This window comes from Arachis ipaensis, chromosome B5, assembly GCF_059453495.1.
Source record: "Arachis ipaensis isolate K30076 ecotype BB chromosome B5, ASM5945349v1, whole genome shotgun sequence".
In the NCBI taxonomy this organism is placed as follows: Eukaryota; Viridiplantae; Streptophyta; class Magnoliopsida; order Fabales; family Fabaceae; genus Arachis; species Arachis ipaensis.
In genome coordinates this window covers 137372740-137444828 of record NC_142440.1, presented here as the reverse complement: position 1 = coordinate 137444828, position 72089 = coordinate 137372740, and the positions used below count along the sequence as shown (strand labels likewise).

Genomic DNA, 72089 nt, shown 5'->3' with positions numbered 1-72089 from the left:
GCGACGCTCACGCGTCACTCTACTTTCTCAGCCTTCCACGCATGCGCATGGGCGACGCACACGCGTGACCCCATTTTCACCAAAAACTAATTTTTGAGTTTTCAAAGCCGAATTTTAGACTTCTAAGCCTTCGTTCTCACCCTTTATGTCCTAAATCCTTATGGTATGCCTAGCGATGGGAAGAAGCTAGGAAATGTGGTAACTTATGGATGAATTATGACTAAAGATAATTGTATGGGGTGTTGATGATGATGGTGGAAGTGCTTTATATGCCATGAGTCGAAGGGCTGTGATTGTTAATAAATTGGCTGGTTATGGATTGTATTATGAGGCGAAGGGCTGAGTTATTGCCGAATTATGGCTGAGCTACTATTGAATTATGGCTGAGTATGATTGCATATATGCTTATTGAATGAAATGTGAATGTTTCACTTCCACTATCTGAGATACGAGTTTTCTTGGGTGAAAGTAGTGGCTAGCCACCACGTGCTCCAGGTGGAGACTCGATACTCTGCTGATCCTATGTCATAAGTGTGGCCAGACACTGTGAAAGTTCTGGATGAGCTCGCCCCCGTGATAAACACCAGTGTGGGTGTTGTGTATATGTATTGATAATTATGATTGAGAATAACTCGAGTTGGGGTTGCACGACAAAGGGACAGTCCAATGGTTAGCTACCAGGACTTGTCGGGTTGGCTTTATAACCGATAGATGAGACTCATCAGCCACTAGGACAGGTATACATCATATGCATTATATGTGAATTGTTTGGAATGCCTAATTGATTGCATAATACTTGCTAATTGTCTAATTGTCGTATCTGCTTCCTATTTGTGCATTTCCTTGTTGATATAATTGTGTTTGCGATATCAAATTATTGATGGCGGTTGGGAGGTTCGAAGGATTTGAAAAGGGGAGGTTAGTTAGACTGAAGATCTTTATCTAGCTGCCTGTTCCATTTAGGGTTTAGTCTATTTATAAGCTTTGATTATCTGTTGGAAGTTCTAGGATTGCCTTCGGCTTTTCCAGGATATTACATGTTAGATATGTGGGCACTGTTACCATACTGAGAACTTCCGTTTCTTACCCATGCGGATTTTGTGGTTTTCAGATGCAGGTCGTGAGGCTCCTCGCTGAGGCATGCTGGAGACTTCTGGATTAGCGAAGATCCTTAGTTCTCGAGACTTTATTTTGGTTTTATGTACTTACTTAGATACTTATTATCTCCACTATATACATATATACTGTTTTGACTCCTCTTAGAGGTTGTTTTGGAGAACAGGTTCTGTAACTTGTCTTTCGGGTTTCTTTTGGGTTCCTTACTATATATATATATATATATATATATATATATATATATATATATGTGTGTGTGTGTGTATGTATGTATACTTCTATGCTTGGGTCGGTTATCTTCGCAAACCGAGTCTTGAGTTTTGATATCCGTATTTTTGGTACTCTCTTGTTTATATACTCGCGTTAGTTTATCCCTTATCTGTTTCGTTATATTATCGATCAGAGTGTTGCGCTTTTCAATTTAACGATTTTGTTTTACCTCCTTTTTCTTCAAAGGCTCCTAGTTATAAACATTTTTCACACTATATATACTAAATTTTATTTTTAGAGGTCGTAATACCTCGCCACCTCTGTTTTTATGACTTAACCATAAGGCTCTATGTGGTAGGGTGTTACATCTCTACCCGTCTCTATAATTATTAAAATTTAACAAATAAAATTAAATTTTAAAATTTAAATAACTATAATCACATACATAACATAAATTAAAATAAAAATTAAAAAATAATCAATATTATTAATCAATTTGCTAATTATTTTACATATATTACATATAATATATAAGAAAATTTTTACACAAATAAATTATTTGCGGATCAAAATTACACTAATTTTTTAAAGTGAATTAGCTTACATGCATGTCCTAAAGTAAATCTATGCAAATTGAAACAATTAAACTCGATTTGCACATTTTCAATGTTTGATTCGATTTACGCTATAATGGAAACACATGGTAAATCGAATCAACTTGATTTGATTTACTATATATCTGTTATATCAATGATAAATCGAATTAACTTGATTTGATGTACTACTTCTGCAACATATACATGTAAATCGAATATAGTTGATTCGATTTACTACTTGTACAGATTATTGATATAATTGTTTATTTATTTTATATTAACTTTAAAATATAAATGTAAATAAGAAAATACCTCCATTTGAATTCAAATAAAATATCAAAAAAATCAAAACGAATAAGAATAGAAATCCAATTTTTGTGTTTTAGTTCAAATTCCAGAAAATCTGCATTTTTATAAACTTATAAATTTAAAATAGAACAATAAACATTTTTTAAAAATTCATTAAAAATCATCCTTTAATTCATTAACATATAAAAAATCATTATTGAGACTTTTTTATGTTGAAAATATTAATATAAAGTATAGTCCTACAACTCTACAAGGTGGTAATTTAATTTATATAGTATTTTAATTATTTCTCAAATTACATATTATATAAATATAGTTAGTCATTTATATTGTATAACTATCTGTTACTTCTAACTCTGAAAAAATTCAATTTTTAACTCCTATAGTCCTATGTCACCTTGGAAGATTATGCTTTATATTAATTTTTTCAATATCAAAAGTTTCGGTAATGATTTTTTAGATGCTAATGAGTCAAAGATTAATTTTTAATGAATTTTTAGAAATCGTTTATTGTTCCATTTTAAATTCTTAAGTTTATAAAAATATAAAATTTTTGGAATTTGAACAAAAATAAAAAAATTAGATTTCTATTTTTATTCGTTTTGATTTTTTTATATTTTATTTAAATCCAAATAAGAGTATTTTTTTATTGACATTTATGTTTTAAAGTTAATATATAATAAATAAACAATTCCAATAATCTGTACAAGTAGTAATATGCTGCAGAAGCAGTAAATCGAATCAGCTAGAATCGATTTATATGTAATTAGTGCATTAGTAGTAATTGATTCGATTTATATAGAGTTAGTGTAAATCGAGCTTTATAACTTCGATTTACATAAAATTAGTGTGAAAAATGGACATCCATATAAGCTTTTTCATTTTAGGATATTGGTGTAATATTGCTCTTCATTTGATTTATTTGTGTGAATTACCCTATTATATATATATATATATATATATATATATATATATATATATATATATATATATATATATATATATATATATCGGGATTGACCCTGACCCTGACCCCGTCCCATCCAATATCTCATCCCACTAAAAACTCATCCCAATATCTCATCCCACTAAAAACTCATCCCGCATTGGATAAAGTGGGGTTAGGTATCTGCAGATTTTAGTAGTGTTATCATCCTTAATCTTAGTGAATCCTTACTTTTGCAGTTTCAATAATTATAAGAATTTCCTTGTTAAAAACTCAGGATAACTACTAGTAACACAGAATATTAAAAGCCTCAACAATACCCGCCACAATAAGACTCACAACCACAATGACAATATGACATATTAGACAAGCATGGTATATAAAGAATGATTAATACTCGTATTGGTATCTAAAGTTGCACTCGCGCCTCAAACTTATTCTCAAAATTTTAATTTACTCATTTTAGTCCTCAAAGTTGACATTCATGATTCTTGTTAGTCCCTAAACTATTTCTTATTAATGGCATGCTGACGTGACATATTGATGTAGACTGTTAGTTCTACGTGTCTGAACATGTTAAGACCTACATGTAGTCGTATTCAAAAAAATCAGTTTAACCAAGTTGAACTGAAAATGAACTAAAACTGCTTTAAATAAACCAATTTAAAAAAAAAAACTAAATTGAAACTACACTTTTTTTTTTTATAAAAATCAATTTGTTAAAAATCGATTTTTATGGTTCAGTTTGATTATAAAAGAAATAAAATTGGTACCAAATTTCACTGTAATAATATCAAAATTAAGCTCTTTTTCGATTGTTGATAGCATAAAATTAGAGCCGATTAAAAAATAAAGAGAAAAGGACAAATAGGTCCCTGATTTTTTGCCCCGTGGACATTTTCGCCCCTAACCATTGAAAAATACTTTTAAGTCCCTGACCTTCACAAAACTTGGACGGATCAGTCCCTCCGTCTAAATGCCTCCGTTAGACCCAACGGAAAAGTCTGACGTGGCTCCCATAATGCTTGTCACGCATACGCGTCGCCTGGCAGACTTCCCTCTCGCGCGTACGCGTCGCCATGAATTTAGCAAATCCTCATTTCTTCATAAATTCATTACTTTGCATGTTTTTTTTCCATTTCTTTCAAGCCATTCTTGTCTTCAAAACTTTAAATCACTCAAACAAACATATCAAGGCATCGAATGGGAGAAAAGTAAATTAAATTTAGCCCTAACCCCATTACAACCCTTGAAAAGACCTCTTGATATGTGTATCCATGCATTGAATATATGTTGATTGGTAGAAGAAAAGCAAGCCTTAGAAAGCAAGATTAGTAGAGAATTGAGAGAATCGATCCTCAAACACTAAAGAGATTAGAGTGCAAACACTTCCGGTGAGGGTTCGATGCTCAATCCCTTATTCCATACTTTCACGAGCTTTCTTCTTGCAAGTATATTTATACTTCATTTTGAGATTTGAATTAGTGGAATTCATAAATCATCATACTATCTTAGCCCTACTTGTTCATATATGTTCTTGGAGATTGATTCATTTGTAATCAAGTAGGTAGACACATTTTGTATATTAGTTGATGAACCATAATTTTATGGTTTATATTGTAGTAAATTTGGTGGATTTTATCAATTTTTTTCACATTTATTTACTAAAATAGCATGATTTTTTGAATTTCTCCTAAGTGTGCTTAATGATTGAAAACATATTTTCTAGGTTATTAAATTGCTAAATTTAATTTATTTTCCTCCCATTCGATACCTTGATATGTTTGTTTGAATGATTTAAATTTTTGAAGGCAAGAATGGCTTGAAAGAAATGAAAAAAAATCATGCAAAGTGGAGAATTCATAAAGAAATGAGGATTTGTTGAATTCATAGCGACGCGTACGCGTGACAAGCATTATGGGAGCCACGTCAGACTTTTCCGTTAGGTCTGACGGAGGCATTTGGACGGAGGGACTGATCCGTCCAAATTTTGTGAAGGTCAGGGACTTAAAAATATTTTTTAATGGTCAGCAACAAAAATGTCCACAGGCAAAAGATCAGGACCTATTTGTCTTTTTCTCAAATAAATTTAAATTAATATCTTTGATAAAATTTAATTAAATTGATAAATAAAAATTAAATAAATATTATTTAAATCATAACAAATTATAATACTTTTTTTATTTTGGGTTTAAATTTTTTTATACCTAATATACTATTATATCGACGTATCAAGAGGTTTTGCACATATTATTTTTTAATTTAAAAAAATTAAATCGTTATTCTAGGGGGAATAAGTCGAATATTTAATTAATCATACGAGTCGAATAATACAAGTACATAATATTAATACACGTATCCAGGGGACTGAGTACTCGAGATATGTGTTTAATGTGCCTTGCGTCACAATATCAAAAATGTATAAAGTTACATATATCAGTAAATATTCTGTGCGTTATAAATTTCAATAAATAATATATTTAATTAATTTAAATAAAAAATTTTAGAAAAAAAAGAGATGGAAGAAAGAGAGAAATTAAAATTAATTTTTTATATGTTAAAAATTAATTTTAGCATATAAACTAGTTTAAAGTGATATTATAAAATTGGTTTAAAACCAATTTCTATGTAAAAAAGCAGTTTAGTTCAATTTCTAAACCATTTAAAATAATTTGGTATAGTGATACCATGGCCTCAACACAACTTGAAAACTGGAGTTGAGAAGAATTATTTCGGAAGCGAATTCTACTTTTGCTATTCATATGTTGGCCAGGATAAAATAGTACTCCCTATCTCCAGAAAATTTGGTGAGAAAATTCAAAGACATGAGGAGAGAATGAATTATCAAGATCCCCCATATTTCTAGAGAAGGGAATAGAAGGCCGGATTAATTAGCTAAAAAGAGTTTAAATGTCAATTCTGTTGTGATAAGGATGGATGACGGCTCAATTTTTCTATGATGAAAGATACAAGTTCTCAAGATGAAACAAATTTAATGAAGTTTGAAAAAGTAAAATTTGTACGCATATAAAAGAACACGGTCTGAGGCAAAAGAAAGACACACAACAAACACTCCTCTCTCTCTCTATTTATACACTGCAACATATACTTAGTGAATATATATGAATCATTTATATTATATTGATATAATAATATTGGTGAATATTAATACTAGAATCATCTACTATACTTTTTTATTTTATATTTATTTCCCCTTTATTTATTTATTTCACAACACATTATTAGTACGAAACTCTGATAAAAATTTAAGAAGACTCAGGTAATAAATTTTCATTATGTCAACTCTCTCATCTTGAATTTAATGCTCTTAATATATCTAGAAACAACTATTTATCATAGATATTAGATACCGAAATTCATCTTGATTTAATGGATCTTGGAAATACCATTAAGGCTAAAAATAAAGCATCGCAAAAGGTTAAAGTCAAAGCCATGATCTTCCTTAGTCGTCATCTTGATGAAAGATTGAAAAATGAATATCTCACAATAAAAGATCCTGTAGATCGGTGGAAGAATATTGAAGAAATGTATAATCATCAAAAGACTGATACTTCCTCAAGCCCCATATGAATGGACATACTTACGTCTACAAGATTTTAAATCCATAAATGAAAATAATTCAGCAATGTTCCGAATTATCTCACGAATAAAATTATGTAGAAAAATAAAATTATGTAGAAAAAAGATAATTGATAATGACATATTAGAAAAAAAATATTGACCTTCTATATCTCAAATATGCTCCTAAAAGAATTTAAAAAATATTCTGAACTAATTTCTTACTAATTTCTTGCCTTCTTATTGAACGTAACAATGAATTACTTTTAAGAATTATGAAGAGAGCCCCGTTAGCGCCACTCCATTTTCTGAAGCAAATGTTACAAATTATAACCCCAAAATAGATAAATGACAAAGTTTTGATAACAAAAAAAATTATGTTAACAAAAAAAGATCTCACTAAAAGTGAGATTAAAAAAAAATAATAAGCAAAATAAATCAACAGAGGATAAATATTTTTATTTTCGTTATGGTACAAAAGGCCACTATATACAGGCACGATATTTAGATACCTTACCCGAGGATGACCTCTAAAAATCTTGCATCGCCATAGAGCAATTTTTACAATTTGCATCAGAATTTACAAGTTATGACCTTGAAGCATCAATTGCTGCTCATTAAAGCAACAATTCACAATATCTGGGTTCTGCACATTTTGCAAACCCCCACAAATCTTAACGCAACTCTCATAAGATCCAGGCACAAACATAGAAAAAAATGTCATGATTCCTGTAGAAGGATCTCATATATGTCAGTTCTCAGATTCAACTCCTTGTCACGCATAACTTCCTGCAGATCAGATAGCTCTTTCGCAGTAAGGACAGAGTTCAGTCTGAGAAAGCCATCCAACCATAGTCTCTTTGACCTGGTATGCATATTGAAATAAATATATAAATATCACAGGAGTAGATACAAAACAGGTACCAGGCATGCTTGCCCACAACACATTTCAGTAAAAGGTAAGCTTCAAGATATTTGAAAAGTTCATATTTCTAGGTCTGAATTCTAAATTAAAAACATTTGGGTTAAGGATGAGAGTCTAGTGATATGCTTATACACACAACATTTTTGGGGGTAAAGCCCTAAGTTCATTAACACTCAACTCTAAAAACTAATTATTTCTACATCATCTAAGGCAACAGTTTATATCATTCGCACATCTAAAACACAAGTTCTCACCAGGGGCACGCATGGATAGCACGGAAGAAAACACGTCGAGCTGCAGAAGGATCCTTTACAATGTCCATTTCATATGCAATGTAGCATCGCCATAGTACCACAGAAGTACTAAGTTTATCAGAACCCAACGCCCTTTCAAACAACCCACGGATTCTATGCCGTGAACCACCTCTAGACATCTCATACGACAATGCAAAAAGCCAGAGAACAACAGATGGTTTCCTGAAGATTTACATTTAAAAAAAAAAATGAGTGCTTTAAAAACTCATAGCAAAGTTTGAAAGTATAATACACAGAAAACTGAATAAGGATGTTACTTGTAACAATAGCCATCAAGCACCCGCCGCACTTTATTAGATGTTGTGTACAGATGGCCAACCTCCACTACACCTTTAAGAAGTTCTGGGCTGAAGGGATACATCTGGAGTCCCTTGGAGATGGACTCCCAAACTTTAGCCAGACTTGATTGGCTCTGATGTCTCTGAAGCATCCTTATGTAATAGTTAAACAAAAATTCAAGTTGATAGCTATGGCTTCTCGTTTCTGCAGGTAGCAACAAAACAGACAAACAACATAAGCAACAAAGTCAACATGTATTAAGGAATATACAATGTCAGTTCCGGTAACAAGACAAACTGCTTCTGTATGATATGTTTTCCTGACAAGAAACTAGCTACTAAAGATGCATAACCTGGAAGCACAACTGCAAAAGCTTGATCCATAACATCAATGCCTGCATCCCACCCAGAGGTGAGCTCCTCAAACAGTGCAGCGGAACATATTAGAGCGACAGACTGATCATTTATTATACCACGAACCCAAGATGATCGTACAGTTCTCAGTTTTTCCTTAAACCCTTGACGTGCTCTAAGTTGATGCAAACTTGTTGCTTGACTTTTAAATGGGCTATATTTTGTATCACTACCCAAGCATGACAATATATGTATTGCTCTATGTGAAGATTCACGATCATTATCAGATTTATTTGCAAGCTCCATCTCAGCATACCAGAAATATAAAAGAGGAGCATTGGACTGTCGTTCCTACTCCATAAAGTAAACAAAAGCAATTACAAAAGAATAAAGTCTTAGGCATAATACCTGTGTAATACACAGAAGCTGCATTTAATTTGTTATATTATAAGACAAACAGGGTCATGATCAGAGGATAAGATATCATCATTAAATCCAAAAACATACAAAAATAACAACAAAAAGCAAAGTAGGATAAATACAAATACATACCACAGGAAGCCCTTCCACAGATAATAACGCCATGTCAAACACTTTTCTTGCATGATCAATGTTACCATAACTTGCCTCTCTTTGAGCATATATACCACATAATAGAACATCCTACATTAACCAAAAATAAGTACAGATAGTAAGAAACAGGCAGAGTAAGAAATACTGTCCTACATAAAATTTGAAAAGCAAGGGCCTCTAAGATATTGTGAAGAAAAGAAAATGAAATAAAAAAGGATTTTATTATTTTTATGATTTTCACTTTTTACTTCACAAAACCTTGAAAAGAAAAACACTGAAAATGAAAACTAAACAAGCCCTAACATCACTCTATTTTTATTTTCGCTTTTCTTCTTCTTGTGGTATGCTCTTCAGTGTAACAAACAAAAACATAATGTTGATTCATCATAACAAGTATATCATCATATCAACAATGATAGTTGTAATATAATTCTAGTAGATACTAACTCTTCTGTTTAGGAAGACACTTATTCATGTTACAAAAAAGAGAAATTGAGAGGAGAGGAAAAATGAGTACCTGCCTATCACTTTTTAAGAGGGACTTTGCTAAAGCTCGACATGGTGTAACCATGCAACTAGAAGGATTAATTTTTGTTACAAATAGCTCTTCAGAAATAAGGACAGCTTCTTCCAATATGTGATTACGTGGAAAAACAGTCAAGAAAAGTAAGACAGTATTGCGTAGAAATTTCATCATATCAGCATTCCTTGAGATACTGCCTGATAGAAAACCAAAACTGAAATCAGTAGGACTGCTTTCTTCTTTTGTCAACACTTCATGGGTGCTTTTCAACTTCTCTAACATAGATTCTGGCAGATCCTCAAAGCTAAGGACATTCTCTGTCCAAGTTGGACTGTTTGACGAAACCCTACAAAAGCAAGACAGGCAAAATGAGTTGCATTCAACTGGTTAAAATACAAATAAGACCAAGCCACATCAAAGCAAGGAAGGACCCATCATACTATGCAAATCCTAGGTTTTGAAAACTGATCCCACAACCAACTGTGATGCAACCTAGGGAGTAGGAAAGGATATATAAGACCAAGAAGATTACAATTGAGATATCTTCCCACCATAGAAGTCAATGAACTGGGATACCAAAGATAATCGAGCCTCTGCTGTGCTCAAGGAGAATAGGTACTCGTTCACATCTTCATATAAGACAGTTCTCAACAGTTGTTCATCGGCTTCTGCTTTGGGTGTTCCAATAGCAGTAGAGGTCATATCTGTTCATGGTTAATCAACATGCTAAAATCAGCACAATGTACACATTGCATGGAGAGAATCAAGAAAAATCCAAGCATAGAAAACATGTCGTGTGTGCACACACTATGTAGCAATACTGTATAGGAGGGACAAGTGAATAAAGAAGGAGAACTCTACCAGATTTCGTATGCAGAGGCATCCACTGATCACAATCTCTGGAAGATTCTACTTCTGACCATTTGATCCAAGTTGAAGCATCATTCACTTCACCACCATCCCCAGCATTGACATCAATTCCTAGCATTTTCATTAAAGTTTCATTATCAACTTCTGGCTCAACATCTTCATCTTCATCTTCATCCTCATTATCCTCCATAACCAAATCATCGTTGACTTCATCTTCAACTTTGGCAGCAACCTCCTTATCTTTAGACAACGGTTCTGACCAACCAGTCCAGCCACCACCCTCATTTTCACGTGAAAGCTCCTCTTTGACAATCCGCTGCCTAGTTTCCTCCTCTTTCTCCAACCAGGTGGACCAACCAAGAGCTCCTTCTTCTCCAACTCTAGCACCACCACTATTCCAAAAATATTCAAACAATCTTTGCTTACTCTGCTCTGTGAAAAGCAAAGGTGGACAAAACAAACTAAACTCAATTTCAGCCTGAAATAAAGCAGTGGCCAACTCCCTGTAACCAGCCTGCCATTCAAATCTGCAAAGACTGAGAAATATATCCACAAGACCAAGTTCTAGCTCAACAATTACAGGATCTGGCAAAGAGGGATCAGCACCTCGGTGAACCTGCTTAAAACAAAGTATTCACATGACATGAAATTACTTGGTGAAAACAGTCAGGTAAAGTGTGTAAAATCAACTACAAGACCTCAGACATACAAAGCTCATTAACAAAATATCTTTCTTTAAAGACATATATGCTGACGGGACCAACTTTTTAACTCTTGTAGTCCATAGATAAAAGAAAATGGCACTACATGAGATTTCACTATAACCAATTATGGCTCACATTACAACCACTCCCAGAGTTAATAAAAAATAAAGAAAAAGGGGTTGCTCAGTGAACAGTATCTCTCAATTTATTTTCCTACCCTGTTTCATTATCATAAATCCAAATAAGGGATCTGATCATTGTTTTCTATGGAATATGGCACTACCTATGCAATTAAGATAAATAACTCAACAGATAGGCAATGTGCAGTTTCAAGCACAAAATAGAAGAGAGGGTAAAGAATAAAATATTAAGAACCTGCCTAGAGTGCTTGCTGCATGAAGCAGATAGAGCTTCAATTGCATGTGCATACATCTTCCTAACCTCTGAAACCTTAAATCTGGAGAAATCTCTCTGAACAACATGCAAGAATTCTCTCCATAACTTATAGCTTCCAGAGTGTTGCACAAGTATCTTCTGCCATCTCCCAATTAGCACATCAGAGCTGTCTCTTGTTTGATATGTTTTCAAAAGGTAAAGCAATAGCACTTCATTGTCTGGGTTAAGCTCAACTGACTTTTCCAGAATGCTAATCTTCTTTTCAAGAGTCTGCAAGCGAGCACCTTTTTGTCGTTGCATCCCTGCAACCTTATCTTGGAACTCAGCAAAAGCTAACCAAACTTTCTCATCATGGGGGTGCTCCCTTGTGAGTTTGTTAAACTCCCGAGTTTTGTTTAACATTTCATCTTCCCAAGATTCTTCAACCACTGATGCAGTTTTAGAGACAGAATCACTATCCACAGCTCGATGAGATGTCCCAATATCAGACAAAGGTATAAACTCGTCATCCGCCAAAACGGAAGACAATTTTGGTGCAACAAGACGTAGACGCTTAAAACTTTTGTGCCGTTCCAGAGCTATATACTTCCCAGACCAGTAACGACCAGCAGACTTCATTGTACCATCCAATGTATCCACATCGCTCTCTTTTTCCAAGAGAGAAACACTATGGTTCCGCCAATATAATCTTCTAACATTTAGCCCAGATAGTTTCGAAGGATTGTAAGGTTTGTACCGTGCAATATCCATTCTGCATGGTAGTTATAAAATCCTTCAGCATTCATTACTCATACTTCGAATAGCTCAGGTAGAAAGAAAGAACTCTTCAGGTGAATAAAAGTCAAAGGTTCAACACGCACTAAACTAAAATTCCCTACAGGGCTACACATCAATGTAGTTGTTACTGTTAAATTTATTAAATCTGACAGAAGAAAAGTGAAACTCAGATCACCTCCCCATTTCTTTCTCTACTTCAACAAGTGATTTTATTTTCCCTTTATGGGGTATATTAGCCCCAACCTGATTTATGGGCATACACAAACAAACAAACAATAGTTGCAACTCTATGGTTCATACTTCCTAGTTGGCTAGTTCTATGAGTTTTGACCATGAAAACGCATATAGAGTACTACATTTGATTCTCGAATCCCAGTAAGTGAATCACCAATATGCCTAACATGACCAAATTTGCACCACACAATCTCCGTCATTCAACCAAAAAACACTAAGCACTCAAAACCTCAACAAAAGTCACTTGAAACAAACCACCAATGCAAGCTTACTCTAACTATTCAATTTAAAGTATGAAATTATAAAAAAAAAAAAAAGTACCTATAGATGCAACCAAATGCAAGATTATCACGATCACCGTGAGAATCGAAATAATAGTCTTTGGCGGCGGTGGACGACTCTGAATCGGCCCAAGCTCGAACGCCCGACTTCCTCGAATTATAACTGTCGAGTCCGCCTCTCTCACGTGACCTATCGCGCTTCCGCTTCTTCCTCTTCTTCTTACTCCTCTTCTCCTTCTTATCTCTTCCCTCAGACTCGGAAGATTCTAGAATCTCGTAGGAAGAACGAGGAACAGCCTTCTCCTGAGCTCGATTTCCGCCATCTTCTTCGTGTTCCTCATCGTCGTCGGAGCGGTGGCGCTGTGGTGGCGATAGGGCGGTTTCGCTGCGGAGTTGGGAGGCAACGGCGTCGTTTATGAGAGACACGTCGGCGGTGAAGCTGGAGTTGGAGAGCCATTGAGGGACCGTACTAGTGGCCAGCGTAGAGGAGGAGCTTGCTGTGAGAGGGAACAGAGGGAAAATAGAAGTTGTTTCGTCGGTGGCTGCTGCGGTGACTTCCTCCTCCGTCGATGTCGGCGTCAGTTGCTCTGGCGGTTTGTTGTCCATCGGAAAGTTGGAAAGGGGAAACAGTGGCTACGGCTAATGCCTAATGAACGCACCGGTTGCGAAGGGTATAATCATTTTATTTAGGTGGAGATCGATTTCTGTGAAGTCGTTAGCTCCTACTAGCGAGATCATTTCACAATTTTAATTAAACTGTCATTGACTCTCGGTTTATCTTTTATTTGTTGATATGAATATTTTGATTTGAAAGAATTAATTAAAGAAAAAGTATAGGTAAATAATTTTTAATCAACCAACTTTAAATAATTATAATTAAAAATTATTAATTTTATATTTTTAAAAAATAAAATCTAAATATCATTAATAAATGATAATTAATTAGTATGAAATATAGTTTAAAAATATTTGTTGGTTTATTATTGATTAAAATGGTTAGTTATTTAACGAAATTGTTAATTAAATTGTTAATAATAATATTAATATACTTTTTTTTGTTAGAAACAAGTAAGGTAAATAATAATGTTTTGAAATTTAAATTAAAAAATTTTTTTTAATATAAACATGATTTTTAAAATAAGATATCTTTTGATTATATTAAATACAAAAATATCAAATGATTTTAATTTTAAATTTTTTGTAGAATAATTTCTAGTAAATAAATTTATTATTATTTGAGGTAATGACCAAATCAGTACCCGAAAGATTCAAACGCTGACATTTTGGTACCTCACTATTGTTATTGACAAAATGGTCCTTAAAAGATTTTAAAATTTGACAAGCGTATCCACGAGTTCACCGGAGCACATTTCCGGCAAGCACAGTGCTGACATGGCCACTGCGTTTTGATGACATGGCAAATACTCCCCCTCCCCAAACCCTAATTCTTCTCCTTCTCCTTCCCCCTCCCCAACGCACTCCCCCCTTTCCCTTCCTGAATGCATTCTCCCCCTTCCCCAACCCTAATCCTTCCCTCCCCCTCTCTAACCCTAATTCTTCTCCTTTTCCTTCCCCCCTTCCCAACGCACTCCCCCCTTCCCCTTCCTGAATGCATTCTCCCCCCTCCCCAGCCCTAATTCTTCCCTCCTCCTCTCTAACCCTAATTCCCCATCTCCAACGCACTTCCCCTCCCCCCCCGTCCAAAATCCCCCTTTCTAAACCCTAATCCCCTTCCCTTACCTCTTTGAATTCTAATCCCCTTCCCAACACAGTGTCTCACACTCTCAACTCACTCTCCCTCAAAATAGCAGTAGAGCTCAACCTTCTCAGTCTTACAGAGCCAGTGTCATCGACACCGCACTGTTGCCATCTCGTTGTCGGGTCTTCTGCGTCCGCCAGTGTCTCCTTCGTAGCATTGCATTGTCTGCACGCCTTCACCGTTGTCACCTTCACTGTTTGTATCTGCTTGCTGCTAGCCCCCAGTCGTTGCATGCCTCCTCTGTCTGGGTTCCATCTTGGCTCTATCGTGTCCTGTCCCCTCTGTGTCTGGTGTTCTTCTTCTATTCTTGCTTTGGTGGTGTCTGTATTAATTTTTATTTTATTTTATTTTATTTTATTTTGATTATTGTATATGAATTTGTTTCTGAGTTTTATTGTGATTAATCTTTTTGAATGATAATTTAACCTAAAAATTTGGGACAATTCATGATTTGGGGCAACTCTGTTGATGTTGAGGTTGTTGTTGCTGTGAATGGTGGTGTTGAGGGAGGGAGAGGGAAGTGTGTGTTGGGGAAGGGGGAGTGGTGGAGAGAGAGAGAGAGAGTGATGAAGGTTGTTGTTGCTGTTGATGTTAAAGTGGTTGTTGCTGTGAATGGTGGTGTTGAGGGAGGAAGGAAAAGTGTACGTTAGGGAGGGGCTTGTGATGCGGCGAGGACTGCGATTAGGGAGAAGTGTGCGTTGGGGATGGGGGCTGCGACAGGGAGGGAGAGGGAAGGGGAGGGAGTGTGCGTTGGGGAGGGAACTTTGGGGGTGGTTTGCCAAGTCACCAAAACACGGTGGCCACATCAGCACTGTGCTTGCCGGAAATGTGCTCCGGTGAACTCGTGGGTACGCTTGTCAAATTTTAAAACCTTTTAAGGACCATTTTGTCAATAACAATAGTGAGGTACCAAAATGTCAGCGTTTGAATCTTTCGGGTACTGATTTGGTCATTACCTCTTATTATTTTTGTTCAAAAAATATAAAAAATATGGTACAATATTATTATTCAATTAATTATTATTATTATTATTATTATTTTATTTTATATTTTTTTGGATAAAGGACTGTTATGTCTAACGGAAAAAAACATTGGAGATTGATCTGTGTATTAACTTTTTTTGGGACTAAAATATTCGTTTTTAAAATATTTGAAGACTGATTTGGTAATTACTCTGCCGAAAAATAAATTAGGGACTGATTTGTCTGTCGAAGTAAAATCTTGGAAATTGATTTGTATATTAATTTTTTTTAAGGACTAAAATGCCTTCTTCAAAAAATTTTTGAAACTAATTTGGATAATTACTCTTATGAATATAAATATTTATTCAAATTAATTTTAAAAAATTTTAAATTAGACTAGTACGATAAATTTTAATAGTTTTGAGTCTCTTAATAATTATTATTGTTTGTCAATTTGGTTCTCCCATCAACTTGACTTGTCAAATCCTAATGACAATATCTCACATGGCCTATTAACCAATTGAGTTAGACGGACATGTGATTTCGAGAATAAATTGATCCATACCTACAAAACGTAAAAGGGTCCATCTAGTGTACAGATGTATTTTGGTACAGATTTACAGATTTTTGTTTTTATTTGGTTTAAAAGCGTATCACTAAAAGTGTTGCTTAAAGAGAAAGTGTTACCCTTAATCGTTAACTTGGCTCTGATACCAATTTTTACCATTTCTACTATATGATACCAATTTTTTACTAGTTCTTGATGTATATTGTAATTTCATTTTTATAGTTTTCAATCTTGTTTTAGTTTATAATATTCTTTTTTGCATGGATTATTGTATATAAAATCTTTTATCTGTTTGTCTTTTTCTTTAATATAATTTCTCAAATCCTCAAAAACTTCTTTTATTTCTACACTTTCTGTTGTTTCTAAATACCTTCTTAATTTTTCGACTTCATTCTCCATTTTTTTTCTTTCAATAGCTTTAGTTCTTTTAAGTCATAATATGGTTTTCCAGGCATTTATAAATTTTTTTAAATTTAATTCCAACTTGTTTATATTTATTCTTATTTCTATCCTTTTTATTATAAGGTCATCAATTTCGATCTGAAGGTTATTTAATTCCCTTTTATACTCTTTTATTTTACTTTTTAATTTTTCCGCCCTTTTTCTTTTTATTTTATTTTCTGGTTTTTCAATCTTTTTATGCTTCATTATTTATTTTAGAATTTCTGCAAATTCTATCATTGCTTCATCACTTTTTTCTAGAGATTCTATTTGTAACACCCTACCATACAGAGTCTTATGCTTAAGTCATAATTCAGAGATGGTAAGGTATTACGACCTCTAAAACAAAAATTTAGTACGTATAGTAGTATGAATAATTGATTATAGCTAGGAGCCTTTGAAGAAAAAGGGGTAAACAAAAACCGTAACTCGAAAACGCAACACCCCGAATGATAACGTAACGAGCAAAGGGTAAGCTAACGCAAGATCATATATATAAGGAGTGTCAAAAACGGGAATATCAAGACTCAAAATCCGGCTGCGAAGATAACCGGTCCGAGCATAATAATATATACATATAATAAAATAAGGAAACCCCAAAGGAAACCCAAAGGGACACAAATACATACAACCTATTCTCCAAAATCCCCTCTAGAAGGAGTCATCACAGTTTGTATTATTTAATGGAGATAAAAGTATCTAAACAAGATATATAAACCAAAACAGAGTCCCAAGAACAAAGGATCTTCGCTAATCCAGAAGTCTCCAACATGCCTCAACGAGAAGCCTCGCGTCCTGCATCTGAAAACCACAAAATCCGCATGGGTGAGAACCAGAGGTCCCCAGCACGGTAACAGCTTCCACATATATAATACATAATAATAGAGGAAAGCCAAAGGCAATCCTAGAACTTCCTCCAGATAATATCAAAGCTTATAAACAAGCTAAACCATATAAGGGTATCTGACTAAAGATTCTTTAGTCTAACTAATACTTCCCTTTCCAATTCCTTCAAACCTCCCAACCACTAGCAGGAGTATATTATAGCAAACACAGTTATATCAGACAAAGAATATACAAATAGGAGCAGTTAAGACATTTAGACAATTAGCAAGTAATATGCAGTCAAATAGGCAATCTCAAACAATTCACATAGTATGCATATGATGAATGCCTGTCCCTAGTGGCTGATGATATCATCTGTCGGTTATAGAGCCAACCCGACAAGTCCTGGTAGCTAACCATTGGACTGTCCCTCTGTCGCGCATCCCCAACTCGAGTTATACTCGTTATAAACTTGATCATAAACATGATCCATATCCATCACCCTCACTGGTGAATATTTCGGGGGCGAGCTCATCCGGGTCTTTCACAGTGCCCGGCCACACTTACGACATAGGGTCAACAGAGTCTCGAGCCTCCACCTGGAGCACGTGGTGGCTAGCCACTGCTTCCTCCCAGGGATCTCGTGCCTCTGATAGTGGAAGTGCAAATCTCAATCATCAATAATTCAGCATAAGCATGCATGAATTCTCATCCATGGATCAACATCCATATCAGCCATCCGGCTCACGGTTCAGTCCAGAACCAGCCAATATTCATATTATACACAGCCTTTTCGGCTCACGGTTAAATCCATAACCAGCCGTTTCATTAGCAATTATAGCCTTTCGGCCCATGGCTTAACAAGCACTTCCACCACCATCCTCCGCATCTCACATAATCATCTTGATCCTCATTGATCATTCATTTTTCCCTTGCTTCACTCGCAAGTTACCTCATTCACTAGCCCCTTTTTAATAGCTAGGCATGTCATAATGATTTAAGACATAAATGGTGAGATCGGAGGCTTAGAAGTATGAGATTTGGCTTTTAAAACTCAAAAATCAACTTTGGGATGAAAACAGGGCCACGCATACGCGCACTCCACGCGCACGCGTGGATGGCCTCAAAAACTCATCGACGCGCACGCGCCAACCACGCGTACGCGCGGGTGTTCTCGTGCCCCAGGCACAACACTGGCACAGTTCTGGCATAACTCTCTGGAAAATGGCTGGGCATTGGGTGCAGCACAATCGGCGCGCCCGCGCACATCACGCGCACGCGTGGATGGCGCTTTCTGGAAGATCGGCGCGTACGCGCCAGGTGCGCCCACGCGCAAGGGGTCATTCTGCTAAAAATTTTTTAAGTTAAAAGCTACAGAATTCACAGATTTAAACCCCAATCTTCCAACGGACATAACTTCCTCATTTTAAATCGTTTTTCACCCGTTCTTTGAACGGCATGAACATCCCGGATCCAATTTCATTTCTAAACAGATTTGGTACAAAACGGAGATCCGTAGTCCAAGTTATGTCCCGCCAAAGTGTGCCCAAAAACCATATTTTCATACAAAACCACAAAGTGCCAATTTCAAAACAAGCCATTTCCAACTCTTTTCAAAACCAATCAAAACATGCCAAGTTCATCCCTTTTCTTTGAAATCAATCAAAATATATCAAATTCAACATCAAGCCTCCTCAACTCACACATTGACACATTACCACAAATTACCAAAATCACTATCTCATCATTTTACCCCACTTCACCCAAGTGGCTCAAACTCAAACACATTGACATATCATATGCTATTCCTCATGCCAATTCTCAACAACACCAATTCCAATAAATTATTATTGTACACAATCAACATCATACTCACCATCAACATGGTTCAACCCACAATTCAACCATAACCAATCATCAAGTATATATCACAACATGCATATTTCTCATACATCATACCACTAAGGCATTAATAATCATCATCACATATATGACCACATCATATATCTCAATCATTCAACAACATCAACAATTTAATGCCTATCTTAGGGCCTCTAGCCTAAGTATTTCCTACCACATTACATATTAGATACGGGAAACCGAAACCATACCTTAGCCGATTTTCCCAAACTCCCCCGGAGCACTTCCAAACCACTTATCCACAAGCTCTCAAGGCCTCAACACCTCCAAGAACAGATTTTTCACCACCAAACCCTTTCTAAGCTTTTCAAAGTCACCAATCAAGCTCCAATACCCACACATACACAACCTAAGCCACAACCATCATACCCATACACAACATCTCAAAACCCAAACATCATAGAACAACAAAATCACACTAGGGTTGAGAATCTTACCACATCCAAGGTCCAAGGAGACAAGATTAACCTTCTCCTTCAAGAGAGTTGGGTCCTATAACATCAAAGAACCCAAAGTCTCAACATTTTACCCATGAAACTCGAAAATAAGGGCTGGAATTTCGAACAGAAACACGTGGCTTACCTCAAGATTAGTTGTATGGGTTTTGTAGAGCTCTCCGCGGTGAACGCGTGGCCACAAACGGAGCGGCAATCGGAGCTCTAGATCAAAAGTTATGGTGGTTTGAAGATCAAGTGAGAGAAAGAACTTGAGAGAGTGTTCTTCCTCCCCTCTCTTCAATTTCAGCGTGTTTGAGTGTGTTGTGAGGAGAGAGAGTGCTGAAAACTAGGGTTTTGGTTTAGTTTAGTTGGGCCAAGGGCCCACTTTGGGTCCGGTTGGACCGGTTTGGCCCGTTCGGTCCAATCTTGGTCCGATTTCCATAAAATTGGTACCGAAATTCTCGTCTCAATTTCCTCTATCATATTAAGCCATAAAAATATCATTTTTGGCTTTCTAGAATAAATTCTCATATATGGGTTAATTAGCCGTTAATTAACCGGGTCTTACACTATTAATTTTTCTAACTCTTCAACTTCTCTTTTTAACTTGTCATAGATTATTTTTAGAGCTTTAAATGCTCTTTGATTTATTTCAGAGAACTGCAAATAATTCAAACGATTTTCTTTTTCAAAGAGCTCTTGTTTCTTATCTTGATAAGTTACATATATTTCTTCTTTATTTATTGTCATAATTTAGTATTTAGGGTTTCATTTAATTTTTCGACCTTTTTTGTTAATTCTTTTATTTCAGAATCTTCTTCTTTAATCTTTAACTTAGATAAACTTAAGGAACTATTAATTTTAGATTCTCTTATTTGAAAATTTGATGAAACCAATTTTCCTTATGGTTCTTTTAGTAATAGAACTGAATTTTCAATAGCTTTATATTTTGGTATTTCTGTTTTTACAATTTTCTGAAATAATTCATCGACATAAATTCTTTCTCTGTTTTTAAATATTATACTATGATGGCTATTTGTTAAAGCATAATTTATTGCATATGTAATTGAAAATGGTTCATCATCTTGTTCCATTAGATTCTTTCTATGAAATTTATAAGCCAAACTTACAGATCTTCCAAGATTTTCAGTTGATAAAGGTATAGCATAACCAAGATGGGCATTAAATTTAACATTTACGTTTGCCAAATTTCCATGAACAATTCCAATTATTTGATCTATTGGGTCATCAGTAATTCTTTTGTCACAGATTGCTAAACTTATTGGTGAATTAATTCCTTTCATATATGTAGATTTAATTAAGACTTGTATAGTACTAATATGAATCCATCCAATTTTAGATCTTTTTTGTTGATCCTTAATTTTCTCAATCTGTTTACTCAATTCTTCATTATTTATCAAAGCTATTTCAAGTTCTCCATTGGCAGATTTTATTTTTATAGGAGCTTCAAGTTGAATTTTTCCATAGTATATTATATTTTTTCTGTTAAAAACTTCTTTTAAAAGATTTTGTTTATTAAAATTTTCATTTGATTTGAGATTTAATTCTGTTTTTAGAACAGCCTGCTTTTCATTATCTAATAAAGCAGTTAATCTATAATAATCAGATTCTTCTGTTAATTCTAAACTTTCTAAATAATTCATAATTGAAAGACTAGAATGAAGATGTACCTTTCTGGAGAAAAACTTCCTTTATTCAGTATATTTTACATAAGGGGTTTTTATCTCCAGAGGGGAGATTGTAGCTACTTAACTCCAGAGGGGAGTTTAGAACTATTTTTCCCTAAGGGGATTCTTCCTCAGACTATAGAATCGCCTCGGCAGCTTCCTCCTTGCTCTCCTAGCATATGAGTACTCTTAGCCTCCTGCTTCCTATTGTCTGATGCCTTCTACAATTGCCTAAGCAACCTATTTATAATGGTTGGGTCTGATGGACAATTCTCATCCTTACCCTTCTTATGACGTCATTGCTTACGTCATTGTTTATTATCTTGCACCAGCTACATTGTTGGTGCTCTATGACCTAAGCGCTTACGTCACTATGCAATAATGTTGAGAGATGCTTCAGATGTGCTGTCTTCCTCTTTCATTATGTGACCTTCAGATGCGTTGTCTTCTTCCTTTATCATGTGGGTTGATTCCGTTTCATTATTGCTTTCTTCAGATAACTCTGAGACACATAGCTGGCACTTGTGGTCTTCTCTGTCTTTTATCAAATAGCAGAGATTCCTCTTTATCCCTTCGGGAAGCTTTTCTAAGAGTCCAGTTAAGTTGTAGAATGCTGATTCAAATTCCACTAAGAGTCTCATCTCTCTTTCTTCAATTTCATTCCTTTTACTAGACACAAGCAAAGTATTTCTGCTTTTATAATTAATTCTTGTGTGAGATTCCCTTGTTATCTTTTGAGTTCTTTCGAAGACCCTTGCTAGTGTGCTGGCTAGCCTTCCTTCATGACTGTAGATTGTTAAATCTTGAACTTGATCAATTGGTTGAAAATTTCCTGGGAAGACGGACATGAATATTACTTGGTATGCTGGAACCAAGCATTCTTCTTCTTCATTAAAAATAGGTTGACTGTTCGTAAATTTTAGGGATATATCCCTTGGATTTACGTTGTCAATCATATTTTTAAATCTCTTCACTGCATCAACGAATCCTGTAGGGAACTCACTAATAATTTTTAGATCATTAAAAATTAAGATTGTATCAATTAATCCATACTGGAAAAACTGATAGGTGTCAGATGGGGAAGCATCTGGAAATATAACCAGCTTTGTTAGCTGTTCTTTGGCAACAGGATAATATCCCAAAATTGCCCTTTTTTCTTCAGTAATTCAGGACTATGTTAAGGGTTTCTCTGAGATTAGATCTACAGACCCTTTTCTTTTCCTTGATTTCAGCCCTTGTAGGAATGTTTCTTATTATCCCTGTTCTCTGGGTTTGAATTGGAGCTTTATCTGCTCTTTTTAGGGTTTGCTCTGGATGAAGAGCTTCATATTCCTTGAAGGATTTCTTTGCCTCTTCCAGTGTTAGGAATCCTCCTTTATGAATTATCTTTGACTGGTGTGTGAATGGTGCTGCTTTTTCCCAGGCATCATATACTCCTTTCATGGGGCCATTATAAATTACATAATATTTTTTATCTTGGGTGGATTTTTTGATAATTTCAGCAATTGTTTTATTTTCTGGAATTTTTTCTTCACCTGATTTGTCCACCACGCTTAGCTGGCTGAGCTCTGATGGTTTTGGTTGTTGTGTTGATTTCATTGCTTCGATGGCCTTCTTGAGGGATTGGATCTGTGTCCTTATTTGCTGACAATGCTTGCATTTTTCGAGTTCTTGTTCATATTTCTGAATTTCTTGATCTAATGCGTTGTAGACGAACTCCATTCTCTTGTTAATGTATCTGTAATAACATTTTTGTCACCTTTAATATATTCAATTTTTATTGGATATTATAACAAAAATAATTGCCATCTTACCAATCGTCCATGATTATAATCAACTTTTAAATTATATCGTATGAAACCTGTTAGGTAACTTGAATCTGTCCTTAATGTAAATTCTCTGGGTAGTAAATCAATTTTCCATTTCTTAAGAGATTTAATTGCTGCTAGAGTTTCCTTTTCATGAGTAGTATATCTCTGTTCTGTTGGAGTAAAAGTCCCTGAAATATACCTGCAAAGTAATTCCTTTGGGGAATATTTAGAATCTAGTGATTCTTTTTCTTGTTCCAAACTTTTTATAGCCTTCTTAGCTTTTAGACATCCTGACCAGGTTATGTCTGAAGCATCTGTTTCTACTATTAAGTAGTCATTTTCTTCTGGAATATAAAGTTCTGGAAGTTTTTCACATAATTCTTTAATCCTTTGAATTTGCATACTATCTTTTTCATCCCATTTCCATTCTTTTTTAGTACTTATTTTTGGAAATAAGCTTTTAGTGTATTCTGTTATATTCTTTAAAAATCCTTGATCAGAAATATAATTTATACACCCTAAAAATCTTTGTAATTGTTTTCTATCTTCTATTTTATTAGGAAATAAATTTACCTTTTCTAGGACATTTGGCTGTAGTTTTAGCTTTCCTTGAGTGGATAGAATTAATCCAAGAAACTCTATTTCTTGTTTTGCTATTCTTGCTTTCTTTTTGCTAAGAACTAATCCTTTATCTTTACATCTTTCTAAAACTATTAATAATTTTTGAAGATGATCTTCTTTATCCTGTTTTGTAAAAATTAGTATATCATCAATGTACACTAAAACAAATTCATTTAACTCTTTTAGATTTTCTTCCATAAATCTTTGATAAATACCTGGGGCTTGTTTTAATCCGAATGGTAATACATTCCATTCATAGAGCAATACACTTGTTGATTCTTTTGTTGGGCAAGTAAAAGCAGTTAATTTCTTTGTTTCTTCGTCTAAACGAAGTTGCCAATATCCTGATTTTGCATCAAGAGATGAAAACCAAGTTGCTCCTTTGATTTTTTCTAAAATAGAATCTTTTCTTGGAAGTTTATGAGCATCACCAATAGTTGCTTCATTCATCTTCTTATAGTTAATAACCATTCTTCGTTTTCCCCTTTTAATTTCATTATTGTTTTCGACATAAAAGGCTGGAGCCGCATGAGGACTTTTACTTAATCTTATAATTCCTTTTTCCAAAAGATCTTTACATTCTAATGAAAACTCTTCTCTATCTCTTGCGGAATAAGGAATTTTGTTTGGAACATTTATCTCTTTTGTAGGATCTTTTAATTTAATACTTACTAATTCGTTATTTGTATTTTTAATATCTAAAGGATTTTCAGCACAGATTTCATCCAAAAATTCTTCTATCTTTATTTCAAGATTATTTTTTGGGATATTTATCTGAAAGTATAAATTTAAATAACATGTCTCTAATATAGAAAATATTTTAAATTTTAAGATCTTATCTATAGTAGTAGTTGGTATTTTTATACGTTTTGATTTTTGATTTATTGAAGAATCGTGTGGAGCTTTTAAAACTATATATGTTAATTCTTGAATGAATGGATGATATAACTTTAAAAAATTATTTCCTATGATAAAATCCATGCCAGAGTCTAACATATATATAGATGGAACAATGAACCTATAATTTTGAATAAAAATTTCAACCATCTCTGCTTTTTGATTAATTTTATGTATTGATTTGTCAGCTATTCTAACTCTTAATGGTTTCTTTAATTTTTTCCAATCAAGTTTTATGTTTGAACTAGCAAAGCATTGTGTTGCTCCAGAATCTATGAAAGCATTTATAAACTTTTCTGTTATTTTTATAGTAATAAATGTAGCATTATTACTCAGTCTCTGAGTCTGTTTCCGAGACATATTCAAAAATATAGTCTAAGTTATCATCAGATTCTTCTAATGGTTCCATAAAACAGGACTTAGCAATTTCTATTTGTTTAGTAAGATCCTTTTTATCCTTCTTTTTCGGACATTCATTTGCATAGTGTCCTTCTTCTTGGCAATACCAACACTTACAATTTTCTTTTTTATTCGGGCAATAATCACTTTTTTGTCTTTTGTTTTTATTGTTATTTCTTTTTCTAAAATACCTCTTTTTTCTCCAGTTTGGATAGTATTTTCTTTTTCTTTGAAAATTTTTATTAAGACCATATTTTTGAGATATCTCTTCATTATCCTGACAGCAAATTCTAATTATATTTGCAAATCTTTTTTGAGTTGCTTCTTGCATACAACGTTCTTTTATTTCCTCTCTTATTGCAGAGGTTGCTCCACCAAAATTATTTTCAATTGTTCCTCTATTTATTTCTCTTATAAATCTTCCCATAATAAATTCATTAGTAGGATATGGAAGTTTTGTTATATACATACTAAGATAATGATTTTTATCTTCTTCTTTTAATTTGTAATAATGTATTCTATATTCACATATATAAGACTCCACATTACATAGATCATATATCTGAATGTTAGCTAAATGATTTTTTTGCTTCTTGATATTCTTTATTATAGACTTCTTGTTTATGATCTATAATATTTTTTCCAAAAAATTCTTTATATAGAATCATCATTATATATAATATCTTATCATAAGCTGTTGTTTTTGTTGCTAATTCTTCTATTATTTGGTTTTCTATTGATGTCATATAATCTCTTATAGCTCCTTTAGTATGAAACCCTATGTAATTCCAAATATCTCTTCCAGATAATTCATTAAGTTTTGGATTAGTAAAGGCTTCTAATAAGAAGGAATTCAACCAGTTTTCGAAAATTTCTTTTTCATTCTTTTTACAGTCTAAATCGAGCATCCTTTCTCCTTCCATTTCCTGGATTTTAGGAACGTATTTTGATGGTGTTTTTGTATATTTTGAATCTTTATTTATAAATCCTTTTTTAAAAGCATAATTATCAAAACCTATTTCCCATTTAAATTGAGATTGATTATCCCTAGATGTTCCAGCTTCATTTTTTACTTGTATTGGAATTGCTGGTTCTTCGTCACTTGAATAATCTAGGATGTGTTCTTCATTTTCTATATTTTCAGAATTTACTAATTCTTCTTCTATCTGAAATCCCTGTTCCATAATATTATTTTCTTGAGCCATTTTTAATTGTTTAAAAAGCATTGTAACTTCTTCTAATTTTTCTTCAATATTCATAATTTTAGTGGTGGTTTTACTTTTAAATCTATTATGTTGATTATATTTTGAAATTTTTCTTCTTTGGGATTTTCTTTTTCCTTATTTCTTTGAAATTTTATAGATACTAATATTTCCTCAAGCATATCTACTATAGAATTTAATTGTGGGTTAAAAGTATGATAAAGATGTGGGGAATCATTTCCATGGTAACATTTCTTAGAAATTCCGTGTGAAAAATAAGTTTTTTCAGGTTTTTGAAGTCCTTCAATAAAACTTATAGTAAAATAAAGATTTTGAGAAAAATCATTTTGTATTGATTTTAAGAATTCGGTGTCATTACAGTTAACATTAGTTAAAATCATTAATTTTTGATCTATTAATTTCGATAACTTAATTATTTCTTCTCTTAAATCTTCTAATTTACTTTTTTTCATTAGGTGACGTTTTTCTTTGTGAAGAGCTACGGTTTTAAGTAAAAAGTGTGACTTTAGAAAGTGTGGTTTAAGGAAACAAATCTTTAAATCTGTACAGATTTAGATCTGTAACATATAATTTTCTAACGTAAAAACATCATTTTTTAAGGGTTAATCTAACTAATAATATCATTTGGTGCGACTAATATGTCTGACTATATTCATTTTCTATGATATTATGTCTTGCTCTATGTGATTGCTGAGTATCATTAGGATTTGACGGATGGAGTAGACAGAATGACCAATTAGACGAATGTAAATAATTATTTGAAATTCACAAATCTATTAAAATTTGTTGGAGACTGATACGTCTAGGAATATCTTGAAAACTAATTTAGATAAAAACAGTTTGTCATTTTTTTCATTAATTAAAATTAGAAAATTCTCTTCATATGAAATTAATAATTAAGAACTATTAAATAATTTGATAAATTTAATTAAATTATTATTTAACGGTAAGAGGACATGGAGTTTAAAATTGTTATTTTCATTTTTTTTTTTTTAGAAAGGAAGAGCTCAACACAACAAGTGAATCATAGGAAAAATGAAAAAAATACAACTAGAAAAAGTACATTATAAAAAACTAAATGATGCCCACTTTCATCTTCGGCAACAGAGGTTCCCTACTCAGGCTCACTTTGACCAGCAATTCCAACAAAACAATGGTATGGTACCCATGCATCACCAACAGAGGTTCCCTACTCCAATTCCATGCCTTCACCACCCTCTCCATCTTTTCATCAACCGTGAGCTTACTACACAGTGCCTACTTCTACAAATAATACTGCATGGTTTCCTGATTCTGGTGCTAGTCACCATGTTACAGCTGATCCATCAAATTTACTATCCTCCACACCAAGCATTGCAGACTCGGACAGGCTCTATGGAGGTAATCGTACAGGTATCAAAATTCGTAACTCTGGCTCATCTTACCTAGTTGAAAAATTGAATAATGTGAGTTATGAATTGCTCAATTTATTATATGTCCCTCAAATCACTCAAAATCTGCTCAGTGTGTCTAAGTTTGCTGCTGACAACAATGTATTTTTTTAATTTTGATCTCATACTGTGCTTGTACGTGATCAGTTTTTAATTAAGAATCTGCTTCTCAAGGGCCAAACTAAAGGGCGCATATATGTGTTTGACAATCTGCTTGTTCCTAAAAATCTTTCTTTGAATAAAGAATCTCTCAGTAGTAAAGATCAAAGAGTCTGTAATAACATAGCTATACCTAGTATGCCTTTCAATTCAAATTCATCTTCTTGTAACTCTATACTTTCTTCTAGTTCCAGTACTGAAAGTCCATTTTTTCTGAATTCCACTTGCAATATATCCACTAATGACCGTAGTTTTACCTTTGGTAACAATCAAAATAAAAAAAATAACAATGCTTGCTAGCTCAAATAAATATGACATATATGAACTATGGCACAAACATTTAGGCCATACTGACATAGCCACTGTTATTAAGGTTCTTAAGCAATGTGGCTTGACTCTAACACCTAAATATGTGCCAAATAGAATGCGTGAGACTTGTACCAAATCAAAAATGCACTCTATTCCCTTTTACTCCATTGACACACAATATACTACTCCCTTAGAATTGTTTCTGCAGATATTTAGGGACCTTCTCCCATCGCTTCTCGAAATGGATATAGGTTCTATGTTTGCTTTGTTGATGCTTATACCAAATATTCTTACTTGTTCCTTCTAACAAACAAATCTCAAGCTCTAACAGCCTTTGAAGTGTATAAAAATTTGATGGAGACACAAACAAGCTGCAAAATCAAATCTATACAAACTGGCCATGGTATGGAATTCAAATCTATAGCTTTTACTTCATTTTTACAGAAACATGGAATAAGGCAAAGGTTTTCTTGTCCTTATACTCATCATTAACGAGGTAATGTTGAGAGAAGACATAGAAGTATCACTGAAATAGATCTATCCTTATTTTTTACTACTACTTTACCCATGATATTTTGGGAGGATTCATTTCAACTGTTGTTTCTCTATTAAATAGGTTACCTACTAGCATTCTTAACTATATGTCACCCTTTGAAAAGCTGTACAATAAAAAACTAGACTATACTCTATTAAAAATATTTGGTTGTGTTTGTTTTCCTTTCCTAAGACCATATAATAAACATAAGTTGCCGCTTAGATCTGAGAAATGCATTTTCCTAGGCTATGATAGCAGTCATCATGGTTTTAAATGCATGACTAAATCTGGTAGAATATATCTATCAAGAAATGTGCAATTTGATGAACACAATTTTCCTATGCTGAATTATTTGATCATACTAATATTCTTCCATCTGCTACTAACCAAGACACTGTGACTACTAATCCCTCTTTTTCTCTTATGTCCATAAGTTCTATTCCTAATACCAGTAATATTCAGACTATCATTAATTCCCAGCCCTGAACAACAACATACTACAAATGACAGTGTAAGTACAACACAACATTCTCAGAGTGCTTTTCCATCTTCCAGGCCTCAACACAATACTAACATCATCCCAATAAGTGAAAAAGAGGTTTGTTTATGTTAATGTTGCAAATGTGAGGAGTGCATGAAGTTAGTCCCACATCAAAGAAAGCAAGGAAGAGTGAGGAGTTTATGAGATGAGAGACCCATTAATTTGACACCTTAAGGTTTTGAGTTGGTTGTGGTGTCTTCTCATCTTATGTTATCTCACTTGATTCCTCCCCGAAATCTCCCGGCATCAGAAAAGCTGCTATAAATGCTGGGTATCAAGCATTAATGCAGTGTAGAACATGGACATTAGTTTCTCCACCTCCTAATGCCACTATCATTGGCAACAAATAGGTTTTTGCTATTAAAAGAAATAGCAAAGGTGATATTATGAGGTACAAAGCGCTTGTTGCTAAAGGCTTTCATCAAATTGAAGGGATCGATTATGAACAAATTTTTTCCCCTGTAATTAGACACCCCCCCCCCCCCAAACACTCTGAGAATTGTGCTAAGCATTGCCTTATATCAAGGATGGGTTATGAGGCAATTTGATTTTAATAATTCCTTTTTGAATGGCATTCTCACTGAACAAGTCTATATGACACAACCTGAGGACTATGAACACTTAAATGCTAATTTGGTTTGCAAATTGAATAAAGCTCGTTATGGCCTTAAACAGGCACCAAGAGCATGGTTTCTCACTTTAAAATCTACCCTACAACACTTTGGATTCAATAGTACAGTGTCTGATACTTCTCTTTTTATTAGACATACTCCAAATTCCATTACTTATATGCTAATCTATGTAGAATATATTGGCTGATTACCGGCAACAATGCTCAAGAAATTGAAGATTTGATAGCTAAACTAAACACTATTTTTCCTCTGAAGGATCTGGGAAAATTCAACTTCTTCCTGGGTCTTGAAGTCATTTATCATAATGATGGCAGCATTCTTCTATCTCAAGAGAAATATGCCTTAGAGTTACTAACTCAAACTGGTCAATGCTTTCTAATCTTAAGTTATTTGTCAATGATTCTGATCCCTTTGATAACCCAAAATTGTATATGTCATTTGTAGGAACTTTACAATATTTAACTACAACTAGACTTGATTTAGCTTTTTCTGTTAACTGTGTGTCTCAGTTTTTGCAGCATCCAACTATTCAACAATGGAAAGCTCTCAAACGCATACTTCAATATCTAAGAGGTACAGTTTCTCATGGCCTAGTGTTAACTAAGTGTTCTAATTTTTGAATTCTGGCCTATGCAGATGCAGACTAGGCTAGCGATATGGATGATCGAAAATTTGTAATTGAGTTCTGCATCTACCTGGGTAACAATTTGGTCTCATGGAAGTGCCAAAAACAAGGCAAACTAAGAAGGAGCAGCACTGATGCAGAATACAGGTCGCTGGCCTCTACTCAATCAGAAATTATATCCATTCAACAACTTCTTACTGAGTTACGAATCCCTCAACGAATTCCCCCCACCATATACTGTGATAATCAGTTAGCATGCCTCCTAGCTGCAAATCCTATACTTCACAATCGCTCAAACATCTTGAGCTTGATCTACATTTCTTAAGAGACCTTGTTAATCAAAAATAACTTTACATAGTGCACATCCCTTCCTTAGAACAAGTTGTTGACATCTTTATAAAATTCCTCTCCATCAAGTTTGATAAGTTTGAGGGGGGTATTAAGGGAAATATAGACAATGGAAATGAAGGGTAGTTATAGTTTGTTATCAATTTCTAGCTTCTGTTATAAGCCGTGAGGGTTTTGTTAGCTTTCTATTTTCTGGAAGCTTCCTCATGTACCTGTATAAATACAGGTTCCTTCCTCTCTTGTACATACAATGTTAATTCACTCTTCTTCAATAAAGCAAGTAATTCAGTTCTTAATCTCTTTGTTTCTTGTGTTGCTCTTGTTGTAATAATTACTAGTGGTCCTAATTTTCATATTTGTTGTTGTGAACTAATGATGTTTAAGCCTGCTAGAAAAATGTTTGTGTCCTTAAAAGAACATGAGCAAAGATTGTTAGATTTGCTCAAATATGCGGCTTATAATGCACTATCATTCATGCAAAACTAATTAAGTTATTATTGTAGTCCATTTTAATTTGGCCATAAATTTATGTCATACTATGATAAAATAATAGAAAAAAATTGTGTGTTATTTATGTATTATTGTCTTATAATATATTGCTTATCGTACTTAATTATTGTTCTTATGATATACCATTTATTTCTTACTTTGATATTGTTATGATTATAAGAATTTATTTATGTCTTCATGTAGGACTTAATAAAAGTTAATTAATTTGAAATGAACATAGAGCATTTGTTTGAAGATATTGAAAAAGAACAAAATAAAGAATCAAAATTATTTTTTATTATAAAAGAAGATACATATGAGATTAAAAATATTAGTGCATTGATTGGTTAATATACAGTCAATTATTTATGTAAAGAATCATGCAGGACTAGTAAACAAATAGGTCATTCATGGTGCAAGAAATTCTATGTGGTCATGGCATTCGTTATGAAATGTTTTGGATAGAAAAAACATGTTTTTTTTTTCAATTTTGTACTGAATTAGTTAAACAATGGCCTAAAATGCACAAAGTGGAGGGATTTTAAGAGATGGTTGCAATATTCTTAAATACGGTTGGTCATGAAACAGGTAATAGGATGATACAAGAAAGGTTTCAATACTCTAGAGAGACCATAAATAGATATTTTTATTAGATATTTTCATGAGGTATTGGTTGCTTGCTTGAGGTTGTCTATTAAATATATTAAACCATCTTATCCAAGGTTTCAGAATGTTCATAGAAAAATAAGAAATGATCAACGATATTGGTCATTTTATTTTTTAAATGCTATAGGAGCAATTGATGGTACTTATATTCCATGTATAGTTAGTCCAAGTGAACAACCTAATTTTATTAGAAAAAAAATGATATCCAACACAAAATATAATAGCCGTGTGTGATTGGAATATGTGCTTTATTTTTGCATTACCTAAATCTTTAGATGGGAAGGCACTGCGCATAACGCACTATATTTGACGATGCTATTATAACTCCTACTATAAATTTTTCACATCCTCCTCCATGTTGCTTTCTATAATATTCTTACAAATGAGCTATATTTACTTAGTTATCATATGATATGTAACTAATTTTATTATTTATTAGGTAAATATTATTTGATAGATGTCAGTTATCTAACACCAAAAGAATATATTGGTCCATATAAATATGCGTTATCATCTTGCATATTTTAGGTTTTTTCTGGATTTACAAATTATAATGAAGTGTTCAATTATTATTACTCAAGTTTAAGAGGTACAATAGAGAGGATGTCCAAGTTCAAAATTAAAACTCAAGTTCAAATAGTATGTACAATCATGGTTATTTATAACTTTAGAAGACATTCTGAAACAGATATTAATTCAATCAATATGAATATACATTCTTGATGCAAAAGATGATAATCATGTTGGTGAAAGTTCTAATCAAACTTTAACTGTTAGCTCTTCTACAGAAATGAACCATGTTTGAGACTTGATTAGGGATCAAATTATTAATTACATGCAGCATAAATAATGGCGTTCTTATGTATTAATTTTGTATAGTATATTATATTATTTTTTATGTATTTTATTAGTATTTTATCCTTTAATTTAATACTTATTTATACTAACATGTTAAACTATATGTTTATTCATATATTATTTCTAGTTTTTATAAAAAATATCAATTTTTATGTTATTTTTTATTTAATAATATTAATTTTTACTATAAAATTGATTAATAAGATTCATTTAAATATCTAAAACAAAATGATAGAATAATATAAAAATATTATTTAAATTTATATCTCTTTTAATAATTTTTCATGTAAGTAATTTTGAGTAGTGCATTCAAATAATATTTATTTTACTATAATTTATTTTAACATAAAAATTACTAAATATAAATCACATTACACAAACTTATTCTTTTTTTTTTTGTTTCCCACAGTATCCCTCAACCTGACAGGGTAAAGATTAATCCGTCGCGAATCTTCGAACCCCCAACACTTACTTAAACGGACGAATGAGCTGACCACTCAACACAAACTTACTTTTTATCAAAATCAAGTTTGAAAAATCAATTTGATGCAAACATTAATCCAAACACATTATATCATTTAAAAAAAATCAATATAGAACCCAAGTAGGATAGGACGATAGGTTCATCTTTGCTTTTGATTCGTACCAATGACTACTCTTGGTTTATAAACCATAATTTCATAAACAAGTGGTATCAAATAGAAGAAATATATTTACATGAAACATGACACTTTAACGAGAAACAAAAAACAAAAGTTGGTGCAATAATTGGGGATAAACAAGCTAATTCAGAAATTCATCTTGGCATCCATGCAATTAAACAATTATCGAATGCCATGCAATGCAAGAGTCCACAACCTTCGTTGAACTTTGAACCCATTTTTGCTACCAATATTAACTAGAACCATTAAAAACCAAATTGGAGAAGGTTCTTCATAGGTTCATAGCATTCCAACCAACAGGGACTTCAAAAACTTGCATGTGTCAACCATTTCTCATCATATTTCACCACCTTTGCTTCCAATTGGTGCTTCCAACAGTGGAATCAAACCCCATTCAAAATCTTATAGGTATTCATTCTACTTTCACAAGATACTACTAAAATAAGCCTAAAAAGGATTATCCAACATCATGTACAAGCCAAAGATATCAAAGATTTCCCCTCCCCATATCAGCAAACAAAGGAAAGAAAATCCGCAACCTACCGTTACGTCGTTCGAGTTAAAAATATTACATCATTGAGTCATGGTTAACTAGAATACAATTTGAAGAACTGAGGAGTAGGAGGGGGAGGAGGAGGGAGACAAGCATTACCCGAGAAAACCTAACACCTTTCAACGACGCATTTTTGCAGGGTTGTGAAAGGGCATAAATCTTTCCATATCATCTTTAAAATGGATGATGAGAAGCAGCAATAATGTATAGCAGCAGTGCATAGCAGCAGTGCCTTCCATCTCAATGTCGTATTTTAACCGACTTAGGGGGTTAAGCGTCATCATCAAAAGAGAGAGAAACTGCTGAATACTTCAAGATGATATGGGTTCATAGGGGTATGATAACCAAGGGTGCTTCAAGGCCTCAGCCGCAGAGGGCCGCTTCTTTGGGTTAACCTCGAGCAAATGAGCAACAAAATCAATGAAACCTTGATCTCCCATAGGCAATCTATGCCTCAATGACGTCTTTTTCGGGATCAGGTATTCTAACTTGTTGGATTCCTGTGTAAAAAATATATCTTTACCGTCAAACTCTTTGAAGAAAGTAAAGGGCACAGGTAATGGCAACACTTTTACATTTTTAACATGGCAAAAACTAAATTATAAACATTTTTCTGGAATGATGACCAGTCTGTTTCATACACTAAAAATTAGAAATATAATTTGTACCTGATTCCGTTCATAAAGCATATGATTTTTGGTGAAGTACTTGTATGTATCTCGTCCCTTTGCAAGCATACTTTGATCAATTGGACCAATGATCCCAATCACCCGGGCGAGTAATGTTGCAGGGGAATCATTTTGGAAAAGAACCTACAACAAATTTAGTGGAGTGTCACATGGCAAAGACGAAGAAGGATACAAGATGGAGGATAACAGTTCCTCTAAACAAGAGCAAAAACAACCAAAAGAGTCATCTAAAAAAACATGGGTAAGAGAGAATTAAGCAACGGGAAAATAGGCGTATTATGCACTATGCAGTTATTATGATTCCATTTTTGGGATGTATAGTTATTTTTCACTTCCACATCTAAAACATGCTTCAAGTTTATTATTTGATGTTACTACAAAACAATCCCAAACTTACTTGAGAAAGATTTCCAACATCTAGAGAACATCATCAGGGAGAAATAGATGTAGAAGAAAACATTTCACATGAGTAATTCCCGTGTGAACCAGAAATGAATATTAGGTACAAACTAATCGGTTGGAAGGATATATTAAATTTAATGCGATTTGAGAATACATATTTACCATCTAATCATATATTAAACTTACATTGCCAGTGCAAAGTTCTGCCAAGATGCATCCAAGTGACCAAATATCAATCTTCTTGTCATATGAAAGCCCCAAAATGACCTCAGGTGCACGATAGGACCTGGACTGAACATAGGAGCAAAGGTGATCCGTCTCAAAACAACTACTTCCAAGATCAATGACTTTCACCTCACATCTGCTATAGCTTTTAACCAAAATGTTCTCCGGCTTTAGGTCGCAATGTATTAGTCCAAGGCTGTGCAAAAACTGAAGTGCTTCCAAACACTGAATGGTAATTGACTGCACACACAAATTGAAGAGTTTATAATGACAGTAGTAGGATAACAGTTAAGGAAAACTTAAGATCAAACAGGTAAACAAACATACCTGTAATCTAGGCATTGTGAAGTAGACTTCACCGCCTGATTCTCTGTTGAATTTATGAAACTCGTACAAATTGGCTTTAAGTAGCTCGCATACTATTAACAAATGTTCCTGCATAACAAAAGGGGAAAGGAATGAAATGTGAAAAGTCAGTCATAGAACCACTAATCAAAAGATATTTAGTGAACTCTTATTAGGAAGTTTAATTCATTAGACATAATAACATAATTCAACTTAACTAAAAATTGAAATCAGTGCTGACAATTTATACCATGTCCTGTAATGCTATGGAAACTGCCAAAGCTCAAATTGTTATTAATTAACATAAGATTTTGGAATATAATGGAAATGTGTAGCCCAGATTCGGTAACCATTTAACATAATGTATGGTGTAGAGACTTAACAGCAGAAGGGAATAACAATTCAGTAAATTAAATAAATAGACTTATATATGCAAACATGACCAAATAAAAAATTGATTGAAGATCAACAGCACATCCAAGATCACTTACTCTATAATAGAAATAATCATATAATCGCAGAAGGTGATACTTGTCAGCGGGATCATGCTTATTGACATACTTCAGAAGCTTGATTTCATCAAGGCTTTGGTCAAAGAAGTCCTTGTTGTTTTTTATAATTTTAACACAAACATCCATGCCCGTGTGCAGGTCATGAGCTTGTATAGCTTTGCTAAATGCAGCAGATCCCAGATACTCAGTGACATGATAACGGCCGGCTATTACCGAATTCAAAACAACATGGAAATGCTTGTCTTCCTCAAAGCCAGTTCTGATAGCAACAAACATAGGTTCAGATAGACTATCTTGGCCAAAGGAGGAAGGATATGAACAACAAAAAGAACTGTTTAGCTGACATTCAAAGGGATCGGCATGCATTGTTACATAGCTAAAGCTTTTATATCCTATTTACACCTTTTGAATCTATGCAATCATGGCTAATGTACTATCTTTTATGTCCTATCTTTTTCCATCAAAAGAAAAAATAAAATACTAAGTATCTACCAAAAAACAAAAAAAAACTAATGGATCAATTCACTAATGTACCAAACTTTTCAATAGTTTCCAACATCTAGTAAAATATTTCTTTCCTCAAATACTTTGCAAACTTTTCAAAAAGGAAATAAAATAAAATTAACATATATATATCAGCAAATGTATGTAGTGAACATGCCTGTTTTTCCTGTGCACAATCTTCAGATTGAAGGTTTCAAACTCCTCCTCCTGCGCTTTTATTTGCCTTACCTGCTCTTGCACAGCAGCAGCCTCTTCATCATCTAGTGAGGCGCCTAGTTCATCTTCCCTTTCAGTGCCACCTTTTTCATCCTCTTCTAGCTTGGCATGATCTGTTTCAGTATACCCATAATTTGATAATGTGGTCGGCGAAGAGTTTGTTGACCTTACCATATTAGCATTATTATCATCCCTAGAACTTTTAACGGGAGAAGAATCGCTGCTCTTTCGCCTCCAAGAAGAAAGCATGTCATTGGTTCCCACATATGCATTAAGACGGTCATCTCTTTCGTCCACATTACAACTACTTGACCATAGAGCCTTACTGGGACCAGCTTGAATAATCTGGCCATCATTTAAAGTTTGGGGGAATGAGAAGTTCACATCATTATTTGTTTTCATCTGTAAGCGTGCATCTTTATCACCCCCAATGATGTATTTATTCAACTCACTCTTGTCACTTTTCTTCTTGCTTTTTATCGATTTGTTCGAAATGCTATCCAAATCATGACTGTGTTTGGAGCCACCAATCCCGACATCTCGATCACGGAAATATTCTAAATCCCCTTCACTACTACCCCCAATCAAACTTCCATGCACTTCACTGCCAAAGTCAGCAGCATCACTGTTAATCCCCACTCCAATTGACCTAACCGAACCATGCTGATCATCTTCCATACAGATATCTTCAAGTCGTGATCTTCCACTATCATTTAGAAGCTTCCCATTTACTAACATGGTGCGATCATTTGTCTGGGAGACAAACCCCTGCCATACAGGTTCCACTCGCATCAGATTCAATTCTTCATCGTCAATCAATTGTCCATTGTATTGACCAATTGTGTCAATATCATTCGTTCCTCCATACATTTCCGTAACCGTAAGACCAATGGGATCATCTGAAACAGTGACTGGCTCGGCATTCTTCGCATGAAGATATTGCTCTCCAGAGAAATAAGAATCCTCCTCAGCAAAAGACTGATCATCATCGTCATCTTTGGCCGGACCTCTTTCCTGAGGATCTGGAACACTTCCATGTGTGGTCCCCTTTTCATTGTCACTAGGGTAATCAACTTCATGTGCCAAAAACCAGGCCTCATCCTCAATGGGTTGTCTCATGTACCCAACATCGTCATCATCGTCATATTCATCAGAGTCCCAATATTCATTTGGATAGTCAATAGATTCACTCAACCCATCGCCAATTGTTGCAAAACCAGATACAAGATCAGATGTATCCTCTACAATCCCTTGACTCACAGACAGCCAACTACCCCCTGAAGGCCTCCTCATACCTGAGACCCATGAAAAAGTCAAAGCCAGTCTTTGGGACAAAATAAGCATAATGAAATACAGGAAGCATTTTACAGTTTATTCAATCTTTGAATTTGTGCAAATTTCTTATGTTAGTTCTAGAGGCGAAACAGGTCAGAAAACACCATTAATGCAAAGAGCAAACCTTCCTTAAAGTCAATTAATGCAAAGGGAAAATGTAAACTCTTTAAAACAGAAAAGGAATTGAGAGAAAGATGTACCATAATAAAAAATTTACATTATTTTCTATTGATCAATACCTTGTCTAATAACTAATGAGAGAAAATGAAGTCCTTGACATTAGGCAATGAATTCACTCACAAATAAAAGATCATACGAACAGAGTTCAAACAACAAAAACATTCAACGAAATTCAAATTTACTAAGGAAAAAAATCCACAGCATGAATTGAGTAAATCACCAATTGAACTCTAAAGTCAAAATGGCAACTAAATCCATTCCAAACATAAATCCTAACTTGATCAACCAAAAGAAAATCTAACAAGGACTAGCTAAATGAGTTACAGCAATTGGCATGAAATGAACAAGTATGTCAAACTGTCACAACTGCAAACTTCATAATACAAAGAAGCCAACTAAATAGATCAACACTTGAAATATCAAGTCTAGTTTGCAAAGGAACATAAGAAATAGAACTACAAGAAACAACATCCTTAGACAGAAAAAGGGAAAATTGTCACCAAGCATGTAAATCTATCATATCAACATTTGAGTCCCAAAATAAAAGGAAATAACTAATTAAATTGCAAAGAATAATGGAAAGATATGATATTTTAACCAATTTAATAATATTCTTAAGATGTTAAAAAAGCTTACCTGCAGTTTTAATTTCTTGTCCAATGGGCACATCCAAATATGACCCAATAAGCAAAGTGTTGTCAGTAGAACCACTGAGTTTTGCGGACAGTCCATCGCGCTCAAACTTCTCCTCCCAATTAATAGCCAACTGCTTATCTTCTGACTTGATTTTAACAGGAGGAAGCCGAGGAAATTCTTCCTTCTGGTTCTCTGGTGAAAGAGGGAAACTTAGGCTGCTGAAATTATTCTGTTCGGAACTGCCTTGCAACTTTCCTAAGTACAAAGCCCTCCCCACTTCATCCACCTGCTCTTTTATTGCTGCTCTGGCATCACTTGTTTCTTCCTTTCTCTTCTCCTCTTTTCTGCCTAAATAAGTTGACCCATTATAGCTCGTAGACACATCCCCTGTTCCCGTTGAGAACGGGAAAACAGTCTTCACGGAACAATCTTTCCACGGGTCCAATGACAAATTCACATTATCATCATTTCTCGACAAAGCATTATCGACCAAGTTCTCTTTCAGAGAAGAACTACTAAATTTTAGCTGTCGATCCAGTTCCCTAGGTTCTTTGCTTTGAATGAGCTCATACTTTGGTTCAGCAGTGGCTTTACTACTACTTCCAAGCCAAGTGGAATTTCTTTCCATAGGCACAGCATTTTCCTCCCCAGATTTTGCTTTCCTGTTGGCTGCATCAACAGCTTCACTTGTTTGAGATTTTGATTGCTGAGACATCGGGGTCTTCAACATATTACTAGCCCCACTCCCACCATAAGTTTGGTAAGGCTCCGCTGGACCATTTCCAGGGCCAAACTTCCATGAGTTCAAATCAAGAAGATTGTCCTCCGAACCCTTTGAGAAACTGAAGTTTTTGTCACTTGTTCCACCCACTTCGTTGGATTGATTACGCTCCCCTGTAGAAGCAGCAGCTTTCCGTTTGCTTTCAACATTATTTCTACTAGTTCCATACTCTATTTCCTTCACAATCAGCTCTTTAGAACCATCAACACTATCACGAGAATCCGAGCCACGGCTTTCTAGCACTGTCGTCCCCTTATCATCATGCGACACATTACACAATTCCTTTTCCTCTAATTTAAGCTTCTGAAGGAACCCATTCACATCAGAACGGTTGCCGAGTTCACTACGCAAGGCTGCCTCAGCCCGGGTGAACCGGTTCCTCCTCAGAAATTCCAAAATCACATCAACTGAATTTGGGTCTGACATTTCTAAGCTGCTACCAACCTAAACAAATAAAAACACACACAAATACTTCAAAAACATCCACAAAAGAACTTCCATTCCAATCTACAGATAAATACCACAACCAAAAAGACGTCAATGCACATTCCCATATAGCAACAATTATTTTCTTATGAACACCCCCATTAAAAAATTTTAAAAAATCGCAAGGTTTGGAGAGAGAGCACTTCAAAAGCTCACCTACCTCTTGTATCAATCAAAACCAAGTGGCAGAACTATCATGAGTCCCAGGTATTGCACCTAAAAACATACCCCAGAAACTAAATCCTTGTTTCTTCACCAACACAACAAAAAGGAGGGGGGAGAGAGGAAAAATCCTTCAACAACCACAAGGACAGCAAAATAAAAATTATCAAACTTGGATTCTGTTCCTTAAAAACAACGAAACCTATGTCAAAGGATGCTTGCTGTTGCTTCAAAAAACAAAAAACCAAAAACCGCCAACACAAGGTGCCGGCCAAAGCTCTCGAGATAGATAGATACCCCAATCGCCGATCCGGCACCACTGCAAACACAAGAAAAGCTGAAATCAACGAAATGGGTACCACAGATCTTTACGCCAGTGCCTAAATAAAAGATTAAAAATAAAAAGCAAGGTTTTTGCGAAGTTGGGATTTTTCAGCGCGACCCAGTTGCCATCAAGATCTGTGCATTCACGTTCCTTAATCATTTACCTTCTTTTGGTGAAATACGAAGGAAAACGAAAATGGGGTCCCCCCAAAAAAATGGGGTCCCAAAAAGAAAGAAATTTTTAAAATGGAGAGAGGGAGAGAGAGAGAGAGAGAGAGAGAGAACCCGGTAGCAGTGCCTATTCGTTGGTGATGGTGGTGTTGTTATTGTTGATGTTGTTGCGTGGAAAGGCTTTTTGATGGGTGAAGGTGGAAGATGGTGGTGGTGTTGGAGGGGTAGCAACCTACGCTTCCTCCCTTTGTTGTTCCTTTTGCCTCGCAGCTATTGTGGTTTGGTTTGTGCTGGTGAATTGAAAATTTTGAGGGTGGTGATGCTGTTTGCTCTGGATCAAAGGTTTTCACTATTTTGGTTTTTGTATTTTTGTGTTGTGTGAGAGACTAGGTTCTTGGTGATGTACTTTTTTTCTTTTTCTTTTTTTTCTTACGGGTATCAATTAAGTTTAATTCGAATCTTTGTTTTTTATTTATTTATTTATGTAGTATAAGTTTTTTGGGATAGCTATTGTGTTCTTTGATTTCAATTGTTTTAGCATTCAAGAATAGATTTTACTGAGGTTACTAATTGGGTAGGTAGCTGCAATCCAAGCTCAAATGTTTTTTACCCGTTTGGATTTGGAAGGCAAAATGCATATATTTAGGATGATAATTCCTAATTGTTGGATAAAGTTTAAGATTTTTTTAAGTTAAAAATAGGTTTAGTTAATTAAAAGTTTTTTACAATTTCTCCAAATTTATTATTAGATTTTTATATTTTAAAATTTTCAATTTAAATATATTATATACATAGAGGAGGGATCAACCAATAAAATTTATACCTATTATAGTTACAATCATATGTATTTTAATATTTGATGGCTATATGAACAAGTTAGTTTGATAATCAAGTTCAGTTACATTGGTCTAATAGCTTAATAATTAATAATAAGAAATTTTAGTCGAAAAAAAAGAAAGAAAAAAAAATTAGTTGTACGTTACAAAAATAATTTATTTGCTTAGTATTTTTCTTAATATGTTACATACAGAGAGAATGAAAAAGAAGATAAATGTCGCATTTAGTTTCTGGAATTCACGGTTCTCACTAATTATTATTAAAACAGTACAAATATAAAGCATTATAGAGTCAGCGTGATATCTCTAATAATAAAGTGACATGATTAAAATTTTAATATGATCAAATAAGTGTCATAAATTGATTGATTGGACTCGTATAGTCGTATTAGCTAATTAATTTTATATTAATAGAAACTAAAATGAGTTCAATTAACTAAATTGAGATACTTATTTAATTATATCGAAATTTTAACTATATCATTTTACTCCTGAAATATCATGCTGGCACTATAATGTTTAATGTTAATAGTGTGCTAACGTTAATTGAATTAGAGATAACAAAGATTCACAATTTGTAAAGTTAAGGAGTAATTTAGTTATTTTAAAAATAAAAAACTATTTCGACGAAGATTGAAATTTTCAAAGAATATATATAATCATAGTTTAGAGGTTATAGAATGTGTATAAGGTTCATAACTTAAATATACTAGGTTCATAAAACATGAAAACTTATTAGAAGGCAACCTAACAAAGAGGAAAAATATATATATCTCAAATCGAACTTAAAAGAACTAATGCATATGTGACTTTCAAAAAGGGTAATATGTATCATTACAATACACATTATTTGATAGAGAAAACTAACATAAAGTTGTCTTTATTTAAAATTGATAGTTAAAAATCGTTAGATAATTTAATATATTTAATAAAATTATTATCTAAAGATTTTTATTTATCAATTTTACGTGAAAACAACTATATTAAAATTTTTTACCTTATTTGATTAGGATGATAAGACAATCTGTTTTATAGTTTAAAGACCTTCACTCCATACTTTGCCAATTTACAAAATAGTGTGTTGTCACATCTATTATTATGTGGTTGAATCTTAGCGGTATATTTTCTTATTACGTTTCTAATCAGAACCGTCACCATAAAGTTAACCCGTTGTTTCCAAAATGTAACATTATCATCAGGCGCACCACTAAAAATGTCTCCAAAATATTTTTGCACTGAAAAATATGTTCTCAATTTTCGTTAATAACAAGAATATCCTTGATAAATTTAAAGTATTTATTTGTAAAAGAGAGTTTTTTTCGTTAGTAAAAAAGGGTTATATGACAAACGGAATAGTCTAAGTAGCAAGTTATTCTATAACATGGCAAACTGTAGCATTGAAACCCTAATATTAAACCTAATTTCCAAATATAAATGAACAAAAACTAAATGGTAAAGGAGGAGATGAAAACCTTTACCATTGCCCTCTGCAGGGAGGGTTTATTACTGGAAGGGGTGCCTTAGACAATATCATTGTAACTTAGGAAGTTCTCCATTTTATGAAGAAAACCAAATTAAAGAAAGGTGTTCTTGCTTTTAAAATTGACCTAGAAAAGGCTTATGACAGGGTGAGTTGGGAGTTTTTGAAGCAATCTCTCCTAATGTTTAGCTTTTCAGGTACTATTGTTTCTCTTATTATGAAATGTGTAAAATCTTTCTCCCTTTCTCTAATGTGGAATGGAAACCGATTGGATGGTTTTCAGCCAAAGAGGGATTTGAGGCAAGGAGACCCGATGTCTTTTTATTTATTTGTTATTTGTATGGAGAGGTTGAGTTGCCTCATTGCTAGGCAAGTGGAGGTTGGTAGATGGAAACCAGTGACTGTGTCTAGGGGAGGTCCTGTAATCTCCTATCTCCTTTTTGCAGACAACCTTATCCTTTTTTGCAAAGCGAAGAAATCTCAAGTACTTCATGTTTTGGACACTATGGCCACCTTTTGCAGAGCATCTGGTATGAAGGTGAATTTTGACAAAACTCGTGCTATCTGTTCTATGAATGTTTCTAGACAACGCAAGGATCTCTTCACTGGTATTTCTTCTATCCGATTTGCTAATTCTCTGGGAAAATACCTTGGTGTCCCCCTCAAGCATGGCAGAGTTACTAAAACTGATTTTAATGATGTGGTTGATAAGCTTACTAATAGGCTAGCATCTTGGAAAGGTCGCTTCCTTAATAAAGCTGGTCGGATTTGCCTTGCTAAATCAGTTTTATCTTCTATACCTATTTATAGGATGCAAGTAAGCCTTTTTCCATCAGGTGTGTGCTCTAACATTGATAAGTTTACTAGAAGTTTCATTTGGTGTGGTAGTCATAATCACCGTGGTCTTCATTTAGCATCTTGGAGAGTTTTGACAACTCCAAAAAATTTTGGAGATCTTGCTTTGCGGGAGTTACTGTTGGTTAATTTTTCTTTATTAGGAAAGCTAGTTTGACAAATTTTGATGAATCAAGAAAAACTGTGGGTAAAGATTATGCTTCAAAAATACCTCCAGAATAGAAACCTATTTGCAGTTAAAGCAATGGGTTCTTCATCATATATATGGAAGTCTATTGTGCACACAGCTTCCGTTTTAAAGGAAGGGTTTGTGATGAGCGGATATTTTATACACTTTTTGGGGTTAATTTCATATAGTTTTTAGTATGTTTTAGTTAGTTTTTAGTTTATTTTCATTAGTTTTTAGGAAAAATTCATATTTCTGGACTTTGCTATGAGTTATGTGTTTTTATGTAATTTCAGGTATTTTTCTGGCTGAAATTGAGAGAGCTAAGCAAAAATCTGATTCAGGTTGAAAAAGGACTGCTGATGCTGTTGGATTCTGACCTTCCTGCACTCAAAGTGGATTTTCTAGAGCTACAGAACTCGAAATGGCGCGCTTCCAATTGCGTTGGAAAGTAGACATCTAGGGCTTTCCAGCAATGTATAATAGTCCATACTTTGCTTAAGGATAGACGACGTAAACTGGCGTTCAACACCAGTTATCTGCCCAATTCTGGCGTCCAGCGCCAAAAAAGGATTAAAAGTTGGAGTTCAACGCCAGAAATGGATCCAAACCTGGCGTTGAACGCCCAAAACAACCTTATGCACGTGAAATGTTTAAGTCTCAGCCCCAGCACACACCAAGTGGGCCTCAGAAGTGGATCTCTGCACTATCTGTCATAGTCTACTCACTTTTTGTAAACCTAGGCTACTAGTTTAATATTTAAACAACTTTTAGAGACTTATTTGGTATCTCATGACATTTTAGATCTGAACTTTGTACTCTTTGATGGCATGAGTCTCTAAACTCCATTGTTGGGGTGAGGAGCTCTGCTGTGTCTCGATGAATTAATGCAAGTATTTCTGTTTTCCATTCAAACATGCGTGTTCCTGTCTAAGATATCCATTCGCGCCTAACCATGGAGAAGGTGATGATCAGTGACACTCATCACCTTCCTCAATCCATGAACGTGTGTCTGATAATCACCTCCGTTCTACATCAGATTGAATGAATATCTCTTAGATTCCTTAATCAGAATCTCCGTGGTATAAGCTAGGTTGATGGCGGCATTCATGAGAATCCGGAAAGTCTAAACCTTGTCTGTGGTATTCCGAGTAGGATTCAGGGATTGAATGATTGTGACGAGCTTCAAACTCGCAAGTGCTGGGCGTAGTGACAGACGCAAAAGGAGGGTGAATCCTATTCCAGCATGATCGGGAACCTCAGATGATTAGCCGTGCTGTGACAGAGCATTTGGACCATTTTCACAAGAGGAGGGGATGTAACCATTGACAACGGTGATGCCCCAACACATAGCTTGCCATAGAAGGACGTGCGTGCGTGAATCAGAGGACAAAGGAAAGCAAAGATTCAGAAGACAAAGCATCTCCAAAACTCCAACATATTCTCCATTATTGCATAACAAGTAACCTTTAACCCATGCTCTCTTGTTTATTCGCAATTCAACTGATAAATACAATTGACCTCCTGACTAAGAATTGCAAGATAACCATAGATTGCTTCAAACCAACAATCTCCGTGGGATTCGACCCTTACTCACGTAAGGTATTACTTGGACGACCTAGTGCACTTGCTGGTTAGTGGTACGAGTTGTGAAAAGTGTGATTCACAATTCGTGCACCAAGTTTTTGGCGCCGTTGCCGGGGATTGTTCGTGTTTGGACAACTGACGGCTTATTTTGTTGCTTAGATTAGGAAAAATTTCTCTTTTTAGTTTAGAGTCTCTTATTGTTGTCGTGTTAGAATTTCAGAATCCTTATTTTCCTTTTCTTAAAATCTTTTTCAAAAGAAAAAAATAATTTTTATATTAAATCTTGTGCCAAACTTTCAGTTTGGTGTTTTCTTGTTGATTTTTCTGTGTTTTTTCGAAAATTTTAGTTTGGGTTTCTAAAAATTTTAAGTTTGGTGTTCTTCCTTCATGTGCTTGCGTTCTTGTGAGTCTTCAAAGTGTTCTTGAGTTTTCCTTGTGTCGTGATCTTAAAATTTTAAGTTTGGTGTTCCTTGGTGTTTTCCCTCCAAAATTTTCGAAAACAAGGAGCATTAGATCTAAAAATTTAAAGTCTTGTGCTATTTTATTGTTTTTCTCTTTCCTCACTAAATTCAAAAATATCTTTTCTCTCTAATTTTAAAACAAATTTTCGAAAATCATTTTAAAAAAAAATTTCAGATTTTTTTAAAATTTAAAATCTTTTCCAAATTATATCTTTTTCAAAACTTCCTTACCACTTTCTCTCCCCTCATTTTTTCGAAAATCTTCACCTATTTTTTATTTATTTTCTTTTAATTTATGTTATTTTCGAAATAAATAAATAAATAAAAATACAAATATTTTTTACATCATCTCCCTTTCTCCATCATGGATCTAAGTGGAAATGAACAGTCCATGAGGACTTTGGGGTCGTATGCTAACCTCTCTACTGCTTCATATGGGAGTAGTATCTGCATACCCTCCATTGGAGTCAGTAGCTTTGAGTTGAATCCTCAACTCATTATCATGGTGCAGCAAAATTGCCAGTATTCCGGTCTTCCACAGGAAGAACCTACAGAGTTTCTGGCACAGTTTTTACAAATTGCTGACACAGTACATGATAAGGAAATAGATCAGGATGTCTACAGACTACTACTGTTTCCATTTGCTGTGAAAGATCAAACTAAGAGGTGGTTAAATAACCAACCTAAGGCCAGCATAAGGACATGGAAACAGCTGACAGAAAAATTCCTGAATCAATACTTTCCCCCAAAACAGATGACACAGCTAAGGCTGGACATCCAAGGCTTTAAACAAGGAGATAATGAATCTCTTTATGATGCCTGGGAGAGATACAGAGAGATGCTACGAAAATGCCCCTCTGAAATGTTTTCAGAGTGGGTTCAGTTAGACATCTTCTATTATGGGCTTGCAGAAGGAGCTCAGATGTCTCTAGATTACTCAGTTGGTGGATCTATCCACATGAGAAAGACAATTGAAGAGGCTCAAGAGCTCATTGATACAGTTGCCAGGAATCAGCATCTGTACCTAAGCAGTGACCCTTCCATGAAAGAAGAGGTTAAAATAGTAACTGCTGAACTCAGTCCTGTGAAACAAGCTGCTGAATTCAATCAGCAATTGGATTTTCTAACAAAGCAGTTAGCTGAATTCAAGGATAAACTACAAGAGACAAGGATGGCTAATATAAATGTGGAAGAACAATTGAAGCAAACCAAGCAGCAGCTGTCAAGACAAATAACAGAAGAATGCCAAGCAGTTCAATTAAGAAGTGGGAAAACATTACATACCCCACCTCAAGGCAACAAAGAGCTAAGGAATGAGCAAACCACCCAAAATTCACTTGAGGACAGTAAGAGCCCAGGGAAAAGTAATTCTGGCGTTCAACGCCAGAAACAAGCAAGGATCTGGCGTTGAACGCCCAAAATGGGCAAGATCTGGCGCTGAACGCCCAAAATGGGCATAGTTCTGGCGTTCAGACGCCAGGAACAGACAATGAGTTGGCGTCTCACGTCACTCCAGCTTCTAACTCTGGCACTCAATTGCCAGTGAGGGATCAGACACACACACGTGCTGATGACAACCCCTCTAAAAAGGCTTCTTCAACCACTTCTGTAGGCAATAAACCTACAGCAACTAAGGTTAAAGAATATAAAGCCAAGATATCTTATCCTCAAAAACTCCGGAAAGAGGAGTAGGATAAGCAATTTGCTCGCTTTGCAGATTATCTCAGGACTCTTGAAATAAAGATTCCATTTGCAGAAGCACTTGAGCAAATACCTTCTTATGCCAAGTTCATAAAAGAGATCTTGAGTCATAAAAAGGATTTGAGAGAAACAGAAAGAGTTCTCCTCACTGAAGAATGCAGTGCAGTCATTCTGAAAAGCTTTCCTGAAAAGCTTAAAGACCCTAGGAGTTTTCTGATACCATGCACACTAGAAGGTAATTGCACCAAGACAGCTTTATGTGATCTTGGAGCAAGCATCAACCTAATACCAGCATCCACTACCAGAAAGCTTGGTTTAACTGAAGAAGTTAAACCAACCCAGATATGTCTCCAACTTGCTGATGGCTCCACTAAATACCCATCAGGCGTGATTGAAGACATGATTGTCAGAGTTGGGCCATTCGCCTTTCCCACTGACTTTGTTGTGCTGGAAATGGAGGAGCACAAGAGTGCTACTCTCATTCTAGGAAGACCCTTCCTAACAACTGGACGATCCCTCATTGACGTCCAACAGGGGGAAATAACCCTGAGAGTCAATGATGATGAGTTTAAGTTGAACGCTATCAAAGCCATGCAGCATCCAGACACATCAACAGACTGCATGAAAGTTGATCTTATTGACTCCTTGGTAGAAGAGATCAACATGGCTAAGAGTCTCGAATCGGAGTTGGAAGACATCTTTAAAGATGTTCAGCCTAATTTGGAGGATTCAGAGGACAAGAAAGAGCCTCTGAAATCTCTTCTGGAAGAGGAAAAACCTCCTAAACCCGAGCTCAAGCCATTACCACCATCCTTGAAATATGCATTTCTGGGAGAAGGTGACACTTTTCCAGTGATCATAAGCTCTGCTTTAAATTCACAGGAAGAGAAAGCACTTATTCAAGTGCTGAGGACACACAAGACAGCTCTTGGGTGGTCCATAGGTGACCTTAAGGGCATAAGCCCAGCTAGATGCATGCACAAAATTTTATTGGAGGATAATGCTAAACCAGTGGTTCAACCACAGAGACGGCTAAATCCAGCCATGAAGGAAGTGGTGCAGAAAGAGGTCACCAAATTACTAGAGGTTGGGATTATTTATCCTATTTCTGATAGCCCCTGGGTGAGCCCTGTCCAAGTCGTCCCAAAAAAGGGAGGTATGACAGTGATCCATAATGAAAAAAAATGAACTGGTTCCTACAAGAACAGTTACAGGGTGGCGCATGTGTATTGACTACAGAAGACTCAATACAGCCACCAGAAAGGATCATTTTCCTTTACCATTCATAGACCAAATGCTAGAAAGACTGGCAGGTCATGATTATTACTGCTTTTTGGATGGCTACTCAGGCTATAACCAGATTGCAGTAGATCCCCAGGATCAAGAGAAAATAGCATTCACATGTCCATCTGGAGTGTTTGCTTATAGAAGGATGCCATTTGGGCTGTGTAATGCGCTTGCAACCTTTCAGAGATGCATGCTCTCTATTTTCTCTGATATGGTGGAAAATTTTCTGGAAGTCTTCATGGATGACTTCTCAGTATACGGAGACTCATTCAGCTCCTGTCTTGATCACCTGAAACTTGTTCTGAAAAGATGCCAAGAGACCAACCTAGTTTTAAACTGGGAAAAAGTGTCACTTCATGGTGACTGAAGGGATTGTTCTTGGGCATAAAATCTCAAACAAGGGAATAGAGGTAGATCAAGCAAAAATAGAGGTAATTGAAAAATTACCACCACCTGCCAATGTTAAGGCAATCAGAAGCTTTCTGGGGCATGCAGGATTCTATAGGAGGTTTATAAAGGATTTTTCAAAAATTGCAAAACCTCTAAGCAATCTGCTAGCTGCTGACACGCCATTTGTGTTTGACACAGAATGCCTGCAGGCATTTGAAACGCCGAAAGATAAGCTGGTCACAGCACCACTTATTTCTGCACCAGACTGGACACTACCATTTGAGCTAATGTGTGATGCCAGTGATCATGCCATTGGTGCAGTGTTGGGACAGAGGCATGACAAGCTTCTGCACGTCATTTATTACGCTAGTCGCGTTCTAAATGATGCTCAGAAGAATTACACAACCACAGAAAAAGAATTACTTGCAGTGGTTTACGCCATTGACAAGTTCAGATCATACTTAGTAGGATCAAAAGTGATTGTGTATACTGATCATGCTGCTCTTAAATATTTACTCACAAAGCAGGATTCAAAACCCAGGCTCATCAGATGGGTGTTACTTCTGCAAGAGTTTGATATAGAAATAAGAGACAGAAAAGGGACAGAGAACCAAGTGGCTGATCATCTGTCCCGGATAGAGCCAGTAGAAGGGACGCCCCTCCCCTCTCTTGAGATCTCTGAGACTTTTCCGGATGAGCATTTATTTGCCATTCAGAAAACACCATGGTTTGCCGATATTGCAAACTATAAAGCTGCAAGGTTCATACCCAAGGAGTACAACAGGATACAAAAAAAGAAATTAATTACTGATGCAAAGTACTACTTGTGGGATGAACCCTATCTCTTTAAGAGATGTGCAGACGGAATAATCCGTAGGTGTGTGCCTAGAGAAGAAGCACAGAGGATCCTATGACATTGCCATGGATCTCAATATGGAGGCCATCTCGGAGGTGAGCGAACAGCCACCAAGGTCCTCCAATGTGGCTTCTATTGGCCCACACTCTATAAAGATTCCCGAGAGTTTGTACGTAACTGTGACAGTTGCCAAAGAGCTGGTAATCTGCCTCATGGTTACGCCATGCCTCAACAAGAAATCTTGGAAATTGAGTTGTTTGATGTATGGGGAATTGACTTCATGGGACCTTTCCCACCATCATACTCAAACACTTATATTCTGGTGGCAGTTGACTATGTATCAAAATGGGTTGAGGCCATTGCCACACCCACCAATGATACTAAAACAGTGCTGAAGTTCCTCCAGAAACATATCTTTAGCAGATTTGGTGTCCCTAGAGTACTAATCAGTGATGGGGGCACTCACTTCTGCAATAAACAGCTTTACTCTGCCATGGTTCGGTGTGGAATTCGCCATAAGGTGGCTACTCCATATCATCCACAAACTAATGGGCAAGCTGAAGTCTCTAACAGAGAATTAAAGAGAATCCTAGAACAGACAGTAAGTACCCGTAGAAAGGATTGGGCCCGGAGCTTGGATGATGCTCTGTGGGCTTACAGAACAGCATTCAAGACCCCTATAGGGACCTCTCCATACCAACTTGTGTATGGTAAGGCATGTCACCTGCCCGTGGAACTGGAACATAAAGCCTACTGGGCAACCAGATTTCTAAACTTTGATGCCAAATTAGCTGGAGAAAAAAGATTGCTCCAGCTAAATGAGCTAGAGGAATTCAGATTCAAGGCTTTCGAAAATGCTAAGCTTTATAAAGAGAAATAAAAAAAGTGGCATGACAGAAAGTTGTCATCTAGAATCTTTGACCCAGGACAGAAGGTTCTGCTGTTCAACTCTAGACTCAGGCTATTCCCCGGAAAATTGAAATCCCGGTGGAGGGGACCATACGTGATTACAAGTGTATCACCATATGGTTATGTGGAGCTTCAAGATATTGATTCTGATAAGAGGTTCATTGTCAATGGACAGAGAATCAAGCACTATCTTGAAGGCAACGTTGAGCAAGAGTGCTCAAGGTTGAAGCTAGACTAAAAACTCAGCAAGGTCCAGCTAAAGACAATAAAGAAGCGCTTGCTGGGAGGCAACCCAGCCATGGGGCATCAATCCTCTAAGCATTTTGCCCTATTTCTATTTTTATTTTTATTTGTTTATATAGAGTTCATTGATAACAAGGTAAAGAATCAATTGCATAAGTTCACAGGGTTACAGAAGGAATCTGCACACAAAACAGAGAAAAAGAGCTCACCGGCAAGAAAACGCTAGTAAGAGCCTATTTTGGGCGTTCAGCGCCCAAAAGGGGCAGCCAGTGGGCGCTGAACGCCAGTAAGGATAGCAATCTGGCGTTCAACGCCAGAAAAGGGCAACAACTGGGTGTTGAACGCCCAGGAGAACAGCATTTGGGCGTTGAACGCCCAAAACAGGCAGTGTTTGGGCGTTCAAACGCCAGAATGATGGGGAGGAGGCAAATTCATTTTTTTCTTCATATTTTTTCATTCTAATCTTAATTTTCATACTTCAATTCATGATTTCTTGCATAAACATGTTAAGAACCCTGATTTCTAAAATCCCTAATTTCTAAAAATCCTACTTTAAAAATATCAAATATATCTTAATCCATAAGCACAAACCCTCTTTGCAAATTCAATCCAACTCTTTTCAAATCTTTTTAAAAACAAATCTATCTTTTCAACTCACCAATATCTTTTTCAAAATCTCCACTTTATTTTTTTCAAAATCTAGATCTATCTTTTTCAAAAATCTTTCATATCTTTTCAATTTTAAACTATATCCTCTCTTATCATATCTTCTATCTTATCTTTTCCAAATCAATCTTTTTTATCATATCTTTATCTCTTTTTTCGAAAACCCACCCTCCCTCCCTTTAAATTTGGGTTCGGCCTCTCTCCCCTTCCATCAACAATTGCACCTAGCTCTCCTTCTATCCCTCTCCTTTCTTTTTTTTTTGCTTGAGGACAAGCAAACCTCTAAGTTTGGTGTGTTTATCCGCGATCACTAAGATCATGGCTCCTAAAGGAAAACAACCCACTCCAAGAGGCAAGAAAGAAAGCGTTCCAAAACCACTTTGGAATCAAGGGAAGTTCTTATCTAAAGAACATTCAGACCATTATAACAAAATAATGGGTCTGAGATCAGTGATCCCGGAAGTTAGATTCGATATGAAAGAAGATGAATATCCGGAGATCCAAGAGCAAATTCGAATCAGGAACTGGGAAGTCCTAGCTAATCCTGAAACGAAAGTGGGAAGGAATATGGTTCAGGAGTTCTATGCTAATATGTGGCAGACTGACAAGCAAAAACTATCTGGAACTGCTTTCTATGAATATCGGACCATGGTCAGAGGAAAGATTGTTCATACCACCCTGACAAGATCAGAGAGATCTTAAAGCTACCTCAGCTGAAAGATGATCCAGACTCCTTCAACAGGAGAATGATGAGAACAGACAAGGGCCTGGATAAGATTCTAGAGGACATATGTATCCCTGGAGCCAGGTGGACCACCAACACAAAGGGTGTCCCAAATCAACTCAAGAGAGAAGATCTCAAACCAGTCGCCAGAGGATGGCTGGACTTCATTGGGCATTCTCTGTTGCCTACTAGCAACCGTTCTGAAGTCACAGTTAAAAGAGCAGTGATGATCCATTGCATCATGATGGGAAAAGAAGTGGAAGTTCATCAGCTGATCTCAGCTGAACTCTACAAAATTGCTAACAAAAATTCTAAAGAAGCCAGGTTGGCTTATCCAAACGTGATTTCTCTGCTCTGCAAGGACGCTGGGGTAAGGATGGGAATAACTGAGTATATCTCAGTCGAGAAACCAATCACCATAGCATCAATGGAAAAACAACAAGCACAGGATGATCCCACCAAGAAGAAAACACAGGAATTTCTCCCAGAAATTCCTCAATCTGAATACTGGGAGTATCTTGAGACGTCTGTTACTAAGATACGGGAAGCTATGGAATAAATAATAAAAAAACAGAAGGAGCATAGTCAAATTCTCACCTATATGTTTAAAGAACAAGAGGAGCAAGGGCGTGACTTGAGGGACTTGAAGCGCCAGAAGTTATCTCTTGAAGGACCAAGCACCCCAAAGATCCGAAGAACACCCGTTTCCCATAACTAAGGTTGTTAAATTCCAATTTCTGCTTTAACTCTGTGATAGTGTCGTTATAGAAGTCCACCTTAGGAGTCATATAGTAGTAATTAGTATCTATTTTGATTTTATCTCCAATTAAGCCATAGTTTATTTTTCTCATCATCAGCAAACATGAATAAAATAGTAGATCTTTTGAATAAGAGGCAATAAAATTTTGAGTTTTTAATAAGAGAAATTCTAATTAGTTACATGTGGTGGCAATACTTTCTGTCTTCTGAATGAATGCTTGAACAGTGCATATGTCTTTTGAATTTGTTATTTAAGACTGTTAAATATGTTGGCTCTTGAAAGAATGGTGAACATGAGACATGTTATTGATAATCTGAAAAATCATAAAAATGATTCTTGAAGCAAGAAAAAGCAGCAAAAAAAAAAGAGAGAAGAGAAAAGCAAAAAAAGCCAATAGCCCTTAAAACCAAAAGGCAAGGGTAATAAAAAGGATCCCAAGGCTTTGAGCATCAGTGGATAGGAGGGCCTAAGGGAATAGAATCCTGGCCTAAGCGGCTAAACCAAGCTGCCCCTAACCATGTGCTTGTGGCGTGAAGGTGTCAAGTGAAAACTTGAGACTGAGCGGTTAAAGTCAAGGTCCAAAGCAGAAAGAAGAGTGTGCTTAAGAACTCTGGACACCTCTAATTGGGGACTTTAGCAAAGCTGAGTCACAATCCAAAGGGTTCACCCAATTATGTGTCTGTGGCATTTATGTATCCGGTGGTAATACTGGAAAATAAAGTGCTTAGGGCCACGGCCAAGACTCATGAAATAGTTGTGTTCAAGAATCATTATACTGAAATAGGAGAATCAATAACACTATCTGAATTCTAAGTTCTTATAGATGCCAATCACTCTGAGCTTCAATGGATAAAGTGAGATGCCAAAACTGTTCGGGAGCAAAAAAAGCTACTAGTCCCGCTCATCTAATTAGAATCTGAGCTTCACTCAAAAACTCTGAGATATTATTGCTTCTCAACCTATTAGCCTTCTATTTTATTTGTCTAGTTGCTTGAGGACAAGCAACAGTTTAAGTTTGGTGTTGTGATGAGCGGATATTTTATACGCTTTTTGGGGTTAATTTTATATAGTTTTTAGTATGTTTTAGTTAGTTTTTAGTTTATTTTCATTAGTTTTTAGGAAAAATTTATATTTCTGGACTTTACTATGAGTTGTGTGTTTTTATGTAATTTCAGGTATTTTTCTGGCTGAAATTGAGGGAGCTGAGCAAAAATCTGATTCAGGTTGAAAAAGGACTGCTGATGCTGTTGGATTCTGACCTTCCTGCACTTAAAGTGGATTTTCTGGAGCTATAGAACTCTAAATGGCGCGCTTCCAATTGCGTTGGAAAGTAGACATCCAGGGCTTTCCAGCAATGTATAATAGTCCATACTTTGCTCAAGGATAGACGACGTAAACTGGCGTTCAACTCCAATTCTCTGCCCAATTCTGGCGTCCAGCGCCATAAAAGGATTAAAAGTTGGAGTTCAACGCCAGAAATGGATCCAAACCTGGCGTTGAACGCCCAAAACAACCTTATGCACGTGAAATATTTAAGTCTTAGCCCCAGCATACACCAAGTGGGCCCCAGAAGTGGATCTCTGCACTATCTGTCATAGTCTACTCACTTTTTGTAAACCTAGACTACTAGTTTAATATTTAAACAACTTTTAGAGACTTATTTGGTATCTCATGACATTTTAGATCTGAACTTTGTACTCTTTGACGTCATGAGTCTCTAAACTCCATTGTTGGGGGTGAGGAGCTCTGCTGTGTCTTGATGAATTAATGCAAGTATTTCTGTTTTCCATTCAAACATGCGTGTTCCTGTCTAAGATATCCATTCGCGCCTAACCATGGAGAAGGTGATGATCAGTGACACTCATCAACTTCCTCAATCCATGAACGTGTGTCTGACAATCACCTCCGTTCTACATCAGATTGAATGAATATCTCTTAGATTCCTTAATCAGAATCTCCGTGGTATAAGCTAGATTGATGGCGGCATTCATGAGAATCTGGAAAGTCTAAACCTTGTCTGTGGTATTCCGAGTAGGATTCAGGGATTGAATGACTGTGACGAGCTTCAAACTCGCGAGTGCTGGGCGTAGTGACAGACGCAAAAGGAGGGTGAATCCTATTCCAGCATGATCGGGAACCTCAGATGATTAGCCGTGCTGTGACAGAGCATTTGGACCATTTTCACAAGAGGAGGGGATGTAACCATTGACAACGGTGATGCCCCAACACACAGCTTGCCATAGAAGGACGTGCGTGCGTGAATCAGAGAACAAAGGAAAGCAGAGATTCAGAAGACAAAGCATCTCCAAAACTCCAACATATTCTCCATTACTACATAACAAGTAACCTTTAACCCATGCTCTCTTGTTTATTCGCAATTCAACTGATAAATACAATTGACCTCCTGACTAAGAATTGCAAGATAACCATAGATTGCTTCAAACCAACAATCTTCGTGGGATTCGACCCTTACTCACGTAAGGTATTACTTGGACGACCCAGTGCACTTGCTAGTTAGTGGTACGAGTTGTGAAAAGTGTGATTCACAATTCGTGCACCAGTTTGTTTGGGAAGTAGGAGCTCTTTCTAAGAATTTCTGGTTTGACTCTTGGTTGCACTCTGGGCCAGTAGGAGCGAGGGTTGAATTTCTTGATATTTGTGAGGCTGCTTTGACCATTGAAAATATTTACCATGATGGAGTTTGGCATTTGGAGAGGATTTACTCTTTTATTCCTAGGGACTTAAGGAAAGACATTCTTAGTTTAGTACATATTTCGGCTTCCGGTCGTGATTTGGGTTGGAGTTGGGAGCACACTTTTTACTCTGCTAAACAAGGATATTTATGGTTAATTCAGAATAAATTGAATTGGGATAGGAATATCAATTGGCTTTGTCTTTGGAAGGCGCGGGTCCCTGAAAAGTTGAGGCTCCTAGTGTGGCTTCATGATGCTGTACCAACTCAATATTTACGTTTTCGGCGACATCTCTCCTCCTCATCCTTATGTACACGTTACAATCAACTTCCAGAGACAATTCTTCATTGTTTTCGGGATTGTGAAGTGGTGTGATCAGTTTGGATTTCTCTAGGTTTTTCTGATGTGTGTTTCTTTGGCTCTCACGAGGTGCATGATTGGTTTAAGCATGGCCTCCTCAATGAAGGTTGTCCCAAATTTGCAGCTATAATATGGTCAATTTGGCAAGATAGAAATATGGATAATTTTCAGGGAGTTTTTGGATCTCCTGGGTCAATTGCATACAAGGCTCGCAGGTGCATGGTGGATTTTAAATATACAACTCAGAATCGAGTGTGTTGTGTCCAGGGATTAAAACCTCTGTCTTGGTCTCCGCCAGAACCTGGTGCTTAGAAGTTAAATTGTGATGGGAGTGTGAACTTAGGGGATCATTGTGCTGGTTTTGGGTGGGTAATTCGCAATAGCTCCAGTCAATGGGTAATGGGATGCTCAGGAAATTCCTTTGGATCTAGTGTCATCAAGATGGATTTGTGGAGTATATGAAAATGTTTGGCTTGGGCTTGGAAGGTGGGTCTTAAGCTTGTTGTCTATGAGACAGATTGCGCAGCAGCTTTTGAGCTAGTGACTGGTTGGCAAGTTTCACTCTGGCATCTTGAAAAAGAAGTGATACAACTGATCTTTGAGTTGAAGTTAAGAAGGGATTTGGATATTCGTTTTGAGCTTATCCCGAGAGAAGCTAATATTGTGGTAGATCGGTTGGCAAAGATGGGATCTGGAGGTAGCAGAGCTAATGAGGTTCATCTTTGGCACTAGTCGCCAGAGGTGGTTTGTCATCTCTTGCTATTAAGAACCTGATTTCTTTTCTTTTTCTTTTCTTCTCTTTTGTTTTTTCTCTTGGTTGTTTACTAAAAAAAAGGAGGAGATGAAAACATAAACTACACTTGCAACGTAACCATCGACTACGATGGTGCCAGTGCTTGCGAAGGAACCATTGCATGGTGTGTCAATGGAATCCACTGCGGTAGTGGCTCAAATTCTTGCTCGGATGAATCCTAAGGCTACGAAAATAGGGGACTCAATGTTGTTGCCTCATGAAGACAGAAAACTTTCTAAAGAAGAAGAAGAAGAAGAAAGAGAGGGAATGAGAAGAAGGAGCTCACGGCGGCAAAGGGAGGATCCACTGTCGATGTTTAGAAGAGAGAGAGAGAGAGAGAGAGAGAGAGAGAGAGAGAGAGAGAGAGAGAACAATGGAAGAAGATGGAGGAGATGGAAGACAAGCAACAGTGATGCCAGAGACACTGCTGAGAGCGACCCTTTCGACCCACCTTTGCCTTCGTGGTGATGGCATTGGTGGTTGGTTTTTTATTAGGGTGGGTTTGGAAGGGTAAGGGTGTTCATGGATTGAATCCGATCCGCATTTCCTTGGTGTTTATCCGAATCTGATCCGAAAATTGCGAATATCGATCCGATCTGCAAGACTATCGGATCAGATTGCAAATTTCATGTAGATATCCGCATATCCGTGGATCTGCAAAAATAAATAAATAAATATTTTTTTTTATATTTTATTTCAACTAATAATTATCATATAAGTTGTATTATTTTATTTTTATTATTTAAGAAAAGTATGTTTAATAATATTTTAAGAGTAAACATGTCTAAAAAAGTGGAAAAAAATTTTATTGATATTTTTTAATAAAAATAAGCTTTTTAAAATATTTTTATATTTTGTGAATCGGATCTAAACTTAAAAATCACAGATATTCGATCCGATGATTTTGGTGCAGATCAGATCGAAATTTTGACCATATCCATCTGATTCGATCCGCGTTCACTCCTATCAAAGGGAGGGGGTTTGGGCTTTTTAGTGACTATGGTGGTGGATTGGAATATCAACTTTTATTTATCCCAATTTTATTTTGCCACAAAGGTTGTTTCATTTGCCATATCACCATTTTTTGTTGACGGAAAAACTCTTTTTGCAACATTTTAAAATTTATCAAGGATATTTTTATTGTCAATAAAAATTAGAGACATTTTCGTTAGCACCAAAAGATTTTGATAACGTTTTTAGTGGTTAACCCTATTACCATCTTATTCGGTGTCAACACTATCGTTGTCATTGGAAAGAAGCTCTACTACCTACCAGAAGTCTCCAACATATTCCAAAGCTTCTATACTAGTTACTTCCTCTTCATAGCCAAGATTAACGAAATTGACAACGTAAAGATACACCCCATCAAAATCTATCTTTTTGTTTACTTCTACTTTGTTGTCCAGACTAATGAAATAGGTGATATGAGGGCACATGCCTTCAAATTTATATTGTTGTTACCAAGACGTTATAAAAGCAAGCAATTTGGTGAAATTCTTACTCAATGATCTCTAATTCAAAATGCAGAGGTTTCTGTTGTCAGAATTAATGTGCTAGATCTTGCTAGCGTTGTGTACATTAACAAGATCATCATGATTGCTCCAAAGAGTGAAGTTGAAAGAAGAACCACAAGATAATATTAAAGATAGTGATGGTGGTAGAGACTAGGAATGTTCAAAATCAATCCAAACTGAACAAAATCGATCAACCAAACCGAAAAAAAATAAAAAATCGAACAAACTAAAAATAAAATAAAATCATGTTTTGCAATTTTTTCAGTAGTTCGGTTCGATTTTTCTAGTAGTGTAGTGTTTGTGCTTGTACAATAATGACGATGAGGATAATAAAAGCATATAGATAAGTATCCTTTATCTAGTACAAATCATCCAAGACAATTTCAATATATTTGATTTGATATTTTTTCTCATGATTAGATTATTCACCTTCTAAAAATATTGCATATTTATTTTATTTTTTCGATAGCAAAAAATGGAGTAGATGTAATGGGTAAAATATTTTTATTATTAAAGAGTTTAGAAGTTGAAAAATTAAAGAGTTTAGAAGTTGGAAAAATGTTAATAATATAGTAAATTTTGTTTTTCTTAAACATATTGGAGATGATCATTGTTCATCACACAATAACACAATTGAAGTATGTTTATGTTTATTGACCATATCCAAAATGTAATAGCGGATTGCATTTTTGAAAAAAATCATAAGAATTAATTATGTCTAAAATTTTCCATTGATGTAATTTTTTGGCTAATATTTTAAGTTTGTGTTTAATTCTAGAGGCTATGATGAGACTTTAGAATAAAAAAATCAAAGTAACTTTTTTGAAATGCTAAAACTTATAGCACCTTACATGAAGTTGCAAATACTTTGTTATTAGAAAATACTTTATATAATACTAATTATCCTTTACATCAAATTTAAAAAAAAAATATCTTGCATATTCTCTCAACACAAGGTGAGAAAAATATTTGTAAAAAAATTGAAAATTCTAAGTTTTGCATTTTAGTAGATGAAGTTCATGATGAATCTAAAAAAGACCAAATGACAATTGTTTTAAAATTTTGTTGATGTACATGATTTTATTTAGGGTAAAGTATTAAATTAGTCCCCTACGTTTGGGTGTAATCCTATTTTGGTCCTTAAAGTTTAAAGTGTCCTATTTGAATCCAAAAAAGTTTTATTTAGCTTCAATTTAGTCCCACCGTGAGGTCAAAGATAAATAATTAACGAAATGTCCTACATGACAGCAGTATAAGAACAAGTTCGATAATTTGAAGAATAGGTACAAGCTCCAGAGGTACAAAATCAACCGTGGATGCATCAATATATGTATTTAACATTTTTTTTAGTTTTTTAGAAAATATTTCATTTTAATTATAAGAAAAATGATAAATAAATGTATTGATACATCCATGGTTGATTTTGTACCTCTAGAACTTGTACTTATTCTCTAGATTATCGACCTTGTTCTTATACTGCTGTCATGTAGGACATTTTGTCAATTATTTATCTTTGACCTCCAGTGGAACTAAAACTAAATGAAACTTTTTTGGATTCAAATAGGACACTTTAAACCTTAAGGACCAAAACAGAATTACGCCCAAACGTAAGGGACCAATTTAATACTTTACCCTTTTATTTAAGAGTATTTTTTTTATGTTGTGTATATTAAAAATATTTCACTATTAAATATGAAATAATAATTGTGTGATATTTTTTTCGACATAATCTTAATATCTCTAATATTTGTGGTCTAATATTTGTGGTCAAAGATATGATGGTGCCACCAACATAAAAGAAAAATAAAATAAGTTATAAGCATTATTTTTAAAAGATTGCCTTTGTACTTGTTATATATATTGTTTTGCTCATCGATCATAGTTGTATTGGTTGCTATATCTAGAGAACTTATTCCTATGATGCATTAGGTTTTTTTTTTTTTTTTAAATTGAGTTTTATTGTCAACATTATTTATCCTTCTAATAAGCAATATGATGAGTTACATGTTATTAAAATAGATAAAATTGCTAATTTATTAGAAATCAATAAACTTAAAACTCGTAAATGAGTAAATTAAGTTGGTTTAACATTTAGAATTTAAGTATTATAGTTTAAAATTTAGTATTTAAAATGACTAATACTAACAACAAAAAATTAATTAAAGTTGCAGTGATATTAAAGTGGTGATAGAAAAAAGAATAAAAAACTATATGTAAAAAGAAAAAAAACAAATATAAGAGTAGAAAAATAATTTTTAAAATATTGGTTGAAATTAACTAATATTAATTGATGAAATGTTATTTTTCTAATAAGATTGTATTTAAAAATATCGTTATGTCCTCTGTGTCTTTTTTTTTTTTCAAATAGTTTAATTGTTGTGTAAAAATAGGTATAATTGTTATTTGATCGATAAACGTAAGACTTGACATGTTTAATTATTCTAGACTTTCACTTTGATTATAGTTAAAGATGAAGAAAAAGTACTTAATTTAAATTGGTTGAGTAGTCAGTTCACTCGTCCGCTTAAGTAAATGTTGGAGGTTTGAATATCGTCAGTAATCTATTAGCCAGCGACAGACGACTTTTAAATGAAATTTAGATTTACGACGGATTAATTTTTAATTTGTCGGATTGAAAGATACCATAAAAAAAAAAAAAACTCATAGAATATAGAGGAAATAGTTTGGATGTGTGATTTGAATTTCAATTTCAAGATGTGAGTTTTTTATTGGTTGATCTTTATTAGGGAGAATATGCTATAATTAAGGAGGTCGAAACAAGATACTAAAATTGTGTAGATTTTATTATTTTTTAAATAATAATACTTATAAATATGGAATATTCGTATTCTTAATGTCTTAATACTAGTGTAAGCTTGTGTGGGCCATAGTAATGAAAACTGAAAACTAAAAAGTAAAAGCTGAAGAGCGGTTGACAGTTAGCAAGAATAGGGACGTTAATTTATGCTAATTTACCCTATGGATAATTTTAATATGGAGAGTGTTAGGTAAATAATGATTATCTTGAATAATATGGACAATTAATAATTAAATAAAAATACATTATATTTTAATTTAATATTATTAATTAAATTTAAGATTAATTTACTTTTTAATTCTATTAATTTATATTATTTATATATTGTTCAAAAATATTATTGATTACTTATACTTTTTCTTTTAGCATTGGTGATACTTTTCATATTATAATATGTACAAGGCTCTTTTGTTTGTGATTTTAAAATCCAAAAATTTAACTTTTTTTTCAAAAGTAAGTATTTATTTTATTTTGTAATTCCTTTTTTGTATTTCTGAAAAAACTGGAAGCAGAAAATAAGTTTTTTTTTTGAGAAGTAGGTAAGGATTTATTTTTGTAAAAAATCAGTAGTTGAAGATAAAAAAAATTGAAAAAAATATTAAGATTACAAATTTATCTCCATATATTTTCAAAAATACAAATATATCCATTTAGAAAATATTAAAACATTAACCACTATATGAATCCTTATAAGGTTTTTCTATTGGATTATTCTAAAAATGAGATAAAGTATATTGTGATTATTATGTTAGATAAAAAATTTTATTTTATTTTTAAAAAAATTTACTAGTGTGTACACACCCATAAGTATTAAAAGGTGTATTTTACATATTACATACTATTATTAAAATTAGGTATTTTTAATTAAAATATAATTAAAAACATAATTAGTATATTTTATTAAAAATTTATGTAACTATTTTATTTTATATCAATAAGTAAATACATACTAAAATAATTATACCTTTTAACTTTAAATACCATTTTATGTAAAATAGATTTTTCCTCATTACCATAATTGCAATTTTATATAAAAAAATACTTAAAATTTTCTCATATCCTCAATAAATTTGTGTATTTTTTTTTTTGTTTCTCTTCAAAAAAATATTTATTATCTATAAAAAATTTATGTATTTATCGTAATATTTTTCTCAATAAATACTATTTTTCTTTCTATATTCTCTTCACAAGAGGTGTGTTTACCTTAAAACACTTTATTACCCAAAATTGTTGTGTTTATAATTAATAAATTTCCATGTGTTTCTATCTATGTTCTCTTAAGAAAATTGTGTATTTGTGTTCTTACAAAAATGATGTGTATCATCTCCCTTAATACCTTAAAAAATTTTTGTGGTTATATTGTTACAAAATTTTTTGTTTATCATGGATAAATTTTTATGTTAATTTGATTTTTTTTTTCTGAAAAGTTGTGTATTTACCTTTAAAAACAATGTATGTTTATCGTAATAAGATTTCTGTGTTTTATTAAAAAATTCATGATTACTTTAAAAAAATTTATATGTTTACAACTACAAAAATTTTATATTTATCGTCAGTAAATTTATGTAATTTTTTATTATTTTTATCTTTAATTAAAAAGTGATATTTACCTTAAATAATAAATTTCTGTATTTATCATCACAAAACTTTTGTAATTTCCTCTTTTATTTATTTTCAAAAAGTTGTATATTCATTTCAAAAAATTTCAGTGCTTTTCATCCTAAAATTTGTGATTTTTTAAATAAATTTATGTGTTTTTTTCTTATATTTCTCTTTAAAAAATTTTGTTTACCTTCAAAAAGTTTACATGTTTATCATCACAAAATTTATTGGTTTGTGTAAAGATTTTCATTTTTAATTTACATAGACTTTTTTTTGTCATCTTCTTCATTTTTTTTCTTTTGTTTTTTTTTCCTATAAAATTTTAAAATGCATAAGAAACAAATAAATAAATAAAACAAAAGAAATACTCAAGAAGAACGAGAAAACATAAAAAAGAATAAAGGAAAAGTAGAAAATCCAAAAGAAGAAGAATAATAATAAAAATATAAAAGATGTAGAAAAAAAAGAGGATAAGAGAAAAAAGAATATGTATCAAAAGTTGAGTGCGTAAATAAGATAAAGGGAAAATGACAGGTAGGTTCTTGACTTTTTAAATTTTTGACAAATACATCTCTGACAAAATTTAAATACAAAAAAGTCCCTGATTTTAACAAACGGAGGACAATTTAATCTTTCCGTCTATTTGCCTTTCATACACCAAACGAAAATGACTGACGTGGTTGAAACGGTATCCAGGTGCGGTTACGGTGCCACACTGGAAGGAAAATAAAGTTCGAAAGACAAATAGGTCCTTACTGATGAAAACGACGTCGTTTTGCAAAGGTATCCCATTCTTATTAAAAATCCTTTGACAAGACATAAATTACCATATACTGCTAGGGGTGCACAGACCCGGCCCGGCCCGAAGGCCCAGCCCGGTCCCAACTACTTTAGGGACTAATTTGGTGTGATTTCATCGGGTCTAGGGTCGGGTACGGGTCTCAAAAATAGACCCGGTCATTATTTCGGGTCGGGTCCGGGCCATAGCTCGGGTCACCCGAAGTCGGCCCGGTGGCCCGGTCATCATACACAATTAATATTTTGTGTTATTAGTGATAGATCATGACTATTCTTATGTGGAATTTAAGTATTGTAAACCTTAATATTTTGTGTTATTAGTCATTATAAGACTATAAATTAATGTTATGTTTAGAATGTATAAGACTTTAGACTAATACATAAGATTGTGTTATTTGTATTGATTTAAATATTTGGTATTATTAGACAATATTAGTATTGATTGTGGTTATGCTTTAGTATTGATTGTGGTTATGCTTTAATTTTGAAGGAGGGTTGGTTCTTGTTATATTTTTTTAAGTGAATTTTACCATGTTAACTAATAGTTGGAGTCTTGGAAATTTGAATTTTTTTACATGCTAGCTTACAAGAAGGTATCAACGTAATGTAATGTTAACGGCCCGGTTTTTACCCGATTTTCACCCGGTATAATTGTGGCCCGAAAGTGTATTGGTTTCATCGGGTCTAGGGCCGGGTTCGGGTCTAATAAATAGACCCGGTGTATATTTCGGGCCGGGTCTGGGTCACATCAAACCCGGCTTCACCCGACCCATGTGCACCCCTATATACTGCACTAACCCCTTCATCAAGCCAGAGCTTCCTTCCTTCTGAAACGAAACTGAAGCGTCATCGAAGAAAGTGGAATAGGAGAAACGAAGTTCGTATGCTGAAGAAGTTCAGTCATCAATCAAGGTAAGCAAATCCACAACGTTCATGATCACATTCGCATTTGGGTTACATTTAGTGTAGGGTGCGATGCATGCAAATGCATTCTGCCATGGTTGCTTTCTATTTCAGTTTATTTGAAAAAAGATATTGTGTCCTCATTTTAAAGTTTCTTAGGATTCTGTGCATTGTGGATTGATTTTGTTTTTGTTTGAAAATTACGTATGACTGATAGATATGTAATTCCTGTTTTTCACCATGGAAGAAAGTTTGTGAGGAATGGTGATGGGGGACTTGTTTATGTGAATAGAAAGGTAAAAAAAATTTTAGAGATGGACATAGATTTTATCAACTTTGGTGATTTGGTAAAGTTGTATGAGGGTTTAGGATATCTTGACTACAAGGCAATATACTGGTTTGATAGTACGGCGAGTGATATAAAATCTGGGCTTCATCATTTAATAGGGAATAGTGGGATTTGTGAATTGTGTGACAATTTGGTTATGAATAAAGAAAAAGTTGAGTTATATGTTTACTTTGATTATGTTGTTAATGAACCTGAGTATGTAGAAGAAGTAGGAGGTGAGAATGCAGGAACTGGGAATGTTGAGTGCATAGAACTAGATGACATCAGTGATAATCTGATGACATCATCCTCTGATGACGGCTACGAGAGCACGGAGGATGAACCTTACAAGCCTCCACCTCTGGGGTATAATGATGACAGTGATGATGAGGAGAGCAGTGGAGAAGAGAAGCGTATCAAAAAGAAGAGAAATATGATTTACAAGGGGAAAAAAGTGACTGTACCAAAGAGAAAAGTGAAAGAGAACAAGAAGGATCCACTAAACAGAAAGGATGCACCAAGAAAGAATAGATCGAATATTGGTAGAAAAAGACCCAATATACAACCAAGTGTTGGGCCCAGTGTAAACAAAGACCAACAACTATAACAATCAAGCCTATAACTATGACCCATAAGTTATTGCTTTTCTTGTTCTCTAGGTAAATTATTCTTTGCTCTAGATCAGTCATTCTGTTCTCCAATTCTTTCTTCCCAAAATGTTCTACAACATCTAAGCTCTGATTATCAACCAATTTTTTTGTTGGCTCCATGCACCCAATTCTTCCAATGTAGTCATCAACCCACACAAAGAATTTGCAATATGATTATTTTACCTAAATCAATTCGGATAGTATGAACATATGTTGGTAAAAAGAACTCTCAACTTCATCCATATACATAAAAAATTGTGAGCTTACCTTGAAGAATGGGCATCCGAAAAATAGCCTGTTTGGGTTGGTGTTTGTCTTTGACATGTAAAATATGGCATATATCCCGCTGAAGTATTTTGGAGCGACACCATCTTTCTCATCTCCAACTTGCACTGAACATGGGACTGTATTTACAATCGAGCCTTCCTGTCGTCTGCCACCACATCCGCGTTGTCTCGTGATTGATGAGCTTCCATCACTAGCCATCAATATAAGCAACACCACCATGAACAAATATGAACAACTACTGCGTATGTTACTTCAGAAAACCCAATTTAAATCTCATTAGGGCTACCTTTGCAAAACGGCGTCGTTTTCATCAGCAAGGACCTATTTGTCCTTTGAACTTTATTCCCCTTCCAGCGTGGTACTGTAACGGACACCTGGACATCGTTTCAACCACGTCAGTTAGTTCTGTTTGGTGTATGAGAGACAAATAGACGGAAGGATTAAATTGTCCTCTGTTTGTTAAAGTCAGGGACTTTTTTGTATTTAAATTTTATCAGAGATGTATTTGTCAAAAATTTAAAAAGTCAGGACCTATCTATCTTTTTTTCTAAGATAAATAAAAAAACATACTTAAAACATAATTGGTTAGACTTGGTACCAAAACTATTCTAGTTAAAAATTATTTTAAAATATATAATTAATTAAATCTATGCAACACATACATGAAGGTTTATTTATTTATTTATTTTTGCATTAATAATAACAAAATTTGAATATAAAATTTCTCAATCAACTAACTACTGCTCATATTTTCACAATATATATAACTTGAAGACTATTCACATAAAAATATTTTTGTATAAAAATAATAGAAAAAATATTATTATGTATTATTTAAATAATTTAATAAAAAAATATTGAATCATTTAATAACTCTTACAATAATATTCTATTGAGATAATAGTATGCTTAAGATCCAATCTATCATGATTGACTCTCGTACAAGTGGGAGATTGTTGGGAATAAATAATATGACCACAATCCAATCAATTATGTGTCAAATAATTTGTTATTGTTATTATATTAAAATGTTAATATAATAAGGTCTTTGATTAAATTTAGGAATTTATCATTGTGATAGTGATCATAATATTGAGAGATAAATCTTTTATAATTTAATCTAAATTGTTCTTGGTAATAGGATTATTAAAAAGGACATTATAATCCGGAAAGATCAATATATATATAATGGTTTTCATTAGATGAAGATTAATAGATCTCATTTATTAAATTATATATATAGATGGTGCATATAGAGATATGACCATTGAACTGACTCAGTTTGAGAATTTCTAATGGTTATAATTACCGCATATTTTGTCAATAGGATATTCTCAAGATGAACATGGTAATAGAGTTTTCTTTGATCTGCAACTGTCATAGTAATTAACAATGTATTTATTGTACTTTGATTCCAAACACCTAATACCCTAGGGTGCTAGTTGAATAGATATTGGGTATGATTTAAATACTTGTAGAATTAATGATTAGTTAATAAGGAATCCATCAACTCTCGGTAAAAAGTTTGAGCTCTATGATTATAATGACTGAGATTAATAAAACATTGGCGAAGGGGATTGAATGAATAAAGAAATGAGTTTCTTAAGTCATTCACAGTTCATTATAATAATGGTAACAAGTTAGAATTTGACAATTAAACCATACTCTAAGGGTTAACTAAGAGCTAAAAAGATGAAAGAAATTATACTTTGCTCTTCTCAGGTTCTTAGTAAAAATATATTACTTCATAGTTCATACTATCAGGTCGTTGAGAAGTGTTTCTAGACGCCAACCTTGATTAGTAAATTTAGTATGACTAATTTACTACTCGTTTAGCAGTGAACCTATGGGGTCACACACTAACGAGTGTTCTAATTTTTACTGTAAAATTATTTAATTATTATTTTGATTTGATTAAATAAATAATTATATTAATTCAAATGAAATATTATTGTATTCTTTGCTAGCACCAAGAAGATAATATAGTATGACAATTGAGAATGAGATTTGAGAATAATTAGTTATTATATTTCTAAATTCAAATTCTAAAATTGGATGTGATCCTAACTCATTCTGTTTCAAATTAAGTTATGATATGATTCATAAATTTGAAAGATTCAAGTTTAAAATAGTAAGATATGATTTAAATTTGAATTGAGATTCAAATTTAAAATCAATAACAAATCTCATACTCTATATATGTAAGCCAAGAATAGAGGAAAGAGAAGAGAATAAAAACACACAAGTGTTTTATTCCTTTACTTCTATACACATAAATGTATGTGAGCCTAGTTCTTGGAGAAGAATTTTATAGTATGCAAAGAGTTGCAAGAGATTTATCAATTTAGAACAGATGTCCATTGGTTAATGAGTTGACAGCAAATGTTGGTCTCGGTGTGGATACGCATAGCGCCTTCGTACTATCGAAGGAGAAAGTAATTTTTACTAGCACACACAGGTATTTAGATCTGATCTATATATTATTTTTCGAATAAAATTTAAGAACAAAATAGATCTTTAGGATTACTTTCTTTTCTTCCACTACGTGTTATGAACACATGATAATCCTTCATATTCTATACCTAAGTTAATTACCTAACCAAGTCCAATCAAATTAGTATAACCTAATTGACATTCATGTGCCACTATTTCTAATTGCCTTTTGATTAAATGTGCCACTATATATAACTTTCCTTTGACGTAAATGACTTCTTTCTTTGCAGATTTTTTTAAATTTCTTTGTGTTCTTTGTGTTCTTTGTGATTTTTGTTTTTTGAGCTGATTTGAAGATTTGGATTACATTTTTTCTAAAATCAAGCAGTGAAATCAGATTTAAATAGGTTTTTTATTTTAAAAAAAATAAATGATGTAAGTTCAGATCAATTGAACCAGAGCATATTGGATTATTGTTCTGAATCAAATTAAGTGGACGAGATTTGCTTCGCTCCTAGTTAATGTAGTTTGTTAGAAGTTGATGCTCGTGTAGCTGTTTTATCTATGAGTTGAATAATTTTATTTTTCTTTGTGAAAATTAGTGGTCATGGTTGAAGGTTTGAATTTGAATTGAATATAGGACTTTTGAATTATTTATTCGATGAATCTATTTATGCTACATTTAATGACCTTTTCAGTGTATTTTGAAATACAATTTGGTGTAATATAGATTTATTTTCGGTGTCGTGCTTATAAATTTTCGGTATTTTTTCAATTTTTGTGTGATGTTGATAAGCAGTTTGTAACAAAAGTTGGAATGATTTTTAACATACTTGAAGAAACTGAAAAATTTTAAAAATATTATTCTAAACTTGTAGATTTTTCTACAAAAATTAGGAACATAAATAGAAAGGAAAATACAATTAAAAACCAATTGATTACATGTAATAGAGAGAAAGAATAGAAATTGAGCATATTTCCAACTCAGAAGACAAATTTCTCAGCTGGATTAAATTGTCCTGTAAGAATTTATATACGTATATTGAAAGATGTTGGTGTTTAGGTTATTTCAAATGTTATTTTGCATTATTCACTTCCATGTTGTCCAAATCAAGCAGATATGCTTAAACAATATAGGCAGTTAAGCATGTTTGTACGTCGTACAATTGAGAATAATGACTAAGTAAAACATATCAATCATTTGTCACAGCAGCAGGAGATCATCGTGAAAGTTTTATTGAAAAAGATGTGAGAAATTATATTACGAAGAAAGTTCATAATATGTCTGAACTAGATGATGCTAAAGAAATTGGAAAATACTTATTAAGAATGAAAGAGAAGAATCAGAACTTTTTTTATGAGCTTGAACTTGAGGTTGATCACTCAATCAAAAATATTTTTTGGGCTGATACAAGAAGCAGGACTATTTGTGAGTATTTTAGGGATGTTATTTTATTCGATACCACTTACAACACAAATAGATAATTTGTTATTCTAGTTTATGTATATTTTGAAACAAGTTCGGGTGCATAACAGATTTTTTTACACTACAAACTTGATTTTGTTTCTGCGTTTTTGACTTCATGTATAATTTGGTTTTTGATTCTTTTGTACTGTTAGTATGAATCACCATGGTCATTCTACACTTCTTGGATGTGCTTTGATGAAAAATAAGGATATTCAATCATTTAAATGGTTATTTGAATGTTGGCTTCGTTTCATGGGAGAAAAGACTCCAAAATACATTTTTACTGATCAATGTGCATCGATGCAAAGGGCTATTGAGATTTGTATGCCCATAACTACAACAATCTATAGGTGCTGTATTTGGCATATTATGAAGAAGAATCTACAAAAATTAAATGACTACAAGAGACATAAAGAAATTGAACAAGAGATGAGTCATGTTGTTTGGAACTCTTTTACAAAAGATGCATTTGATAAAAATTGGAATGATTTTCTTATGAAATATGGTGTCAGAGACAATAAGTGACTTGTAGGTAAGGGTGAATTTATTAGAATTAATTGATGTTGTTATTTTTAGTATTTGGTGTTTCGGTCACACAGTATTTGTGAATTTGTATTAGAATCTGAGGAGTTGACTGCGATTCTGCATTGTGTTTATGATAGTGTGCTGGCATAGATGCAAGAATATAAAGCCAAAAATAAAGAAAAATGTTTGTTATCGCATGAAGATGCTTCCTTGGATGATATTAATGATCTTCAAAGCCTGCCACGTGTGAGAACAAGAGGACGTTCCAAAAATAGATTGGGATCAAATACTGAAAAATAGATTGCAAATGCATTAAAGAAAAAGAAAGCCCTAAGTGAGATAAAATTCATGTGCTTTAATCAGGTAAAATTATCTTTATACATGTTAATTGTTATTATGATATATGATTTATTTTTTACAGTTGAACCTCTTAGATGGTGGATCAGTAATACAATCAAATTCTAGCTTTTATCATGGACAAATTGTAACACCCTACCACACTTAACTTTAAGTTTAAGCCGTAAAACAGAGGTGATATGGTATTACGACCTCTAAAATAAAAGTGTACATGTAATAGTAGAAGAATATAATAAATTAGGATCCTTGAAGAACACATGAAATAAAAATCGCGGAAAGAAAGCGCAATACTCGGATAACGATTTAACTTGCGTGCTAAGACAACTA

At 34.2% G+C, this 72089-nt stretch overlaps 4 protein-coding genes and 1 long non-coding RNA gene across 8 annotated transcripts; 2 read left to right on the top strand and 3 right to left on the bottom strand.

The window, feature by feature from the left end:
* Window positions 1-7184: 7184 nt before the first annotated feature.
* On the bottom strand, window positions 7185-13736 carry LOC107644076 (uncharacterized). Its single transcript, XM_016347863.3, has 10 exons — window positions 13026-13736; window positions 11673-12444; window positions 10585-11209; window positions 10256-10427; window positions 9718-10069; window positions 9180-9290; window positions 8627-8978; window positions 8253-8478; window positions 7936-8157; window positions 7185-7621 (listed from the first exon to the last, which is right to left on the bottom strand). Exons 1-10 carry the CDS (start codon window positions 13589-13591, stop codon window positions 7477-7479), a joined length of 3543 nt encoding a protein of 1180 aa, XP_016203349.1. The 5' UTR covers window positions 13592-13736; the 3' UTR covers window positions 7185-7476.
* Window positions 13737-19661: 5925 nt separating this feature from the next.
* On the bottom strand, window positions 19662-20198 carry LOC148565905 (uncharacterized). The gene is made up of 3 exons (XR_015883296.1): window positions 20043-20198; window positions 19898-19952; window positions 19662-19809 (listed from the first exon to the last, which is right to left on the bottom strand). It is a non-coding gene; the product is annotated as an uncharacterized LOC148565905 (long non-coding RNA).
* A 7381-nt stretch (window positions 20199-27579) lies between these two features.
* Window positions 27580-31413, top strand: LOC110272328 (uncharacterized). Of its 2 annotated transcripts, XM_021124480.2 has the most exons (3): window positions 27580-27928; window positions 30652-30715; window positions 30779-31413. In XM_021124480.2, exons 1-3 carry the CDS (start codon window positions 27695-27697, stop codon window positions 30787-30789), a joined length of 309 nt encoding a protein of 102 aa, XP_020980139.1. In that variant the 5' UTR covers window positions 27580-27694; the 3' UTR covers window positions 30790-31413. The 2 variants fall into 2 exon arrangements, 1 of the variants encoding a protein (XP_020980139.1); XR_015883184.1 differs by having other exon boundaries at window positions 27807-27928; window positions 30661-31413.
* Window positions 31414-34110: 2697 nt separating this feature from the next.
* LOC107644075 (uncharacterized) lies at window positions 34111-41765 on the bottom strand. 3 transcript variants are annotated; one of them, XM_088486503.1, is made up of 9 exons: window positions 41426-41765; window positions 40815-41135; window positions 39388-40612; window positions 37178-38531; window positions 36496-36775; window positions 35987-36094; window positions 35621-35899; window positions 35012-35155; window positions 34111-34843 (listed from the first exon to the last, which is right to left on the bottom strand). In XM_088486503.1, exons 3-9 carry the CDS (start codon window positions 40592-40594, stop codon window positions 34655-34657), a joined length of 3561 nt encoding a protein of 1186 aa, XP_088342629.1. In that variant the 5' UTR covers window positions 40595-40612; window positions 40815-41135; window positions 41426-41765; the 3' UTR covers window positions 34111-34654. The 3 variants fall into 3 exon arrangements, with proteins under 3 accessions (XP_088342629.1, XP_020980138.2, XP_088342628.1); XM_021124479.2 differs by having other exon boundaries at window positions 40811-41135; window positions 41426-41698; XM_088486502.1 differs by lacking the exon at window positions 40815-41135 and having other exon boundaries at window positions 41426-41705.
* A 24154-nt stretch (window positions 41766-65919) lies between these two features.
* Window positions 65920-66648, top strand: LOC148565904 (uncharacterized). Its single transcript, XM_088487295.1, has one exon. The coding sequence runs from the start codon at window positions 65920-65922 to the stop codon at window positions 66646-66648; it is 729 nt and encodes a 242-aa protein (XP_088343421.1).
* The last annotated feature ends 5441 nt before the right edge of the window (window positions 66649-72089 follow it).

Bases quoted from the DNA above. Each gene is read 5' to 3' on its own strand.
- LOC107644075 (XM_088486503.1), bottom strand. From the start codon at position 40,594: ATGTCAGACCCAAATTCAGTTGATGTGATTTTGGAATTTCTGAGGAGG. The intron at 38,532-39,387 runs GTAAGCTTTTTT...CATGGGTCTCAG, and splicing joins ACAAGAAATTAAAACTGCAG to GTATGAGGAGGCCTTCAGGG. The intron at 34,844-35,011 runs GTACAAATTATA...TTTTTTACACAG, and splicing joins TGCTTTATGAACGGAATCAG to GAATCCAACAAGTTAGAATA.
- LOC110272328 (XM_021124480.2), top strand. From the start codon at position 27,695: ATGGTACCCATGCATCACCAACAGAGGTTCCCTACTCCAATTCCATGC. The intron at 27,929-30,651 runs GTATCAAAATTC...TGTGTGTCTCAG, and splicing joins CTATGGAGGTAATCGTACAG to TTTTTGCAGCATCCAACTAT.
- LOC107644076 (XM_016347863.3), bottom strand. From the start codon at position 13,591: ATGGACAACAAACCGCCAGAGCAACTGACGCCGACATCGACGGAGGAG. The intron at 11,210-11,672 runs GTTCTTAATATT...TGTTTTAAGCAG, and splicing joins GCAGCAAGCACTCTAGGCAG to GTTCACCGAGGTGCTGATCC. The intron at 8,979-9,179 runs GTATGTATTTGT...TTTATGGAGTAG, and splicing joins CTGTGGAAGGGCTTCCTGTG to GAACGACAGTCCAATGCTCC.
- LOC148565904 (XM_088487295.1), top strand. From the start codon at position 65,920: ATGACTGATAGATATGTAATTCCTGTTTTTCACCATGGAAGAAAGTTT.